The sequence below is a fragment of the Lactuca sativa genome, chromosome 2 (assembly GCF_002870075.4).
Source record: "Lactuca sativa cultivar Salinas chromosome 2, Lsat_Salinas_v11, whole genome shotgun sequence".
Classification (NCBI taxonomy): Eukaryota; Viridiplantae; Streptophyta; class Magnoliopsida; order Asterales; family Asteraceae; genus Lactuca; species Lactuca sativa.
Window position 1 is genome coordinate 140731464 of NC_056624.2, and position 72089 is coordinate 140803552.

The 72089-nt window shown below is 37.0% G+C and overlaps 5 protein-coding genes across 6 annotated transcripts; 2 read left to right on the plus strand and 3 right to left on the minus strand.

Annotated features, from left to right (window-relative positions):
* The first annotated feature begins 11981 nt into the window (after nt 1-11981).
* Nucleotides 11982-18023, plus strand: LOC111917507 (rho GTPase-activating protein 5). Its single transcript, XM_023913189.3, has 5 exons — nt 11982-12664; nt 13052-13172; nt 13940-14059; nt 14231-14461; nt 15630-18023. Exons 1-5 carry the CDS (start codon nt 12246-12248, stop codon nt 16017-16019), a joined length of 1281 nt encoding a protein of 426 aa, XP_023768957.1. The 5' UTR covers nt 11982-12245; the 3' UTR covers nt 16020-18023.
* LOC111917506 (protein FAF-like, chloroplastic) lies at nt 17142-17795 on the plus strand. Its single transcript, XM_023913188.2, has one exon. The coding sequence runs from the start codon at nt 17142-17144 to the stop codon at nt 17793-17795; it is 654 nt and encodes a 217-aa protein (XP_023768956.1).
* Nucleotides 18024-24161: 6138 nt separating the features above from the next.
* On the minus strand, nt 24162-25597 carry LOC111917505 (uncharacterized protein At2g27730, mitochondrial). 2 transcript variants are annotated; one of them, XM_023913185.3, is made up of 4 exons: nt 25441-25597; nt 24790-24930; nt 24634-24672; nt 24162-24551 (listed from the first exon to the last, which is right to left on the minus strand). In XM_023913185.3, the coding sequence occupies exons 2-4, from the start codon at nt 24889-24891 to the stop codon at nt 24342-24344; spliced, it is 351 nt and encodes a 116-aa protein (XP_023768953.1). In that variant the 5' UTR covers nt 24892-24930; nt 25441-25597; the 3' UTR covers nt 24162-24341. The 2 variants fall into 2 exon arrangements, with proteins under 2 accessions (XP_023768953.1, XP_023768954.1); XM_023913186.3 differs by having other exon boundaries at nt 24790-24919; nt 25441-25595.
* Nucleotides 25598-34235: 8638 nt separating this feature from the next.
* Nucleotides 34236-35590, minus strand: LOC111917504 (DNA polymerase II subunit B4). The gene is made up of 3 exons (XM_023913184.3): nt 35257-35590; nt 34714-34832; nt 34236-34587 (listed from the first exon to the last, which is right to left on the minus strand). The coding sequence occupies exons 1-3, from the start codon at nt 35454-35456 to the stop codon at nt 34439-34441; spliced, it is 468 nt and encodes a 155-aa protein (XP_023768952.1). The 5' UTR covers nt 35457-35590; the 3' UTR covers nt 34236-34438.
* Nucleotides 35591-54175: 18585 nt separating this feature from the next.
* On the minus strand, nt 54176-56825 carry LOC111917502 (glucan endo-1,3-beta-glucosidase 14). The gene is made up of 4 exons (XM_023913183.3): nt 56615-56825; nt 55403-56433; nt 55191-55306; nt 54176-54527 (listed from the first exon to the last, which is right to left on the minus strand). The coding sequence occupies exons 1-3, from the start codon at nt 56787-56789 to the stop codon at nt 55250-55252; spliced, it is 1263 nt and encodes a 420-aa protein (XP_023768951.1). The 5' UTR covers nt 56790-56825; the 3' UTR covers nt 54176-54527; nt 55191-55249.
* Nucleotides 56826-72089: the final 15264 nt, after the last annotated feature.

A 72089-nucleotide genomic window follows, 5' to 3' on the forward strand; every position in this document is an offset into this window, starting at 1 on the left:
TTCTCCATGTCAGCGATCCATCGCCGGCTAGCAATGGGGTCCTTAGCCCCAAAGAACTCTAGAGCTCTACAAGCCTTGAACTCCCGAAATTAGGGAGTCTACGCTCCCAACTGTCCTGCCGTGATCTCGGCCTGAAAGGCCCCGGGTCGCTCATCCAGTAACTCCATAATCCCAGAGCGGTACCCTTACCGACGCTCCTCCATAATCTACAAGATCCGCTTGTTGAACCGAAAATCACATGAGTCTGCTCCAAAATATAGCAGTTAATCTCTGACGAAATGAACTCCCGCATCCGCTCATCCATCGGCTCAGTGCCAGCACCTGAGCCTAAACTAGAACTTAAACCTCATCTACGTGTGATCATTACCATTCTGAAAAGCAACCATATAATAATCAGATAATTCCCATAGAATTCCTCAACCTACAGGCTTCCTAGATTCTTCGTGACCCTTCTTGATGTAAGTATGGATCATGTGCTTTCAGTAGTACATGCCCAATGTTAGATTAGGTGTCTAAGCCTATAACTATATTTGGTATGTACTTGACCCAGTTGTAGCATGGTCCTTTTGGGTTGCCTTCAGCAGAGCAACTTGACTGGATGATTAATGGATAAAGAGGTTATTATGGTTTGTTAATATATTATATGAATAATATATTAAAAGAGAAATCATATTGGTTAATTAATATTGGTCAAGAATTAATTAAGAAATTAATTTTGTGATCAAAAGATATTAATTGAACCTAGGGGACTGGAATTGCAATTATAAGATAATTGGATTTTGGGCTGAGGATCCCTTAGAAAGGGGTGGACGAAATCAAAGAGGGAAACCCACCTTGAATTCATCCAAGGCCTCATTCTGGAAGGTTCCTTTGGATTGCTTAAGGCCTAAGAAGTCTAATTAGGGTTTTGACTGAAACCCTAGCAGATCACCTATATAGCAGATCACCTATATAAAGTACGTTGATCAGCATAGGTGAGCTGCTAACCAACTTGGAAGACATGGAAAGCCCTTGTGCTGCCAGGAGGCAAGAAATTAAGATTGAACAAATTCAGTCCATATGAGTTTGGATTTGTCACAAACATTGTCTTATGATTATGGTTATGACAAATTCACTTGGATAGGAACACATAAACCATAAAATCTAAGTGGTAAGGTTTCTCTCTGCTTCATGAAAATGATTGTGAGGAAAGGCTTTCACTAAGAAGATTTTAAGGAGATAGCGATTGTGATATTTGCATTCTCGAATTTGATTATGACTACGACATCCCTCTCCATAGTTTGAATTGTGAGAAAATGAGAATAGTTTGAACATTTAAGACTTATTGTTGTAAGTTCTAGTTTAAACACACATATGCGTTATCTAAGGAAAGGTGTGTAAGTTTGAGAAGCTTAGATAAAGTTTTATCGAAGCATCACGTATCAGAAATATGAACTTTGGTAAGTAAGTCAATAAGTATTGATTTCTAGAAGTCCATTTGATTTCTGAATACATGTCAAAGCTAGTGGGAGTATAAGTGTTATGCTAGTAAGCATATAATTATCATGTTAGTGGGAGCATGATTATTATGTTAAGTGTTGCAAGTTAACAATATTAATTATAGAAAACAAAAGTTTTAATTTGCAAAGTTGCGGAGGTTAAAAAGTTGTTTTGCCATAATTAATGGAGAGAAATTTATACTTCATTTCAATTCTAAAAGCTTAGATCGAGAAATTTTAATTATATTTAGTCAAAGGACATATATGAATGTTATGTTGAAAAGATTCAACATAAGGAAATTCTATATATAGCAATATTATAGCAAGAGACGGGTAAAGTATCATGTCCTTATGTAAGACGTTATGAATTGTATCCCATACACTTCGGGTATAGGATCGATTACATATGTTGTAATATTCGACCATTTTGTATTTTCCAAATGCCTAGGGCATTAAGAGGGAAAAGGACAAGAACCGGATATGACTAAAGTAGTTAAACAATCGTCAAGGACAATCTAAGGTTTGCCAAGAATTGGCCACATGTGTGTAACATCCGGAATTTCAGGTATTATATTTATTCGTTGAATTTCAAGTTTTATGGAAGAACTCGGCGAGTTGATGCGTAGACTCGCCGAGTAGAGACGTGAATCATTATCCGGGTGGATAGCAGGACTCAGCAAGTCGCCCCCAAGGACTCGGCGAGTTCACACTGTTTAATGAAACCCTAATTCCTTGGGTTTGGGGCCTATTTAAGGGGCCTTATGGCCGTCATTTGCGGCTACCAGACCCCAGAGAGAAACCCTAAGTGAGCTAGAGCGTTTGTGAGAGGAAAGGAGTCATTTCTTGATCATTGTTAGTGTTTTTGCAAATAGAAGAGGACCAAGACAAGAGGAGGCTGACGAGGGTGCTAATCCAGTGATTCCAGGGCTCAGAGACTTCATTTTGAGGTATTCATTCGACCCTTCTTCAGTTTATGGTGTAATTCTTAGAGTTAGGTATTTTTATCCCCTTTAGAGGATGGTTATATGGAGTAATTGGTCCCCTCTCGTGTTGGTGCTGTAGATCTGGACCCAAAGAGGTTCAGAGACCCTTTTCCCTTGAGCTTTATGAGTGTTAATGGGGGTTATGAGCTTTGGATGTCATTTTAGAGGTCATATGTTCAAATAAGGCCTTTGAGCCTTTGCATGAGCACAAAGATGTTAGCTTTACGTGATTATAATGCTTTGGGAAGCTGGATCTACGGTTTAGAGGAGCGGATCTGACCTCAGGAGGTCAGTTCAGCTTGAGCATGGCATGAACTCGCCGAGTCCAATAGCCGACTCGGCGAGTAGGACGAGGGTTTTCCCGATAATCACACAGTTGGTGACTCACTGAGTTAGGGAAGTGACTCGGTGAGTCAGAGGGAATCTAGAGGACAGAGTGCACGATGGTACTCGTCGAGTCAGGAGCCGGACTCGGCGAGTTGGGTCGGGACATTTCACAGATTGTGATCTGTGATGATTTGTAGAGTTGAGGATTGACTCAGTAAGTCGAAGGAGGACTAGGAGAGTGAAGAAAACGTGTGGACTCGCCGAGTCACAGTTGTGCACTCGGCGAGTTTGGTCAAGGTTGACCGTTGACTTCGTTGACTTTTAGGGTTAGTCAATGTTTGGACCTTAGAGTTATCGGAAGGGTAGGATAGTCTTTTACCCTTACTAGAGGATGTATAGAGAGAGAGAGAGAGAGAGATTAGCCTAGCCTTGAGGGTTGTATTAATTAGAGTATTTATTTCATGTGATTAGGCAGGGGCTAGACCAGAGTTTACCGAGTCAGAGATTTACTGAGATATCCGAGGTGAGTCTTCTCACTATACTTTACCTTGAGTAGGTAATCAGAGTTATGTGATACATTGTTTGTATGCTATATATGTGTTATGTGTTGCACTGCATTATTCTATGTGATTTATGTTGTGCATGTGTACAAAGTTAGAACCGGAAGGTTCACAGAGATAGAACCTGAGGGTTCACAGAGTTTGGGTGCACGGACCCATAGAGTTATAGCCTCGAGTGGCTAATATGTGTTATATATGGTATTTTGGGGAACTCACTAAGCTTTGTGCTTACAGTGTTTCGTGTTATGTGTTTCAGGTACTAGTGAGGATCGCGGAAAGGCGCCGACTTGATCAGTACACACACGGGATATTTCTGTTATGAGATCTTCGGATTGATATATGTTATGAATTGAGTTTTAAACAATGATGCTTTATAAATAATGAACGAATTATGTTTTTATCAAATGCGAAAAATTGTTTTGAAATTTACGGTGTTACAAGTTGGTATCAAAGCCTTGGTTTGAGGGATTCGAGTACAACTTCGGGCGTATTTGAACTCAAACTGAGGATTTGAGAAATATTTTCAAAAGAGAACCAAGTTTTCTAAAAAGAGTAAAAGATTTTTGGAAAACGTAGAGCAGAGTCGTGTGTACGATCAGTCAGCACCCGAATGGTGATTTCCCAAAATACCCTTATGTTATATGCTTATGAGATTGATATGATGTATTCTCATGCTAGAGTGGGCTAGGTATTCCTATTAGGACTAGAGTGGCCTGATTTGTGATGCCTTAGCCTAGGGGAAGGTGAGCTGCTATGAGATGCTTGAGAGTGAGTAGGTAGTAGTGAGGAGCTTATGAAAGATCTGTTAGAGAGTGGATTATGCATAATAGAGTACTTGGGACTTGGGATCCTAGGAGGAGGACTTGGGGTGTATACTAACGCGGTGTGGACGGTAGTATTGGACCCATACTACTGAAACACCGGGGCGGTGTACAGTTCAAGTAAGAATCTTCGGGATGCCAGGGATCAAGGAGGGATGAGTTATCGAGTGCGAGTATGCTCGAGTGAGTTTCTAATATATCGTATGTTGTATTTCAGAGGTAGATCATGGTGAGGACATGTCATGCGCCAGAGAGCAGCGAGACTAGTGATGAGGAGATCCGCCGGATCATCCATGAGGAGGTGGCTGCGGCCATCAGGGCAGAGATACCAGAGATGTTCGGGTCTATTAAGACCATGCTGATTGAGACTTTTAATGAGCGTTATGCCGCTCTTTCTGAGGCTGCTGTTGCAGCGGCCACCGCAACCGTCGCTGTTGCTAGGCCGCAAGGGGGTGACTCGTTGTTGTTCAGGGAGTTCAGCAACACGAAGCCACCAGAGTTTGATGGGACGCAGGATCCGATTGCAGCGATGAGATGGGTATCTGACATTGAGGGGTGTTTCTATACATGCTCGTGACCGGAGCACTTGAGGGTTCGGTTTGCGCTGAACCAACTTCGCCTGGGGGTGAAGGACTGGTGGAAGTTCGCGACAACACACTATTCTCCAGCAGAGCTTGCTGCGGTGACCTGGGAGAAGTTCACCGCCATGTTTCGTGATGAGTACGTTCCCTCGGTGGAACGGGATCGGTTGGCACAAGAGTTTTTGACCCTTAAGCAGGGTACGGAGTCTGTTACGGTTATTACCAGGATGTTTCATGAGAGGGTGATGTTCTGCCCTGAGCACGTGTCTACTGAGCAGGCACGTATGAGCCGTTATTTGAGTATTTTGAGGAGAGATATTCGGGAGTTCGTGGCAAACTCCTCGTACCAGACAAATGCCCGGAAGAGGGAGATCGAGATAGAGACTCAGGCTAGGGAGGAGGCGGAGTCTCAGGGGAGGGATCGGCGACCGGCACAGTCCAAGCCGGCAGCCAAGCCCGCTGATTCCAGAGCAGGGAGCCAGAAGGGTCGCACTTGTAGAAAGTGCGGCAAGGGTCATAATGGAGTTTGTAGAGATGGATCTTGCTACAAGTGTGGCAAGGAGGGGCATATGGCCAAGGACTGCCCCAAGGGGTTTGCAGTGTGTTTTCACTGCAACCAGACCGGACACCGGAAGGCCGAGTGTCCGCTACTGCGAGGGTCAGAACAGGGAGCTTCTCAGGGGTCTGACCCTGCTGCTGTTAGAGCTTCTGATAGTCGGCCGGTGAAGACCAAGACGCCGAAGGCTCGGGGGAGAGCCTTCCAGTTGACTGCGGAAGAGGTCCGCGCAGCGCCCGATGTCGTGGCTGGTATGTATTCCTTCATGTATTTATTTTAATGTTTGAGATTTTTTGCTTATATTATGATATGCGTAGGTACTTTTCTTGTGAGTTCTGTACCTGCTTTGGTGTTATTTGACTCGGGTGCGAGTCGATCTTTTATATCGTTGGATTTTAGTCAGCACATCGGTATTAGTCGAGAGGCGTTGAGTCGACCTCTGAGAGTCTCCATCACCGACGAGAGAGAAGTGTATGCCACGGAGGTGATTCGAGGATGTGTACTCGAGATTTTCGGTGTAGAGTTTCCTATTGATTTGGTCCCGATTGCGATGGGGGATGTCTGTGTCATCGTAGGCATGGATTGGTTGAGCAGATTTGGAGCAGTTATCGATTGTGAGCGGCAGCTGGTGACTATACGAGACCCAAGTGGAGGAGTTCTTACGGTGTACGGTGAGGGTACCCGTCCCGTTTCAGCGTTTTGTTCGGCCGCTAGAGCGAGGCAGAGTCTACAGCAGGGCTGTAGTGGTCTTGTAGCGTATGTGATGGATACGAGAGTTGGTGCAGAGAGACCGAGTACAGCTGGGGAGGTTCCGATAGTGCGTGAATTCCCAGATGTCTTTCCCGAGGAGTTACCGGGTGTGCCTCCCGAGAGGCAGGTTGAGTTTCGCATTGATTTGATTCCAGGGGCAGCACCTATTGCCAAGGCGCCCTATTGCCTTGCACCACCAGAGATGCAGGAGTTATCCTCGCAGCTTCAGGAGTTGCTGGGGAAGGGGTTTATACGGCCGAGCAGCTCGTCGTGGGGAGCACCAATCCTTTTTGTGAAGAAAAAGGATGGTTCGCACCGAATGTGCATAAATTATTGAGAGCTGAACAAGTTAACGGTCAAGAACCGTTATCCTTTGCCGAGGATCGACGATTTATTTGATCAGCTGCAGGGAGCGTCTTGGTTTTCCAAGATTGATCTGAGATCTGGATATCATCAGATGAGGGTGCGCGAGGAGGATATCTAGAAGACCGCATTCAGGACTCGTTATGGGCATTACGAGTTCGTGGTGATGCCATTCGGGCTCACCAATGCACCTGCAGCGTTCATGGATCTCATGAATAGGGTATGCTGACCGATGCTGGATCAATCAGTGATTGTGTTCATTGACGACATTTTGGTGTATTCGAGATCCAGGGAGCAGCATGAGGAGCATTTGCGAGAAATCCTCAGTATGCTGAGATCGGAGAGGCTCTACGCCAAATTCTCCAAGTGCGATTTTTGGTTACGGGAGGTGTAGTTCCTTGGTCACCTCGTTAACCAAAAGGGGATTTTGGTCGATCCGGCCAAGATTGAGGCGGTGATGAGTTGGGAGGTGCCGAAATCTCTTTCTGAGATCAGGAGTTTTCTAGGGTTGGCCGGCTATTATCGGAGGTTCATCAGGGATTTCTCCAAGATTGTTGTTCCTCTCACCAGGTTGACTCGGAAGGGTGTGGTGTTCAGCTGGGGCCCAGAGCAGCAGGCCTCATTTGAGACTCTTCGCCAGAGATTGTGCGAAGCCCCGGTGTTGGCTCTTCCAGAGGGAATGGAGGACTTCGTGGTGTAGTGTGACACATTGATATTTGGGTTGGGCGCGGTGTTGATGCAGAGGGGGCATGTGATCGCGTACGCATCGAGGCAACTGAAGCCCCGTGAGGCAAGGTATCCCACCCATGATCTAGAGTTAGGGGTTGTGATGTTCGCCCTCAAGATTTGGCGCCATTATCTGTATGGGGTTCGGTGTACGATATACACGGACCACAAGAGTTTGAAGTATTTGATGGATCAGCCAAACCTGAACATGCGTCAGAGGAGATGGTTGGATGTAGTAAATGATTATGATTATGAGATCATGTACCACCCGGGCAAGGCTAACGTGGTAGCTGACGCCCTGAGTCGTAGGGCAGAGAGCGCCCCGATTCGGGATATTTGTATGAGATTGACGGTGATGACTCCGATGTTGGACACCATCAGAGGGGCTTAGGCTGAGGCAGTGAGACCGGAGAACCGTAAGAGAGAGCGAGTTATCGGACAGGTGTCAGAGTTCGTGACCAATAGCAGAGGGCTTATGACCTTCCAGGGTCGGATTTGGGTACCGTTTGTTGGAGGAACGCGTACCATCCTGATGGAGGAGGCGCATAGATCGAGATCCTCGATCCATCCTGGGGCCACTAAGATGTTTCTGGATCTTAAAAGGGAGTATTGGTGGCCTTGTATGAAGAGAGATGTAGCATGGTTTGTTGAGAGGTGCCTAACCTGTCGCAGGGTTAAAGCCGAACATCAGAGACCGCATGGTAAGTTGCAGCCACTGGAAGTCCCAGAGTGGAAATGGGAGCAGATATCCATAGATTTTATCACCAAATTGCCGAGAACGGCGAGGGGTGTCGATGCGATTTGGGTGATAGTAGACCGTTTGACAAAGAGCTCTCACTTTCTCGCCATTAGTGAGAGTTCTTTTGCGGAGAAGTTAGCAGAGATATATGTGAGAGAGGTGGTATCGCGGCATGGGGTGCCGATCTTGATTGTGTCAGATCGAGATGTGCGTTTCACTTCCAGATTTTGGAAGACATTCCATGAGGAGTTGAGTACGAGGCTGCATTTTAGTACCGCATACCACCCACAGACTGACGGTCAGAGCGAGCGGACGATTCAGACGCTCGAGGACATGCTCCGAGCATGTGTGTTGGATTTTGGCGGAAGTAGGGACACGTATTTGCCCTTAGCGGAGTTTTCCTACAACAACAACCATCATTCGAGCATTGGAATGCCGCCCTTTGAGCCGTTGTATGGGAGGAGGTGTCGGACTCCCATTTGTTGGGGAGAGGTGGGGCAACGAGTGATGGGTAGCACATAGATTGTGCTTCAGACGACAGAGCAGATACAACAGGTCAGGCAGAGATTGTTGACCACTAAGAGTCGCCAGAAGAGTTATGCGGATAGGCGACGATCCGAGCTTGAGTTCCAGGTCGGTGATTATGTTCTCCTGAAGGTATCTCCTTGGAAAGGAGTGATTCGATTCAGGAAGAGGGGCAAGCTAGGGCCCCGGTATATTGGGCCGTTCAGAGTAATCGCGAGGGTGGACAGGGTAGCGTATCGCTTGGAGCTACCTGCGGAGTTGGAGCGGATTCATAATACCTTCCACATGTCTCAGTTGAGGAAATGTATAGCCGACGAGTCGGTGGTAGTGTCGTTAGAGGATATTCAGGTGGATGCGAGCCTGAACTACGCGGAGAGACCAATTGCGATTGTGGATCGGAAGATCAAGGTTCTGAGGAACAAGGAGGTACCTCTGGTGTAGGTTCAGTGGCAACATCGGAGAGGATCCGAGTTGACTTAAGAGCCAGAGCGGGAGATGCGTGAGCAGCATTCAGAGCTATTTCAGGGATGAGTCTTCGAGGGCGAAGACTGTTTCAAGTGGGGGAGAATTGTAACATCCGGAATTTCAGGTATTATATTTATTCGTTGAATTTCAAGTTTTGTGGAAGAACTCGGCGAGTTGATGCGTAGACTCGCCGAGTAGAGACGCGAATCATTATCCGGGTGGATAGCTGGACTCGGCGAGTCGCCCCCAAGGACTCGGCGAGTCCATGCTGTTTAATGAAACCCTAATTCCTCGGGTTTGGGGCCTATTTAAGGGGCCTTATGGCCGTCATTTGCGGCTACCAAACCCCAGAGAGAAACCCTAAGTGAGCTAGAGCGTTTGTGAGAGGAAAGAAGTCATTTCTTGATCATTGTTAGTGTTTTTGCAAATAGAAGAGGACCAAGACAACAGGAGGCTGAAGAGGGTGCTAATCCAGTGATTCCAGGGCTCAGAGACTTCATTTTGAGGTATTCATTCGACCCTTCTTCAGTTTATGGTGTAATTCTTAGAGTTAGGTATTTTTAGCCCCTTTAGAGGATGGTTATATGGAGTAATTGGTCCCCTCTCGTGTTGGTGCTGTAGATCTGGACCCAAAGAGGTTCAGAGACCCTTTTCCCTTGAGCTTTATGAGTGTTAATGGGGGTTATGAGCTTTGGATGTCATTTTAGAGGTCATATCTTCAAATAAGGCATTTGAGCCTTTGCATGAGCACCAAGATGTTAGCTTTACGTGATTATAATGCTTTGGGAAGCTGGATCTACGGTTTAGAGGAGCGGATCTGACCTCAGGAGGTCAGTTCAGCTTGAGCATGGCATGAACTCGCCGAGTCCAATAGCCGACTCGGCGAGTAGGACGAGGGTTTTCCCGATAATCACACAGTTGGTGACTCACTGAGTTAGGGAAGTGACTCGGTGAGTCAGAGGGAATCTAGAGGACAGAGTGCACGATGGTACTTGTCGAGTCAGGAGTCGGACTCGGCGAGTTGGGTCGGGACATTTCACAGATTGTGATTTGTGATGATTTGCAGAGTTGAGGATTGACTCAGTAAGTCGAAGGAGGACTAGGAGAGTGAAGAAAACGTGTGGACTCGCCGAGTCATAGTTGTGCACTCGGCGAGTTTGGTCAAGGTTGACCGTTGACTTCGTTGACTTTTAGGGTTAGTCAATGATTGGACCTTAGAGTTATCGGAAGGGTAGGATAGTATTTTACCCTTCCTAGAGGATGTATAGAGAGAGAGAGAGAGATTAGCCTAGCCCTGAGGGTTGTATTAATTAGAGTATTTATTTCATGTGATTAGGCAGGGGCTAGACCAGAGTTTACCGAGTCAGACAATTACTAAGATATCCGAGGTGAGTCTTCTCACTATACTTTACCTTGAGTAGGTAATCAGAGTTATGTGATACAGTGTTTGTATGCTATATATGTGTTATGTGTTGCACTGCATTATTCTATGTGATTTATGTTGTGCATGTGTACAGAGTTAGAACCGAAAGGTTCACAGAGATAGAACCTGAGGGTTCACAGAGTTTGGGTGCACAGACCCACATAGTTATAGCCTCGAGTGGCTAATATGTGTTATATATGGTATTTTGGGGAACTCACTAAGCTTTGTGCTTACAGTGTTTCGTGTTATGTGTTTCAGGTACTAGTGAGGATCGCGGAAAGGCACCGACTTGATCAGTACACACACGAGATATTTATGTTATGAGATCTTCGGATTGATATATGTTATGAATTGAGTTTTAAACAACGATGCTTTATAAATAATGAATGAATTATGTTTTTATCAAATGCAAAAAATTATTTTGAAATTTACAGTGTTACATTGTGGGTAGTTGGTAGTATAGTAATGGATGGACCAAGTTGACATTATTATAAATAGATAGGATTCTATTTATATTGAGTTGTCATACGGCAAATATGGAAATGTTTCCATAATGGGAGTTGGATATTAAGAATCTATGTAGATTAGAAACTTTTATGCAAGAAGGATGTTCAAAGGAATGTACTTTGAATGTGTACTTTGTAATATCATTGGCAAAGTCTTTGTGACTTTTGTGCTGTGACATTACAAAAGGGTCATTGCATGAAATGTTAGAATCTAACATATTCTAATAGTGGCAAGAATTTGGTATTCTTACACTTGTGATAAGGATTGAGAATTGTGAAATGGACATCATTGGAAATGTGTTCAACCGATCTATTTCACAAAGTAAAGACCATAGATAAACATAGTGTGCATGCTTGGAGCATGGGATGACTATTGTTTCAATTCAAGTGTGCATCATTGGAAATGTGTTGTATCAACAACTAATAACAAAAAGTTAACAAAAAACACAATATTTGAATGTCCGATTAGAAAATGCATAAAAAGAGCAAAAAAAAGTGTCTCAAATGAAAAAAACATGCACCATAACATGTCATAACGTGCCATAGCACACCCTATCTCGCTTTTCCACGCTTCACGTCTAACAACAACATTATGAGGCTTTTCCTAACGACAAAGTTGCGTGTCACGCCATGACACACCTTTTAGAACACCGATCCCACGTAAAATATCATGATAAAAACCTAAAGAAATCATTCATAAGTACTAAATGAGTAAAAAAACAAAAATGACTTATTTTGAAACAAAAAGAATATTAAGGAGTAAATGTGTACAAAAATAATAAGGACAAAATGTGTACAAAATGAGAAATATATTATCTTATTAAGTCATTTTTCTCGGCTAACCTAGAGTAACCGGTCATAAGGACTGAAAATGTACAATTTAAGAAGTTGAAGAGGTAAATGTAAACGAAAAAAAACTCAGTGACTAAATATGTAAAAATCAAATAAATATTATACAAAGAATTTATTGAAATATGTACAAATCAAATGAATATTATGCAAAGAATTTATTGAAGCTGATCTAAAAGATGATCTAAGTTCCAATTCAACAAAATGACAATGATGCAAATAATTTATAATCAAACCAAACTTTTGAAATATCAAATAAGATTGGGATATGTAAATCAAAATATAATGGAGAATTAAAATATAATATTTTGATTAAATAAAAAAAAGGAAAAAACTTCCTCATTTCTCTTTGGAGTTTAGACTTTAGACGCTCCATCCAAAAAGCATAAAAAAATCTCCCACTTCATGATGCTCACGTTCTATTAATCAATCCACAATTCCCTCCCAATTTTCCATTTCCCCCAAATCAAAATCTGCCCTCAAATCATTTCGTTAATCCCACCACCAAAGGCCAAATCTCAACCAATATTATTTTACTCAAAAATCTCTACAAATCCAAACAGACAAAACCCACCTTCTTGTTTTCTACAGCCATGACAGAGGTCCTCCATTCTCCATCTTCATCTTCTTCTTCTATGCAAACCCACCATGACACTGCATTGTTTCAGTATGTAAATCAAGAATCGGAAGAATCAGTAGACAGGGTTTCTAGGGTTACCGATTGCCAAGAAGATGACGACGAAGACGATGAATTGAATGTTCGAAGAGAAAGGGATAATCAACAGCTGTCGTTATTGGCACTTTTGTTTACCCTATTCAGGAAATCTTTCTGGGTTGCTGCTTCTTGCAAGACCACAGCTACAGAAGAGCAGCAAGATCTTTCTGCTATGGAGATTGGATGGCCCACTAATGTGCGCCATGTAGCGCATGTTACCTTCGATCGGTTCAATGGGTTCTTGGGTCTTCCTGTTGAGTTTGAACCTGAAGTTCCCAGAAGAGCCCCTAGTGCAAGGTACATTTCAAATTTACAATCTTGAAATTCACGTCTCTTAATGTTTTTACTTGATTATTCTTGTTTGTTGAAGTCATTAGCACTTGTTAATTCTTCTCCATTCTCTTTAAAAGTGTTCTTGTTGTTGTAATTCATTTAAAACAGTCGAGTAAAAGAGAGTCTTATATCAAACCTAATAACCATTATATGCAAATTTTCATTAATTCTTGCATCTTTTTTTCCATATGTGCCTATAATCAAGAAAATAGACTTTTATCACATAACCAAATCTATATTCCAATTTCAAGGCTTTACTCTTACTCCTATGATCTATAGCCCTATCAAAAACCATTTTGAGTTCTCCAATCGCATTTTGACAACTGTTTTTTTCTTCTTCTTTATTTATAGTGCTACAGTGTTTGGTGTTTCCACTGAATCAATGCAGTTATCACACGACTTCAGAGGCAACAGTATTCCAACAATCCTCTTGCTCATGCAGCATCGCTTGTATAGTCAGGGTGGCTTACAGGTATGCCAAAATTTCATTTTTTTTTTTTTTTTTTTTTTTGTATCACAAAATAATAAACATTACCTATGAAAATCAAAGTAGCTAAGAAGCTTAGGTAGTTAGGTCTTGTTTCTTTCTTTTTCCTCTTTTTTCTTGTTTCATCATGCCAATTTTACACATTTACCCTTGTCCCTTTTTTGTCATTTGACATGATAATCAGAAGTTGTTAAACAATGAAAACAAACTATCAGCTGATTGCAATTAGGTATCATATAAACTTATTCAAACACTTTTTCTTCCTCATAAACTAATAATCACAATTATGAAAAAGCATAAGTTGTCTTAAATAAGCAAAAATAAAGAAGCAACACCATAGTCTTGTTAACATTAAATCCAAGAAATATCAATACACTTCCATTTCAGTTTCTTTCTATTACAACAATATACATTCAAATTTTTTTTATCTTATGGTATTTTCCATTGAAAAATTCACCCAATTGTAACATTGTGCTTTCATTTTTTTTTCTTATTAGGACACTATATTTTGAAATAATCCACCTAATTATAGCTTTTTATTTGTATGACATTGGGTTATGAATCTCATAAAAGACCTTATATGTTGTGTTTTTTCTGGATTAAACCTCATCGTTATCTTTTTCATGAAAAAAGATAAAAGACCTTACATTTTTTCCGAAAAAAACCTTCAACTTTGTTTTATTTCCGAAAAAAACCCCTCAACCTTTAAATGTTTCCAACTAAACCCTCAACTTTCTATGCTATATTTTCAGGCTGAAGGTGTTTTTAGAATCAATGCAGAGAATAGTCAAGAAGAACATTTGAGGAATCAGTTGAATAGTGGAGTGGTTCCAAATGGTATTGATGTACATTGTTTGGCTGGTCTTATTAAGGTATATGAGGAATTAAATATGCGATTATTTTTTTTTTTGGATTGAAGTGTGTTTTTTTGGTATGATGGAATGGAATCACATATTCCATTCCTATTCCGTAATCCTCGATTCCATTCCGTTCCCTCTTTGATTACTACATTTTTTTTTTTTTAATGTGGTTTTGATTTTCAGGCATGGTTTAGAGAGCTACCGAGGGGAGTGTTGGACCCACTTTCACCTGAGCGGGTAATGCAGTGTGAGTCGGAGGAAGATTGTGGTGCCCTGGTCAGGCTCCTACCCCTGACCGAAGCTGCCCTACTTGATTGGGCAGTTAATCTCATGGCTGATGTTGTCCAACAACAACATTTTAACAAAATGAATGCTCACAACATTGCCATGGTTTTTGCACCCAACATGACACAGGTATATATTATTATTATTATTATTATTATTATATTCCATTTGTAAATTAAAAATATTCAAAATCGTTGACTTTGACTTAATTTCATGAAAATGTTTGACTTTACATTTGTTTTCTGGGTTATTATCTTAAAAGACCTTATATAGTCTGGGTTTTTTTTTTCTTTCTGGATTACAGCTTTATTTTTATTTTTTTTTCTGAAAGTACTCTTAACATTTTATTTTTTTCCTGGAAAACCCTTGTCCTTTTATTTTTTATTTTTTCTGGAAAAACCCTAAACTTTTTTTTTTGTTCGGAAAAAACCCTTACGTTTAACAAGTTTTTGATGTGGTTAATATCGTAAAAGACCTTATATGTTGTTTTTTTTTTTCTGGATTAATCCTCAACTTTATTTTTTTTTGGAAAAAGACCTTGCATTTTCCCATTTTTTCCTATTAGACCCTTTTAGCAATTTTTTTCCAAAAAACTTGTCAAATGTGATGGTTTTTTCCGAAATAATTACAAGGTTGAGGGTTTTTTTTGGAAAAAAAATAAAAAGCTGAGGGTTTCTCCAGAAAAATGAAAAAAATACAAGGTCTTTTAAGGGGTTAATCTCATAAAATACCTTATATTTTGTGGTTTTTCCGTATTAAACCTCAACTTTATTTTTTTTCCTTGACAAAGGCCTTGTATTTTTTCATTTTTTTCGATTTGGACTTTTTAGTCATTTTTTTTCTAAAAAACTTGTACAATGTGAGGTTTTTTTTTTTTTTTTTTTTCTGAAAAAACTAAAAAAATTGAGGGTTTTTTCGGAAACAATTAAAAGGTTGAGAGTTTTTTTGGAAAAAAGTAAAAAGTTGAGGGGTTTTCAGGAAAGAAATGAAAAAAAATACATGGTCTATTACAAGAAAAAAGTAAAGTTGAGATTTATTCTGAAAAAAAAAATCCAATATATTAACTCGTTTTAACAATAAAAACTACTAAAAGGGTCAAATAAAAAAAAATGAAAAAATGCAAGGTCTTTTTCATAAAAAAAAAAGTTGAGATTTAAACAAAACAAAAGAAGACAATATATAAAGGTGTTTTACGATATTAACCCTGGTTTTCTTACAACACAGGTATTTGAATTAGATTCATACGCCATGGTTGACTTTCAAAAATAAATGTTTGACTTTATATGTTTTGTGACAGATGGCAGATCCACTGACAGCTTTGATGTATGCAGTCCAAGTAATGAAGTTTTTAAAAACCCTCGTCACAAAAACCCTCCGTCAAAGACAAGATTCACTTCTGGAACCCTCTGCAAGTCCGCCAGATGAGAACGACCACCACCACCACCACCACCACGGGCCGCCATGTCTCCGCCACAGCCACGAGGGAGAAAAGGAGGTGGATTCTAGCGGCTCTGATTCTGTTTTGTTGGATAATGTAACGGATGATGATCATCTCAGCTGCTCAACCTCCACTGAAGAATCTTATGGAACTGGGTTTTGTGAAACTCCCGTGGCGGAGAAGAGCAAAGGGATTGTGAATCTGAGCTCGATCACCGCGTTGATGGAGAGGATTGAGACGTGGCGGTGATCGGAGAGTGATGGTGGTTGGAGGAGGTGGAGGATGGTGGGTGTAAGTAGTAAGTAGTAGTGATTGTGTTTTAGGGTTTGTGAAGGGTTTGTATGAACTTGTTTGTGGAATTTCTTTTTTTATCAATTTAAATTCAATCATTTTGTTTGTTTTTTTTTTTTTTTGTAATTTGAAGTAATTCTCTTATATTCTTTGTCAATTTATACGTTGTGTTATTATATAACAAATCGTAAATTTATCGTACAATATGTTCTTAAGGTTAAATGTAAGAAACAATAATCTAATTTCATTTATTTGTATGTTATGATATCTTAGTTTTGTTTATTTCTAATACAATGGTATACTTTTGACTTTTTTTTAAGGTATTATAATTTGAAAATTTTATGTGATTATGTCGTACTTATTAACTTTTTTCTTTGTTATGATATTACAATTTTTAAAAATCTACCTAATTTATTATTGCAATTTCATTTTTTTTTCCTCATTAGAACATTAGATTAGGAAAAACATCAAAATAAATTAATACTAGTTAAAATTGCTTTGTATTTAATAACATTAGCGATTTTCGACTTCTCTTACAACTTACAACATTGTATTTTGAAAATTTTGTCTATTTCTAGCGATATCTATTTATAGAAATAAAAATAGGATGCTAAAAACAAATATAGTACATCGATATTTCTTGTATTTAAGCCTTCTTTACGCTTTTGTTACTTTTGTCGAGAGTCAAGACATTCACGTGGTGAACAATATATCGACTTTGGTAAGATTGAAATAATAAAGTATATTAAAAGGATGAATTTTAAAGAAATCTTGACCACTAATTTATATCCACATCACCATAACAATTGACCACTCATCCATTAATTGTTTCTTCAACTGTCAAACACATGATCACCTATTTGATAGCACCCCCTCCCTCCTCACCTTGTGGACCTTGACCTAATCAACTACCCCTACCCACCCTACCCACCCCACCCCACCCCACCCCACCCCTCATCATGTTAACCTTGTATCTAGGAGGCTTTATCTGTGTTCCCACTTGTTTTGTGTATTTGTGTTGTTCATCACACAATCATCATCTCTAAAAGGATAATAAAAAAAAAAACAGTACCTGAAAATATGGCTGCCTGTGGAAGCCTTCAACATATCTTTGATAAGCCATCGCCATTAGAGACCCCAAAAGCTTCCATTGATGATTCATGGAAACGCATCAATCCCAATAAAGCCATTGACGATATGTTCAGTGAGCTTCATTTCAATGAGAAAAACGATTTACGTCCATCCACCAACCATTATCAATGCACGAGTGTTGGCATGAATTCAGAAAGCTTATCCATGTGCACCGAAGGCCTTGGTTTTGAAAGCTTTGATGACGTGGTTGAAGATATGAAAGAAAAACAAGATGTTCATATTGATCATCAACGTAAACAACAACAACAGGAGGAAAGAACGACAAAGCATGCAGTATCAGAGATGTTATCAGGTGATCAGTCGAAGAGGTCGAGGATAAAAGGAATGGAATTCCCTCCACCAATTTCTTCTATTGGAATCAGTGGGAAGCCATGGGTGTATCTTGAATCTTTTCGTAGCAATGGAAGGTTTATTCTTAAGGAGGTAAAGATCCCGACTCAAGAACTCTTGCATGCATGTCGAGAAGATGGAAGATTGAAGTTGCAGTTTATTCAGTCTGATGGTGAAGCATTAAATGAAGAAGACGATGATGAAGAGAGAAAAAATGGAGGTGAAGTCCGTAACAATGGTGATGGTACATGATCAAATGAGATTAGAGGAGATCAGTCGCCATATAGATGGGAAGTGTTTAATTTCTTTGTGAATAATCATTTGTTTTTTTTGCATGAATTAAGTATAATCATCTGTTGAGTAGTGTTTATGATGTAAATTTCAAGCATTTTCATGATTCTAGAAGTAATAAAACTTTGTCGTAGGTTCGAGAAGGATGTGTGTTCGTATTTTTGGTGGAGCAAAAGTTTATGTTATAAATTTATGTGGGTAAAGGTTCCAAAAGTTCCTTCTTTGATCTAACATACGTAGAAAAGTAAACCATTGGTCGACTTCACCATCGGTCTTGGAGAACGCTTTAGGGCTTAGGCTTCTATACTTTATCCTCAATGAATATAAACAATCATCTAAAAAATAACTAATTACACCAAAAAACAGAGAATTTATATGGTTACACTAGCTATGACAGAGATATTGTATGGCTACACAAGAATAGTACCAAAATAGCTAAACCCGAACGATTATAAAATATCTAGCAAAATAGCAATGTATTGTTATGCGGTAACCCTTTAAAAAAGCTTCCACACTTGATATTTTCTGAATGACTTCCACACGTGATTATAAAGTGTTTTCACATGTGATTATAAAATAGTAAAACCCGAACGATTATAAAATATCTAACAAAATAGCAATGTATTGTTATGGGGTAACCCTTTAAAAAAGCTTCCACAAGTGATTTTTTTTAATGACTTCCACACATGATTATAAAGTGTTTTCTAAGGCTCAAAATCAAAGCAAGATGCTTTGATAAAACACTTAAGAAAAATCAATAAACTTGGAACTCTCAAATTTGATCTATCAAATTGCTCTAAACATTCTCCCTTTATCATCGTCCTAAACATTCTCTCTCTTTCACAGGGGTAGCACCCATGGTGCTACTTCTTAAATTTTTCATAAATTTTTTGGGAAATTTTCAGATGTAATATAAATTTTCTAGCGTGCTATTTCCCAAAATCACATGTGTTACACCTTGACTTTTTCCTTATTCCTCCACTATTGATAGGAAAAGAAAGCTAACCCTAAAACATTCAAAATTAGGAGAGCTGGATTTGAACCCAAACCTCGACAGTGGGGATGATAAGAGTTTTTTTTTTTGAACGGTTGGATAGTAGTTAAAAGTTAGTATCATTAAGTTAGTAAAAATCACGAACGCACCCGAGACCTCCAATCTGCGAGACATAGTCTCTACCAAGTGGACATTTAATCTCATTTGATAAGAGGTAGTGATTGGATTGGTCCACTTAAAGTGCCCTAGAAATCCAACAAAGCTTCTAAAGCAAAGTTTCTTTGACATAACGACTGGATTGGTCGAAGACTTGATAGCTGGCTGGATCGGTCATTTGTGGAAAAAACAACTATCATATTTCAACATTCCACCTCGACTGAGACTCGTCAACAAAACGAGTTCCTCTAAGTATAATATCCAACAAAACTGAGTTCAGCTTCAAACCTGGTGGGATGTCAAGCCACCAAGCAAATTACACCATTTTGCTTGCAAATAAAACGTAATATAATGGTAAAAAGGGGGATCAATCCACGGGGAAATGGAATGTAATCCAATTGAACAAGTGAAATCAAATTAAACAAGTAAAATTAAATTAAGGAGGTTGTGATTTGTTTGAAAACTAAAAGACTTGAAAAATTAAAACGCTTGCAATTAAGCAAGATGGTGAGATTCTCAAATATTAGAGAGAACTGATAAACCAAGGCAATTCAACAAAATGAATACTTGTTTGTCTATTATTAGGATTCAATATGTAAGCTTATCATTCAACCCAAATTAGTTATAACAGTTATGAAGCATGATATGCCAAAATTCATCAAAGATAGTATGGAAGTTGAGGATGCCCACAACATACCTTCATAATCAAAATCAAGGATTCAATTGAAGCAATTGAACCCAAGAAAATTGATTAGCCTTAAGAATGAAGGAATTCCCAATTCCCGGAGGATGTCAATGCTTACACATCAATAAAGGAGTCATGATCCATAAGCTAGAGATGATATAATTCTACCATCACAAGCCCTTGTTCTAAGCAAATTCAATTATTAATTGCTAAATCAAAGAAAGAGACCAACAATTGTTCATCAAGTACCAAGCTCATGATCAAAGTATTAAATAAACATAAGAATTATGAACTAAGAATCATAAACATGAGATAAATGATAACCAAACATGAATCCTTCAAAACTAACAAATATCCACAGATTTTAGCCCAAATCAACCAAAATAAAGTAACTAGCCACTCATGGCAACAAGACAATGATTAGACCTGGCAAAATCTGGCACGACACGACAACCCGACACGAACCCAACACGAAGTTAGCGGGTTAGGGTCAGAGATTTCGACCCGTTTATGTACACGGGTTGACACGACACGACACGATAATTAAACGGGTAGGGTTAGGGTTAAGACTTTCAACTCGAAGATGACTCGAAGATGACCCGTTTAATTATATATATATATATATATATATATATATATATATATATATATATATATATATATATATATATATATTTCATATTTTTATAAATATTTTCAATATATACATTTGTAGTGGCCCAAACTCAAGAACTAAAAGTAAAATTCAAAATTTCAAAGTGACTTAATTTTACTCCTTCTCACTACATATCTCATTTCCTTCCTAACTCTAACTCTTTCCATTTTGCTTTCTAAACTTACTACCACATCCGTCCTATATTTATTGTCCAATTTTGACTTTTGAAGTCTTTATTCTTCAAAGTTAACCGTAAATATTTTTGTTTTTAATATATAACACTTAGTGTAAAATATATGAATGGATTGTGTTTTAAATGTCTTTTCATTGTTATAAGTTTTATCAAGTAATTTATAACATAAATAAAAATATTTAAGGTCAAAGTAAAAAAATAAAAACTTCAAAAGTCAAAAAATGAACAATAAATATGGGACGGAGGGAGTATATTTTTTTTTCCGTTCCACCTCCCACCTCCCAACTCCAGCATTTCACTTTTTCATTTTTTTCCTCCATGACTCTTATTTTTCAACCTTTAAAATGTTTCAACCCGGCATGCCACAACATATGTATAAGATTTAAACCTTAACCCGAAACCCGACACGAAATCGACAAGAAAATAAACGGGTTGACACGACACGACACGATAATTAAACAAGTCGGGTTAGGGTCAAGCACTCTCAACCCGTTTAATGTCTTGACACGACACGAACCCGACACGACACGACACGTTTGCCAGGTCTAACAATGATCATAAAAGTGTTTTAACATCATGGACTTAGCAAATACTAGAAGTATGAGATGACGAATGCTTCTTGCTCTCCAAAATCGATCTAGGAGCTACAAGACCTAACCTCTAAGGTAAATGATGGGTCAAACGACTAAAATGCCCCCGGGAAGGCAGTTTCACAGGTGAGCGCGCAAGGTTGCGCGGGTGGAGACCTTATCTTCACAAAAGATGTTGGAATGTTATTGGCTCATTCTTCCACTACTCCACCCAACTACCTTCGATTCCATTGGTCCCCTTTATACCTCACATCATTCAAATATGGACTAATCATCTTCAATCATCAAAATGGATAGTCCAAGCTCATCTTCAAGAGTCCATGATGCATCCAAGTCTTCAACACATCAAGCCCAATTCTTCCAAAACAAATACGCAAAGCCCAACAACTCCTCAAAAGCTCACAAAGCCCAACAACTCAACAACACGATAATCCGCAACCGCAACGGGACTCCGAAAACCTGCAAAACAGCTTATGCAAAAGAGAAAGCATCTGATGCGATCCAAAATAAAGAAATGATAAAATATGCAATGCAAAAACAACAAAAAAGATTAAAAATGTTAAAATAAACTACACAAAAGAAGTAAATAAAATAAACTATCAAAATCATTAAATCTTACTTGTCCTCAAGTAAGAAAAAGAATAAAATGAGTTCGGGATGAACTAAGCTAAAAGGGAAAAAAGAAAGGTTATACTAGAACTTGGTCAAATTCAGTCAACATGCTCAGAGTCGATCTCGTATGAACCCTACACGTCTTCAAATGTTTCCCACTTTAGAGCCATAAACCACATTATCGAACAACTTAAAGGGAGAATATACCGTGTCTAAATATGGTAACCATTAGAGTGTACAAGACAAAGGAAATAGGGGATGTGCCAGTGGGGGCACTCTAAATACATCAATGCAGACCATAATGCATGAAGGAAAGATGCCACCATACACGATGATTCCTACATTGGACATGCTAAAGTGTATCATAATGAAACAGGGTTTCCAGCGCAAACCTCCAGGGCAAACATCGAGCTTCAAGGGTTTCTCCCTTCTACTATCCTTTACATTCTACCATCTCGCCGTCATAACCTTTTCTCATCAAATTTAAAAAGGAAAAATATACAACTCAATCTAAGAAATAACACAAGACATCCTAAATCTTCATCAAAATTCCATCTTATAAGAGCCTTCAAACTCTAGTTTCCTGTAAGTATCTTCAAAAATAATTTAAAGTAGGGTATTAACATAAAAGTCCCTATGTTTTTCAAATTTGTGCAGTTTTGTCCCTGTAGCGAATGTGGGTGTGGTAATGCCTAATATTAGGACTAATTGTGTCAAAATCGCCATTTACCACTTACCCCGATTACACTGCCTACCCACCGTCCCTTTCTTCCCCATACCTCCTTCTCTCCAACCTTCTTCTTATTCTCTTCTGAATCAAACCTCAATGAATGGAACACCTTTCTTCCCCATACCTCCACCCCCGTATTTACCCCAAACACCGCCCAGAAGCCCAGCTCATATTGTCGCCCCTGATTGTTCATCACCATCATCTCCTTCACCTCTCTACTCTCTAAAACGTGAATCAGAGCAAAAAAATATGCAAATTTTGGTTTAGGTTTTATTTGGGTTTAATTTTAGGTTTGTGCACTTGTGTTTCGGTTTGTGTATTTGTATTGCTAGGGCTTTGATTTCATCTATGATTTATGAGTATAATTTATGGGTATGATATTTGGGTTTGAGCACCCATTGCATCAATCTGGGCATGGAGTTTGGATAAGTTGGTGGTGGACGATGTCAATGTAGATATGGTGGCGATGGTGGATTTCAATGATTGTAGCAGTGGTGTTTGATATTTGATGGTAGCAGTGATACATATGTTAGGCATTACCACACCTAAATTCGCCATAGGGACAAAACCTCACAAATTTGAAAAACTTAAGGACTTTTATGTCAATATCCCTTTAAAATATTACAAAGGCATCAAAAAATACCTATAATGATGCCAATCGTTTGTTCCAAAAGTAGTATGTATACCTAGGGGTGACAATCGTGTCGTGTTCGGATTGGCGGGATTGGAACATCAACTCGTACACGACCTGTCATACCGTTTATTTATACGGGTTTGCGGGTCAGATTCGGATTCGTGGTTCAGACATAACAACTAATGATGTTATTGCTATCACAAGGCCATAAAGATGAATAATCTTGTTTCTCAAATATGATCATTATAAGTGGATAAAATGATGATGTAAAAATAAAAGCAAGAAGCATTTTTAATCTCAGTCATGACTACAACAGACGTGGGATCAAGTCCACGCCAAATAATAAAAATAAAAAGTTTTATTTTCTCTTTAAATTCATTTATCATGTAGTGCGAAAATGTTTGTATCCATATATAGTATCAGTGTCACCTTCAATAATGAATGAGCCACCAATCACCAAAGCTGCATACAATATATTTCCACGTGGCTGTGTAGCGTACATGTATCAACAAGCTTCCATTTTGTGTTAAATGAGAGACAAATAGAGGTTAAAGTAGCTAAATATAATTTGCACAAAGTACCTGTGAACTCCATAAATTTTCAACTCCATTTACAATTGTGGCACCATAGGGCTGTGGTAACATTTATAAATTTTTTATCTTAAAATCATAAACAGGTGACGGGTCAACCCGTGATTCTTTTACAAACCCGTATACAACCCGTTTATCAAACGGGTTGACATGTTAAAAAAACTCAACCCAAACCCATTTATCTTAATATTAAATCACGGGTCATATTGAGAATTGTCGGAACTATTTATACCATAACATATAAATCAATATTATGTTTTTGACCCACGTGATCCTTTCTTTTTTATCCTATTCAAACATAATTCATATATTTGATCCAATATATATTCTTAAATTACATCTAATATTGTACTTATTAATGAGATTAATGCAGCAAATGTCATCATAAATCTCAATATGATACTTAAATACCAAAAAAATGTTTTGAGTTATTTGTAATCTGTTTATTTAGTTATGTAACATAAACCAACACCAACTGCTCGATAAAATGCTTGAACCAAATCCAAAACCAATTTATCATCACAAATATACCTCCATACAAACAAGTAAAACTCTTATTCAGTTATTTATCATCTTAAACCATTCAGACATGAGACACAAGATCAAAGAGGAACATGAAAAAAGATACAATTTTACCTAAATCACTCCCATTTTTTGACTTAAAGTATTCAGTCATGGAGATCCTCAGATTTCTTGTTCTTTGACTTAAGGTACCATCCAAGTGCTCCAACAGCTGTCACAACACCAGCTATAACCGCATAGTTCCTGTTCTTGTCTTCTGATACTCCAATAGCGGGCCCACTTCCTTTTGCTTCACCCCCACCCCCACCACCACCACCACCACCACCGGAGGTTGCTGATGTGGCATCTGCTTGGGCCTGTAAAAAAGACCAAAATCATCATTCCTTAATGTCATGTAACAAATGGGTATATAAGTAGATGCAATGGGGGGTTGTTGACCTTGCGTGCAAGCTTTTCCAACTTCTCTTTCTCGACTTTCTACAAGATCAAGAAGGAAACAATCAGAAAGTAGAAAGAGAAATATGGAACAATTTAAACAGGGCTTTTCTTAAGTTGAATGGAATTCAACGTGTTTTGAAGTGCTTAATTCATTACCTTGATGTAGACATTCTCTGCAGCTTTTTCCTCCTCACTTAGTATTTTTCCACTGCTTGAGAGCCTTCGAGACATGTATCGAAATGCCTGCTTTGCTGCCATGGTTGCCTTCTTCTTCAACTGCTTTCACCTAAAATAGTACTACATCAGAGTTCATCAGAAGTTCAGATGATTAGGTTTATATCAAGTGGAATTAGCCTTACATTGTTGGAATAATCGGAATTGGGAAAGGTAAAATGATGAGGCTTACAAATTGTTGATTCGGTGTAGAAGACAATCAACACAAACACACAAATGCTTACAATCAAATAGATGCCGAGTTTATAATTTCAACTGGAGGTGCGAATTAAGAGTTTATTCGTGTATATCGGTATATGTAGAACAATACAAAAACATAATTATGTAAAATCCATCGTAGCTCAATAGCAAAACATAGGCGAATGATCCAAAAACTCCTAATGAACATTTCGAATCGAAATGTATACGAATCGTAAGAAAATCGAACAAAATGAAGGCCAGATAAAAATCAGTCGGTTTGACGGTGAATTATGATAAAATTTGTATCGATTATCAAAACCTAACGAAAAAGAACAGCAAACATGATAATAAACAGGATGAAATAATGAAAATTGTTGCAGAGAAGATACTTACAAAGTTACAAGTGACGTTGAGATGATCGAGAAGCAAAAGAGGTTCTGGGTTTAATCTTTCGATCAATTGGGAAATATCAAAATGGAAGAGAAAGAAAGAAGCTACCAGCACACGTGACACGCCACACGGGCACTTGTCAACAATACTTAATTTGTTGATTATAATATTTTTTGATTTATTTATCCGGTCTCTAATTTTTGTGTTTTTTTTTTTTGGATAATGTCTTGATAGGTTAAGATACTTTTTGAAATGTACATATTTAGTCCTTATTTTTTTTTTTTATAAAATAAACCCTTATATTTTATTAATATGTACACATTAGGCCATTTTCACCGGATTCTACAGGTTTTGCTGACGTGGAAGGGTTTATTTTACAAAAAAAAAGATTAAGACTAAATGTGTACATTTCAAAAAGTATCTTACCTTATCAAGTCATTTTCCCTTTCTTTTATTTTGTTGAAATGAAATACCCAGGTGGCATCCACATATCCACAACGAAAATTTTCCAACTTTTATTCATCATGAAAAAGAGGGAGAACCCCGATCTCCAACGACTCCTTTGTGTGTTCCTACACATCACTGGTAGCAAGGAGGAATGATGGCAAAAACAACATGGTCGAAGGGGGAGGCAGGAGGAAGTAGAGACGGTAGTTGGCTGCGAGGAGCTGCTTTGGTAGCCCCCTCGTCGATTCTTTCTTCTTTTTCTGGCAACATATCTCAAAGATAGATGCAAAGAAAGACAGATCGGAGAAACACAACAGGTAAAGGGTGTTTGGCTGTTGTTGTTCGACCGGAAGGAAGAGAGATGAGAAAAAGAAGGGTTGCCACCCTTTTCTTGCTGCTGGAGGATCACCCACCTCCGGTGACTAAGCTAATTAATTGCTATTTAGGGTCACTTGTGCTTCCACATCAGCAAAATCTGTAGAATTCGATGAAAATGACCTAATGTGTACATATTAATAAAGTATAAAGGTTTATTTTACAAAAAAAGAATAATGACTAAATGTGTACATTTCAAAAAATATCTTACCCTATCAAGTCATTTTCCCTAAAAGAAAATTTGTATATGACCGGTATACCGGGTATAGCCGGTCACAAGGATTGCATTGTTACAAAAAATAAAGTATAAGAGTTTATTTTACAAGAAAAAAAGAATAAGGACTAAATGTGTACATTTCAAAAAGTATCTTACCCTATCAAGTCATTATCCATTTTTTTCCGCCATGTTCTCTAATTTTTTCTAGAAAGGATATGGAGGAAAAAAAAAGAGTAATTTTTCCTTTCCTTTCCCTTCCTTACATACTCTTTCTTTTTCAACCCTATCATCTAAAAAAATGAGAGGAAAGAAATTTAAGAAAATAAGTCATTTCTTTCCATCACAAACCCTATATTTCCTTCCCTTTCTCTTGTTAAATAAAACTCAAGAACACCCCTCTTTTCCTTCTTCCATTTCTCTCCTTTAAAAAAACTCGAGAACACATATTTCCTTCCCTTTCCTTCTTTAAAAAAAATTCGAGAACAAGAAGTTTAAGAAGATACAAGCATGATGATATTGTGTTTTGTTTAAGGGAACTTGACTTATCAGACTAATTATCTTTTTGTTTTGTTCATATTTAAGTAACTTCGTTTTTTATATACATTTAGGTAACGAACTTATTGGAAGTGTTCATAAGATCATTATGACCGGTTATAGTAAGTTACAATCGGTCATAATGATCATCTGTGAACATTTCCAACAAGTTTGTTATCTAGATGTGTATAATAAAACGAGGTTACCTAGATATGAACAAAACGGAAAGTTAATTACCTTGATAATTCAATTTACCTTATTTTTTATTTTACATTCTAAATTCAACAAAAATGGTAAATACTTTTAAAACCATACAATTTTGGTAAATATCTTTTTAAAATATACTACTTTAGTATAATAAAAAATAATAAAAAAACCCTTCAAAGTTAATAGGGAAAAAACACATAGTCATTTTATAAAATTTTATTGTTTAAGATATTAAATATAAAAATTAAAATTTACTAAAAAACTAAAAGTATCAGAGATGAAGAACAATAAGATGCAATACAACATCATCTTCAATTAAGTTTGCTTATATATTACAAGAATTTAAAATACAAAAAATAGAAGTAGTTTTTATCTATATCAATAGCATTGCTATTGTATTATATATATATATATATATATATATAACTATTTGATAATTATGTTACAAAAAATGGCCCCTCATAAATATTGTTTTAAGAAAATTTAACTGAATATATTAATATTGCAAAAATTATGATTGACCGTCTTAATAAAAAGGAAAATTGACTTATCTTGGTAGTTACATTTCCGTTTTGTTCACATCTAGGTAACTTTGTTTTTTTGTATACATCTAGATAACGAACTTGTTAGAAGTGTTCATATATGATAATTATGATCGGTTGTAACTTGCTATAGACAATCATAATGGTCATATGTAAACACTTACAAAAGTTCGTTACCTAGATGTATACCTAAAAAATAAAATTATGCAAATGTGAATAAAGAGAAAAGGTAATTACACTGACAATTTTTTTTTGTTTAACAACCAAAAAACAACTCTATTAAAACGTGACAAACACGTTAAAGATAATATAAAATAATTATCAATTTATTTAATTTATATTTAATTATATAAAACATAACAAACATATATTAATTTCGTATTAATCTTGTGATGGATTTTTCGTATTAATCTTGTGATGGATTTTGAATAACGTACATAATATCTTTTACGCAATACAAATTTGAATTTGAATTTCGTTTGTATCGTTTATTTGGTGGTGGTGTGACTTCAATTGACATCCATAGTTATTCAATCACATTAATAAAAGAATAAAGGTATATTTGTTTGGAAGGGCGCTAAAGGAGGTACATATATGAATATGAATATTATTTCAAAACGCAAATTATATGAACTTTATTACATATTTTAATGAAGTATTATCTTTTTTTTTCTATAAAATCATTCAGAAAAAAAAGAAAAAGACAAAAATGCAAAAATGGTCTCTATGGTATGCATTTTTTTCTTTCGGATTTTAGTCTAAATTTCGATTTTTTTTTACTTTATGATCATTTTGGCCATGTTTCTTGTGGATTTGATCATCATTAAACTTAAAATGACTAATATGCCTTTTTAATTTATTTTTATAAATTTTTTTAAAACTTTATCTTTTATTTTAATATTAATGCAATAATAAATAAAGTGGGCCTCTCTCTCTCTCTCTCTCTCTCTCTCTCTCTCTCTCTCTCTCTCTCTCTCTCTCTCTCTCTCTCTCTCTCTCTCTCTCTCTCTCTCTCTCTCTCTCTCTCTCTCTCTCTCTCCTAATAGAAAAGTATGAACCAACTTCTATGTTTGTATGACTCTTTTTCTTCAAACACATCAACAAAAACTTCATTTATTCAATTAAAGAATTGCACCAAATCGCTTCTTTAATCTGTAGATTTTCTAATTTTTCCGGCTTCAACAAACGTAAACACTCACTACATCAAAGGTAAAACTCGTTCATCACTGCCCTCAGATTCAACAAACAACAATTTTCCTTAATTTTAACATTTTCAGATCAAACATTCTTGTTAACCCAACGACATTACAATCTTCCTATGTCGCTGTCATGTCATGTTTGTCGTTGCTCTGTCATGTTTTGAAGGTTAAAGATGGTCAAATCTGATAGAGGTTTCCATAAATTACCACCGAGCCACTGTAGTACACACAAATCCAGATACACACAAAAAGATACATTGATCGGAAAATAAATAAAGAGAGTTAGGGTTCATAAATCGAACAATGGTGTAGATTTAGGGTTCAAATAAACAAACTTTCTTTTTGATTTTCTACGTTGAAATGTACAATGAAGCTTAAATCCAAGCAAATCACTTTAGGTTCGAATTAACCAAACTCTGATTTAGAATCTACACTCCCAAACTTACAATGGAGAAGACAAATCTCTTGCAAATCCACCACTATATTCTTCCTTGTCGATTTTGATTTCATCTGCAAACCTTAAAAAACATATGGTTTGAAGTTAAACTGATATAGGTCGGTCTGAATTAGAGATTGAAGTCAAACGAGTTTCGATCTGGATTTACAATATGCATATGATTTGAATATGATATCAAAATCGACCCCTTTTCTCTTCCACCATAACCCTTACGCCCCACTCTTGAGTTCAACTTAAGGAGATAAAAGAAAGGAAATGGGCGGAAATGAGAGGAAGGTAAGAGAGATTGATGCTCCCGAGTTTCATTAAAGGAGGGAAGTGGAAGGATATGGAAGGATCACTTTCCTTCCTAGCTTTCCTTCCGATTTGGGAGGATTTGAAAAGAAAGAATAAAATGTTTAACTTTCCTTCCATTTCTCTCCAACTCGGGAGCACAAAAGACAAATTTGTTTTCCTTTCTTTTCTCTTCTTTTCTCTCCTTACTTTCTTTTCTATTCTCTTCTTTTCTTTGCTTCAACTCGGGAGCGGGGTGTTAGGGATGAGAACTTGGCTCGGAAACCCAAAGTGAAACACACCGAACCGAATTTGTAACATCCCAAAATTTAAGACTAAAAAATTTGATTTTTATATTAATAAAACCATTATCCAAAACATTATCTTAAAACCATAGTGAAATCAGAGTATATCCAAATCATCCAAGTACATCAGAGTTAAACAAAATGCGGAACAATATGGTGTGTGTCACGCAATCATCCCGAGCTCTTCCCTTTCGATCTGGGAGTACTTGAAACGTAAACTGAAAACCGTAAACACGAAGCTTAGTGAGTTCCCAAAATACTGCATACCATACATATCTGCCAGCTTCACGTTGTGTCTGGTCCATTTCACCCCCGTTTCTATTTCGCCCCCAAGTCTATTTCACCTCATTCGTCAGCCCCAAGCTATATCGGGTCTATTTCACCGCTGAGTCTATTTCAACGCATATTTCAGCACAAGGTTGTACAGGGTCTATTTCACCCCCGGTTTTATTTCACCCCACATACATATAGCAAACAGCCACACATGCATATAACATATACATCAGGAGTCACAAATACCACAAGCACATAACATATCCTAGTGTCCTACAGTATAGTGAGCAAACCCACCTCGATCCTGCTGATAACGAAATACATAGGCTGGTGCAACTAGTAATTACCTCACTAACCATGAAAACAAAACCCTAATTAATAATTAGGTCAATAACCATAACCGAGGTCCCTACTCCTCAACTTTACTCCTAGGGTAAAAGACTATTTTAACCTTCCCTTACTGGGCCTAACTAACTTGGACCAAAAATCCAATAATGGTGCAAGGTCCAAAAAATGGCCCAACTCATAAACCTAAGGCCCAACCATGGCCTAACAAACATAAGACCCAAAGCCCAAAAGAATCCTGAGTCCAAAAGGGCCCAAATCGCTAAAAGCCCACATCACCGAGTACACTCGACGTACTCCTCATACGCATGATGTACGAGTGTTGACTAAAAAACGTGCAGCTGACCCAGTATGCGCAGCGTACCAGGAATTACGCTCCACGCACCCGCCAGGGTCCCATTTGTCCAATTTTGTCTTAATCACTTAAGCTCTTAATGTTCAAACGTCAGATCTACTTCATTTCAAGGTATTAATACATAAAGTTGGCAACTTTATCACTTTGCACGACTTAATGGGACCCAAAAACTGATTTTGTCCATTAAGACCCATAATAATGACTCTAACTCATGCATGGTCCATTATGATTCATCGAGATGACATTTCTTTACACAAAGAACATCATAAGGGTTAAGATCTAGTTTTCTTAGATCCTGGAGTGGCTCAAACTCACAAGGAGACTCGTAAAACCATAATAAGCTCAAAAGAAAGCCCTAATCTCAATCTAACACAAAGAGGTATCTAGATGCGACCTTTTATGCCTTCTGAAGCTAGCAAGTTTGATGGAGATTCTGGATCTACAACCTCAAGTCCAACCAAAGGTTGATCACCAAGCACTACCTTCTTTAATGCACACAAAACAACACAAATTTACTTCCAAAGAAAATGACATGGAAAATATTTGTGTTATAACATTGTTATAACATGAAAACCATATCCTTGTTTGGTGTTATAACATCATTGCTTATCTGGCATGTGAGATGACACCAAACTGGTGTTACATCTCGTTGTCCACATCCAATGCTCTAAAGAAAGTCCTTGTGTTCTCTCTATTCTTCCTTTAAACAAGAAAGTGTGTATATCGACGTATATGTCTGTGATGGTCCAGTGTGTGCAACAATGTTTTGTGTGTGTGGCTCCATTTCTAATTAATAAAATTTTAAATTAAATTTAAAACATAATAAAAGAATGTATTAGAAAAGTATTTTAGTTTTTTTAAATTTTCAATGGACATAAAATCACAAACAAACATGACCAAAAAGATCAATGAAGCCAAAATAATAAAGGTTCGGACTAAAAAAGAAAAACCATTCTTGCAATTTTGTAAAAAAGATGCTAGTATACTTTATTTAGAGTTTCAAGAGTTATGATGGTGCACCATTAATTTACTTAAAAACCACATGGGACTTCACCAAAGGAGGATTTTCACGGACTCTTAGCGAACTATTTTTTAGTCAAGCATGATAGGAAAAAAATTGAATGGGAAATTACCGAGTTCCACTATTCACGAAACATAATTCTAAAGCTCTAGAACTGCATGAAAGTAATTCATAATTATGCATTCCGCAAACTATTCGCAAAATCACAATATGTAAGAAAACATCGTCTAGCAAATTCAAAAGTCTTTTTTCCACGAAACAAGTGATTATTTTGTGAATCAACATAAATATAGTTTAGCACCGATCATTTAGTACGAAACACTTCAAAAGTGAGTTACACCAAGTTCGAATCTAATAGATTTCAATCCTTTTCTGTGTTAAAAATGAGATTCTTTTGTCATGCAAAGTCAAATTATTAATTACTTTTGACATACCTAAAATTATTAATTTAAATTATATCTTATAAATACCTCTATTGGTTTGATATATTACTTTAATATAAAAAAGAATATTTAATTTTGGATATAAGGTTACACATAGATCATCTCCAACTCAATTCTATTTTTCCCCAAAAAATGGAATAAATAGTGTTTCATTTTCAATCCTATTTTATTTTTTACCCCATTTTTACTCCCAAAAAATATATTTGTAATATATATTATATTTTTTTCTAACTTATATAGATTGTCAACCATACCCCTTCTACTAATTTGGTTTTAACAAATATATAATCTATATTTTTTTCATTACAAAATTATTAAATAAAACAGATTATATTTATAATACTTAATTATAAGCTTTTGTAAAATACGTTATCGTGTTTTAAAATTTCTATTTTATATGAATTTGATAAACAAAAAGTAAATTTTATATTTATAATTTATTAATATAATTTAATATATAATACAATATTATAAGTATTAAATACTACAATTAAATTATAATTAGTATATAAAAATAAACTAGTAATGTATAAATATATAAAAAAAGAGACTAAACCGACAACTCAAAGTTCATCCTCATTTTGGGAGAAATGAATAGTATAACATCATATTTGGTGTTATACTATTCATTTCCCCCAAAATTGGGGAATAAATGGAATAAGGTTGGAGATGAATAAGAAAAGAAATGAGAGAAAAAAATAGGAATGGATTAGAGTTGCTCTTAAAGATGTTTGAAATATATAACTTTTGGAATTTATTCAATTATTTTACTTTATTAAAAAAAATGATTTCAAATATAAGTTCCAAGATATTTGTTTGTCTACGCACCTCATCGCAAACCACACTTTATCGCCTCAAAACACATCATACATAATGGCACCATTGAATTCAACCTTCATTTATATGCAATTGGCCCAATCTTGCATCATTTCCTACACGGATGTTGATTGGGCAGGGTGTCTCGACAACAGATAACCCACCCCACATTGTTTTAAGAGACAGTCTCGTCTCATGGTCTAAAAAACAACCTACTTTCTCCTGTTTAAGTTCCAAGTTAGGATATCAAGGTGTTGCAAAAACCTATTAGCTCCTCAACGTATTTCTTGAACTTCATTACTCCTATATATGCGGGCTACTCTACTTTATTGCAACCATATATCAGTTAGAGGTGAGCAAACTTGAACCAAAAAACCGACGAAACCGAAACCGAAGCAAAACCGATGATTTATGTTTGAATTTTTTAAAAGGTCTTTTATGAGATTAACCTAAAAAAACATAAACAATGATTATGGATGAATATTGATTCTCTCCAAAAAAAAAAAAAAAAAAATGTGAACAATACAATCTTTATTATCATTTAAATTCACATTTTTTATGCTAAGCCCACCAATATAACTCATGGATAGGAACCTAAAGTGATTTAGAACTTGTTGATTCAAAGTTAAATGAGTTTTGTTTACTTATGAATTTCAATATCCTCACATATATCTATATCCATTTGTTCCTCCTTAAACCATGTTAATCACACAACTTTTTTGGGGTTATTTTCAATTATGAGTATGAAAAGGGTATTTATGTCTTTTTCACCGACACAAGATTAAAAAAGTGTTCTTTTCCCACCTTCTTCCACTTTTTGGGTGGGACAAACAAATAACCTCTTAAATTACATTAGTAAAAACTTTGATTATCAATATAACATTTGTAATCATATCAAATATATTAAATTTTCATAAGAAGCTACAAAAAGTCTGTAAAAATCTGTCTGGGATCAATTCAAACAAACCGACCCGTTTGACCTTTACAAATAACTTTCAATTCAATACTTTCATAAATAACTTTTCTTCAAATCGAAATCTGAAATATTTTCTAGTTTCAGACCAAACTTTGATAATCCAAACATTTCATATTTGCATCAGAAAATTGCCTAGAGGAATACAAGAGAAAAGTTCCACACTAAACTTCTTCATTCAAAAGCCCATATCCAGAAGAAACCAAATGAAATAAACACTCACTCCCCATTGACAACAACATTCACATCTTCAGCTTCAGTTTCCTCTGCTTTTCCATTCTCCATTGGAGACTCTTCTGTTTTAGTCTTTTTGGCTTCCTTTGACTTTGATGTGTCTGACTTCCTTTTCGCATTCTTCTGCTTGAATTCTGCAAGTATGAACAACTTGTTAATGTAACAATCACAGAAAAATCAAGCTCAATACACATCCATGGCTTCATGTTAGTTTAGAATAAGAGCACACATATACTTTCAGGTTTAGGAATGTTTTCAACCTTCAAGGGAGGTTCTTAGAGATGCAATGAACTCTGGAAACTCTATCTCTTCAAGAGCCTTGAATACATCTTCAGCACTGATTGTTTGCCTCTTGGATTCCTTGCATATGTCATTTGCCCTGCAAAAGATTACATTGGAGCTGAATTAGGGCAACATCAACCTTCGCAAATCAACGACTTTAGCATCAACCTTCTCGAATTCCGTTCAATATAACATCCATTCTTTCTGTTATATGATACTCTGAAAAAGGGAAGTATCCTATCCCTCTCGCTATAGCTATGCTATAATTTCTATTAGCACAAATTAACCAGTGAAATGAGACTTAACTATACTTATACGTATATAGCAAAAGAAGAAAAGGCCTTCAATGCTATAACTTCAACATTAGATCTCAATCGGCTTGCATCTTAAACGCTACAAGTGGAATTTGCTATATACCTTAGATCTACATGAAATGTAGCACAATTACACCAAGGTAATGTTGGTGTTCGATTTGTCAAAAAATTATATAAATTGAGCAAGGGGAAGGAATCTGTACTGACGTAGCGGAAAGGTAATGGATGAAAATTCGAGAGCTTTCGGAGAAGGCTAAGAGAGAATCCTTTAAGACTTGAATTTCACCCCCGTCTTGAGATAATTGAGACAGTTTATCCTTTACTAGTCTCTTCACTATCGCCTTCGGCAGCTCCTCCGCATCTGCAACAACTTTCTCCACCACCGTTGCTGTCGTGGCCGTCGCCATAGTCGTGGCTATTCTTCTCAAATCTCAACCTCGATCTCAGTAATTTGCAATGTGTTTATCAATCTAGGGTTTCTTTCCCGCCATTGTCCGAGAAAGCTTTTATACGAAATTGGAACGATCTTTTCTTGAGGACCTCGTGGCTTGTAATTTCACTTATTAACATTTAAAATTATAATAGTTGGTTTATAATATTGGGAAATTGAGTGATGTAACTTTTTTTTTTTTGTTGTTTTTATAAAATATAAACATTTTTTTTAAATGACCACTTGGGAATGGGGTGTTTAGGACCTGATTTCGTACTTTGTTAAACGGATAGATAATTTTGATTCGGTAAGTTGGTTCTCCTATACATATTTTTTAACCCGTTTCAGACTAGATTTCGATATTTTCTTTTTTCGGATTACTTTACATCTCATTCCAAACACCTCTACAACCGAAAAAAAAAATTTGATAGCAGTGAAAAAATGCAATTTTTATATGTAAGTTTCACATTTATATAAGTATTTCGGGTCTGCCTTATGTGTAGATAAAACAAAGTTAGGGCTTAGGACCCCCACTTTTAAGGGGGTCCACTTAAACCCAAGTTCTTATTACCTAGTCCATATTTCATTTGGTTGTTCCCAAAAAGAATCGAATTCCCTACATGCCTTTCCCAGAATCGTTGTACTCCTAACGCCTTAAAGAAGTTCTATTCTTCTTATTGTACAAGCGACGATTACTGGTGTTCTTCCTTCGCCCTTATCAACTTGAACACTTTTAAGTATGAACCGCTGAAATACACTACATTATGTTCTTCTTCTTCCTTCTCCATTCTCGACTTCTCCATTCTCTATTGAAGGTTATCACAAACTCATAGTATCACTGAATTAGTAATACATTTGAAGTTTTTTTTTTCACTTTTTAGTTAATATATTTCCATTATCTATCATGTTGTCATTTGATTACCTAATTAGGGTTAATACTTAAAGCTGATTAGGGTTATTGGCTTTGGTTGGTGGAATTGGAATTTTTTTTCCTGATCAAAATCATGTTTGTTTTAAAAATCCCGATTGAAGGCAGATTGGTAGTGACCATGTCCAATCAAAATCGGTTATGAGTTGTATGACTATACAACATCTCTTGTTCTTTAGCAAATTCAAACGAGAATGAATCTTTCCTGATCTGATTTTTTATTCCACGGGTTAATACTTTTCAGTTTTTATTTAGTCATTTATCTGATTTTTTGTTCCATTGTTCAATGATTACAACAGATTACATATTACAGTCAGTGAATCAAGTTCGACTGTTGGAACGAATTTGAGTTTTCAGTTTTCCAGATTTGAGCTTTCCATTATCTTCGGGACGGTATAATTCTTAGCCATATCTTCTATACTTATAGTAGTTGTCTTGGTGATTGTTCATTGTTATTATTAATCAAATAATTAATAATCATGTAAAATAGGAAATACGAATTTCATTAAAGAAAGATAAAATGGTTATTTTGTCAATTGAAAAACATTTAGTAAAAGAAATTGAGTATGAAAACTTCATTAAAGAATTTGCATCTAAAAAGTCTAGAAAAATTAACTTGATGTCTTAAATATATTCACAAAAAACATATACATAATAAAAAAAAAGTTTTTAACTCCGTCATTTATAAACTTTTTAGTTTATTATTGCTGCTCCCAAGCTCGAATAAATGATGAGGGCTTATAACATTAAGTATAGCAAATGTCAAAGGCCTTTGGCAAGGGCCCCAAAAAAATTGTTTGCTTAGAGCTCCCAAACTGGTTGAGACGACCCTGTAGGTATTATAGGGTTTTCTATGAATTTTAATCGTGTTAATGCAATTATAAGATTACATGGACTTATACATTTATACTACATCATACATCATTATTAAAAACTCTAATTTTCGTTAGTCCGGAACGTGCCCGAAATTCGAAAATCATGTCCGGAATCTAAAAATCATGTCTAAAATATAATGAACCGAATTCGGAATTTTGTTTCAGACTACTGTTCCGGAATTTTTTTGTCCAGAATTCCACTCGGGAACATACATACAAAAATCTCTAATTAATAATTCTTTTGATTGTATCATGATAGAACATACGAAACAGTTGTTACTACAACCTGCAGACCTGAACTTGGGCATGAAATCATGGTGCGCTTACAAAACCGACCAATTTGTGGGTTGATGTTTAGGCAATCATGTTTTGGTGATTACGTGAACATGTTGATGGGTGTCGAATGTCACCCTTTACTATGTCACTATCTTATGTTCAAGGAAGTTACTACTTTTGATCCAATTGACCTAAAAGAGCTTCTATTTCCTGTTGGCGACTATCAGGTTTGCTTTGACAAGAAAGCATTCTGCTTTGTCACCGGCTTGCGGTTCGGGGATTATTTCCATCCCAGTTCTAGTTTTGCAGAATTCAGAGAACGTGTGTTTCCATTTGTGTCGATTTCACGTTCGGTAAGTATGGTTGACCTTATGCACGTGTTCAATAACTTACTTCATCAATTAAGCAATAAAAGATGTGGTGAGAGTCTCCCTGCTGTATATGCTAGAGCAAGGATTTTTAAGGAAATACACGCAACATCCAATTACTAATGAACGTATATATGAAACTTGTCTATAATTTACAGGAGTTTAATAGGTATACAATTTTTACCCACATTATATCAAAGTGATACCTATTAGGGAAATTGAGTAAACTAACCCTTATTAAGTGTAATTTTTTACATAGGTACCCATGGGGCAGATTGATATGGGATTTCACTTACAAACAGATGCGTATCGTGTTTGATAAGATTTAGGACCATTTGAACCCAAATGCGACAAGAGTCGGCAGTAAACACACATATACTCTACAAGAATTTGTCTACGCATTTAAGGTATGTACACTATGCTTAATAAGAGTTGTTAAACAACAAGTATTGTAACTTTATTAACTTGGTAAGTTGTTTGACATCTTAATTTTGTAGATTTGGATCTTAAAGACATTTCCCAACAATAGTATAGTTGGTTCCCCTATATCGGGTGTTATCCTTCGGGCAGTTACATACCCTAGGATGAGGTGTTTGCATGCATTTCATTGTCAACGTATTCTCGATGTTACTAATGTATGTACTTTAGTCCACCTTATAATTTATAATTTGCTATGACATAAATAACTTAAGATTAAACTTTATATATTGTTTTTATATAGCGTCCCCCCCCACCCCAACGAGTTGTTGCAGCCTACTGCATAAGAGCATGCTACTATGTGGTGGATTGAGAGTGTCCAGTGGATAGACGATGCATATTATGCTAATGTTTGAGTTATGGTTTTCTTTGTCAATGTTTTAAAACAATTTCCTTTTGAAGATGTAGCAAAAACAAGTTTATCCTTCCGAAGAATATTTTATAACATATTATGAAATCGTACAAACATCACTACAAGTTTTTTAAATCAACAATATCGTACTGTTGGCTACCTTTTTTACTAGTATGTCTACTCTTAGACTTAACGTTACTTTTTCCACTTGACTTGGTCCTACTTGAAGATTCTCTTTTTATTGACTTTGCGGGAAACGGAGCGTCACAGTTTTCTACTTGTGTGGCTGATCCTTTGGCAACAACTATAGTTTTTTTGAATTAGACCTTCACCTTGGGATGGGATACAGTTATGGTTTTTAGGTCGCCCGGCTTGTAGTTTGTCCATCAATGGTGGCAAAACAACCATGACTTCATCCTGTTCTTCATATTCAGGTGGAACTTGTCACACCCCAAAACCGATAACGGCGGAATACGTTTCGGGGTGGAGGATGTCATGTACAGTATCATCACAATTGCATAATAGTAAAAACAAGAAACATACAACCATTGCATTACATAGTGAGTTTAATTACAAGTGTGTTTTGTAATGTTTAGCAAACACCAACAATAATACAAAAATAAGAGATGGATCTAGTACGCTCCACCTTCTCCAAAATGCTGCACCTGTACCTGTCTATCTTTGACCTAAGGATACAAGTTATTTTGAAAACGAATATCAGCATAACGCTGGTGAGTTCATAAGAGTTTAGTGTGAGTTTTTGTATAAAAGCATTAGAACCGATAGTATGAAAAGCTGCAACTTTACAATCATAAGTAGTAGAAAATCCTATATTTTCCAGAAATACGTTGTAAGTGAAAACCTTTAAGAAACATGTCATTTTCATCTTTGAAAACCATTTATTGTAAAAGTATAATAGTGAATTTCCAATAAGTAATGCAATACGGTAGATTATGTCTGAAGTCAATAATAGTGGTGCAAACTTTCTTTAGTATTAAATACTTGTTTACTTCGGGATATTAACTTCGTCTTTAGTTAGTGTTTTAGTGTGGTTATAGTGTATTCCTTGTATGATACCAATAGCGTGTATATTAGCGGACCCCATGACCTTCCCGGTCGTGCACAGTGTAGTGAAGTAGCGGCATCCCTAGGCCTGCGCGGCTCGGACTGAAGTTAACAGTCGGGATGTAATAGCGTCTGCCCCGTATAGATCTATACATATAGCGTCGTCTTCCTGTCAGGAGACTCTGGGCGTAGTGCGTAGCGAATAGAGTATCTCGTAGTGGGTTAGGGTGTTATCTCTTGATTAGTGCTTTCTTTTGTATTATAGTGCAGTAGTCTTTTGTATAACTCGTAGTGCGTTCTCTTGTTAGTGCATAGTATCGTATTAGAGTGTATTACAGTGTGTAGAGTAGTAGCTATAGCGAGTAATAGTGGCCTTAACTATACCTATTATAGTTAACATAGTGTGTATGATTCTTGTCAGTTTAGTGGTTTAAACATCGAATGAAATGAAAATACTCGTATCCAACACTAATATATATGATATATAACTAAGAAATCAACGACAGTCGGACGGATAATCAACTACCCTAAGCCCACAATCAAACTAGAACAGGAAATAAGGCGAGCTATCGGTCCTAAGTCCTTCAAGTCTTACTTATATAAATATATTGGTGTGGTTACATTTTATAAGGAATTTATTTATTAAAAATCTTGTCAAAAGGGAACATTTAGAAAATTGTTTATTTATCCAAAATAGTTTTGAAAACTAAAATCCTTTTTATAAAACATAGTGGTAAATCACATGTGATTTGCACTACAGATAGTAAATCACATGTGATTAATTTCCGTAACATGAATAATTGACTTGTATAAATTTCCATAAACATGTATAATTGACTTGTATCCCCCCCCTAAAACATATAAAACATTTGAAAGGTTCATTAAAGGGGTATGAACTCACCTGAAATCGCGTAAATCGGGTGAATCGGGTAAATCGGGTGAAAGTGTCGGTTGAGCGTTTTGTACCAAATAAAGACTTGTGCACCTTTTAAGACCCTAATGTCATATGAAATATGTATTTTACAAGAAATTAATCATTTTATGCTTTTCATTAAAGTATTTAGGCATTCTAGCATTGATTCGGGGTCTTAGGGCTTAGAAGGGGTTCCCGGGAGTAGTACAAGGCCAAGAGGGGTTTACGGGGGAGTCCAAGAGTTTACTCCCTTGGATTTTACGGCCTAAAGGCCACTCCTTGGGAGTTTACGGCCGTAAGCCCCTAGGCTTGGCCGTAAACTCTTGTTTTCCTCCAAGAGTGCAAGTTAAGGCCTTATTTCAACTCCATATGTTTCTAGTAAATGCCTAGGACCAATTTGGAGGGTTAAAACCTTCATTTGGTGTCATTTGGGGGAGTTTACGGTCCAGGCTTGTGCTTGGGCCGTAAACTCCATTTTGTCCCTCAAAATGGATTGTTAAATGGTCCAAATCACTCCCTTAAATCTTAGTTAAATTCTAGAAGGACTTAGGTGAGTTTTTGGGACTTTTTACCAAGGAAATTGGGTGCTTACGGCCCAAGCATAGTCTTGGCCGTAAACTCCTCTTTTAGGGTCTAAAATGTGTTGTTTAATGGCCTAAGCATTTCCTAGGGTCATAACTTAATTCTCACATGCCTTAGATGAGTTTTTGAGGCAAACTAGCATGGAATTTTGGTGTTTACGGCCTAAGCAAAAGCTTGGGCCATAAACTCCATTTTAGGTCCTAAAAACTTGTGTTTTCATGTCCAAACTCATCTAGGTTATTTCCTTTATTAATATCCAAGCTTAAAGGAAAGGAAAATGGGACATTTGGCCAAATTTTGGGTGTTTACGGCCTAAGAGGCTTTCTAGGCCGTAAACTCCCTTTAATCCACTAAATCTTATGATTTTTGACCTTTAAATGCAATAGAATATGTTTAGAAAAAGATTGGGAAGAAACCCTTACGTTTGGAAGCCAGAATTCGCGGTTTTGGAGTCGGGTTCGGGTCTAGAGAGAGAAAGTAGTGAGAGAGATTGAATGAGTGGTAAAAGAGTGTTCAAATGGTGTTCACTCTCATTTTGTATGCCTCGGGTATTGCACCCGGTACACGGCTACCCGATGCTAAAGTTTAACGGGGTTAAAACTTTTTACCCGGGTGAAGTGGTTGAAAAGTAATATAACTCTATTTAGTTAAACTGGGTTAACACTTACAAGCTATAATTACTTATGATAATATTGAATAATGTAAATGACTAGATATTTATTTATTGACGACTCCAAACATTACGGAAAATAATATATAACGACGAATTCCGTTAGTGAAGACGGGATTTTGTAACGGCAATAAATTTGGGTTGTCACAGAACTGGCACATGAAACACAACCTCTACATATGTTGATCGATATGTTTCCATTGTGAAGTATGATGACACCCATGCATTGCAGTGTTGATATCTCTAGTCCCTTGAATACCGCCATAGCATGAGTACAAGGTATACCCGATAATTTCCATTTCCCATACGTGCAATAACAACTTTCCAAGTTTACTATACCATTTTTCATTTCATCAGTCACCTCATATCTACTTTGATCAATCCAGTATACCTGAAAAGTAGAGGATTTGTTGATCCTCCTGTCGATGACCTTCTCAGCATACTCGGCAACATCTTTTTTGCTTTTAGCTGTAACAAACATTTACATGTATGTTTTCATGCATAGTAAATTACACTAAAATTAGTATCGAAGTATTAGAATATAGGGAAACACTTACGTTCAATATTACATCGTTGGCACCATCATTGTTACATAGTTGCTTGAAAAAAATCAATCAACATTGCTATCGGTAGTTTTCGTGCGTCTCTTGATAATGCATTAAGGGACTCGACACTGTTTGATGTCATAATATTGTACCGAATCACAGGGAAACACGACCTTGCCCATGTCTCGTTATCGATTTTGTCTAGCCATGTCTGACAATCATCGTTTTGTGTACAACGTAGCCTACCCAAGATTTCTTTGAAATCAGACTCTCCGTAAGCCTTACCAGCCTCCCAAAACAAAATCTATGTTCTCTCTTGCTTTTCGATTTTTTCTCTTATCTTCATCAACAAATGGAGATAACAGAATCTGTGATATGCATTCAGGAACAAGGCTAGAATGACCATTCCTATTAATTTGGCTCTATCTGATATGATAGCCAAAGATGGCTTGTCCGCAAGACATTCTTTGAGTCTTGATAAAAACCAAATCCACGACTCTCCACTTTCATTTTTCCAACACCAAATGCAATAGGGAGGATTTGGTTATTATCATCCATGCCTACTACTAGGAACATGGTGTCCAAGTATCTCCCTTTAAGGTGTGCATCGTCAATGATAATAATAGGACACAAACATCTTTGAAACGCTTGATATAGGTTTGGTTATTACCATCCATGTTTACTATATATGTTTAGGTTCATTTAAAACCATGTTAATTTTGTGAGACCGTGAGATGCAATCTAAAAATAATTTTAAAATGCAAAATAAAAGGAAAATTCCGAAATTTCTTTTTTAATTATTATTTTCGTTATTTTATTTAACTAAAAAAACTAAAACATTAAATAAAAATTACCTTTTTAAAAAAAAAATTAAAACATTAAATATTCTAATAGAATATTATACTGTAAATATTCTAATGTGATTTTTAGAATGTTAGAATATTCTAATATTCTACTAGATTTGTCAGATATGTAAAATATTCTAATATTCTACTAGAATATTTCACAGATATTTAAAAAAATAGTAATTTTATTTATTTATTTTTTATTTTTTTGGAAAATATAAACGACGAAAAATCGAAATTTTTTAATTATTTGGTATTTTAAAAATGTTTTTTTATCTACAAAATGAGTGACTAAGATTGCGTCTCCTCGTCTCATAAAATATAGTGGTCTCACATGAACCTAACTATATATATATATATATATATATATATATATATATATATATATATATATATATATATATATATATATATATATATATATATATAGGGTTAGGTTATAATGTGGATAAACAACTATTATGCGAACATATGGATAATGTTATTCTATGAGAATTAGTAAGAGAATAAATTGTTTAGTAATGTGAAAACGTTCAACCTCACACAACTATTGTTAATTTAATGAATTCTCACAAGTTCTTATTCATTTTTGTTCTCATGCATCGTTTTTCACTTATTTTTATTTTTACAGAATACGACCCAATAAACATTATGACCGTATGAGAATCATAAAAAAAAAAATCTATAATAAGCATATAGACGATTTAATTAGTGAGAATGTGTGATAATGACAATAGTTATATAAGACTGGATGTATTCATATTATCAAACAACATATTTTCTTTGTCATTCTCATAAAATAGGATTGTCCACACGTCCGCACAATAAATGTCAATCCATATTTGAACATAGCTCTCTCTCTCTCTCTCTCTCACTCACTCACTCTCTCTCTCTCTCTCTCTCTATATATATATATATATATATATATATATATATATATATATATATATATAGTAGGTGTAAGACCCATGTAATACACGAGTTTATTAAAAAAAGTTTAATATAAAATTATAAGCATTAAGTATTTCTTAAAGTAGTATTTCTACATAAATACAAAAGATATATAATGAATACAGTAAGTAATTCAATATATACTAATAATATATATATATATATATATATATATATATATATATATATATATATATATATATAAAAATGATGTTGAAACTTAGGTGTAAACATATACATATTTTTTAAAGTAAACTTTCGAAATAAAAGCAAACAAAATGATGAAAAAGTAGGTAATTGAATCTACCCTAATATAATAAAGTAATGACATATTGTAAATAATTATTATCAATCACAAATTTCCAAAGACTTTTTTGAATACAACATTAGATGTCGTATTGCTAAGCTTACTATCTTTGTCTAAAATTAATATTTTTAATCCATATTTGCTTTGAACTTTCGACAATACAACTACCCATGAGTGAACATTGGTTGTCTAAAAAACAATCACTCCTTCGATAGCGACTGTCATTGACTCTTGTTTATTGTCATCACAAAACATAGATCAAGTGGAAATTTTCTTCTTTGAAATGAGAAAGGATTCCTTTTATCCAAAGACAACAAAGACATTCTTAGAATGCACATGTGGTTTCCTATATTACTTATGCAGATTATATCTACTTCTATAAAACGCTTACCTAGTGCTATAACCTGTAGCATCGTTCCATCACATAAACCACACTTCTAATCAATATTTCTTAGGTGTCGTTTGTTTTTTCTGCATATCTTCTTGGCATCTTTTGTGTGCGTCGTGCAAACCACGCACAGACATTAGCCTTCGGAGACTTTTTTTTTTGTTTTTTTTTTTGTAGACTGCAGACCTAAAAAGGTTTGTGTATCATCTTCTTGGCACAGCTGTGGACCATAGTCTTCTAACCTCTTCATATATTTCTTCAAGCCTAAAAAACACATATATCTTTGTTTTTTTTAACTGAGATTTATTCCAACTTTATTTATGATAAGCAACTTGAAAAATAAAAGTCACAATACTTCAAGAAAAAAGGTTCGATAGACAAACATGATCTTTGTGCCAAATTTATAAATAAATATTTAATTACAATAATTGTCATTAGAGCTGTTTATGTAGATATGAAAAGAAATCATAATGTCATATATTTTTTGTGCCAAATTTTATAAAATATTATTTAATGAATTATCATCTATTTCTTGGAAAAATATTTATGGTCAGTTTTTAATTGATTTACTTGAAAATGTAAAATGAAAGTTTTGAAAATTTTCATTTTAAAATCGAAGTTTATTTCAATCCAATTTATATGTTAAATTCATTAATTCCTAATTACAATGTTTAGGTATAACTTTATGACTAAAGCTTGTTGGTTTTTATCAAATATATAGTTCGTATCATTTTATTTTCAGTTTTAATATAATAATACCTAAACATCGAATTGTCAGTTTAGCGGTAAGACATTGGGCGGTGGTTGTGAAAAGGTGGAAGTGATGTAAGACTGCGGAGTGGCCTGTAACATTCACTAGTTAGCTGTTCGTGTGGAAGTGTTGTAAGACTGCGATGTGTCCTGTAGCATTCACTAGTTGTCAGTTAGTGTGAGAGTGTTGTAAGACTGCAGGGTGGCCCATAGCATTCACCGATCCATATGCAACGGTGACATTTTGGCAAATATGTGATTTGCTCACGGATTTCTTTATATGGTTTAGACCAAAGTGGTTATGTTCGCAAGGCTGTGGTAGGGCTACGACAGGTTTGGAATTAGGAATGGTAGGTCGTGGGAGATCAGGTATGAGATAAGACTACAGTTGATCCTGTAGCGTTCAGTTTAGCATCGGGTTTGGTGTCGAGATGGTTCAAATAATTATTGCCAGTTGAGATTTTCTTTCAGAAGTCGCATTGGGCGAATGTGTTGGTTTCTTCTAGTGCAGTAACCTGGGAGGAATCCGGTATTTCAAATAGCGGGCAGACAAGTTGGGACCAGGAAGGTTTCGGCTGCTTTTGGAAAGCAGCTAAGAGGCAGCATAATGTTTCGGGCAGTATTAGTGATTTAGGATTTGTGTGTGGGGGGTAGCTTGTTGTTCGGAGGTGCTAAGTCACTTTCAGTAAATAATCTCAGAGTAATTGTTTTGACCCTATCGCGTAACTCTCGTTTGAGCCTAACCGTTGTAGGGATGAATCATCTACTCAAAGGATTATCTGAGCCTTCTGTTAAGTATAAGTGTTCTGTAGTTGTTTATGCTCGATAATTTTGTTTCCTTTGGTCTCATCAAGATAATCAGGGTTAGAAGTGTTATGTTTGGTCTGTTATTCAATGAGGACTTGGTTTAGTGATGTTTCAGCGTGGGCGGTCTATCGGGTAATCAGACCAATGTAGATTTTAGGTTTCAGAAAGGTAGAAGTGGTTTTCTTAGGGGCTAAGAATTGTTCTTCTTTAGGTTGGAAGTTTCTATTTGGGTTCAGTTGTATTAGGAAGGTCGTTTTTATATGCAAAATTCTTGGTTGCGTTCCTTGGGTTGTTTGGTTTGATCTAAGTGTTAGTAAGGAGGGATTTCGAGGATGAAATCTAATTGAAGTGGGGGAGATTTGTAACATTATGGAATTTTTAAGTGTTTTTTATAAGATCCTTGAAGTTATAAAGTGTTGCAAATAAGTCATTGGAATGTTTGAAAATGTGGGTTGCTATTTTACGCTCAACGTAATTTGGTCATACGCCCCGCGTAAGTAGGAAAAATGGACGCGGGTGTTGAGGGCTGTGCACCCAACGTACAGAAAGAACGCCCATCGTAATGAGCTAGATCTCAAAACCCTAAAATTTAGGGTTGGATCAATATATAAACACCTTAAGTCCCAGGTGTTTGCCCCTCCACCAGCCTCCATTGTCATAAACCCTAATCTCGAACCGTAGCGTCATCCAAGAGTGTTGTGAGCTCTTTATGTGCATCTTTGGTGGGTTTTGGTGATCATTGAAAAGTGTAAACTTTGTGCAAGGTGGTGAATCAAGGGGAAGGCTTGTGCATCTTGACTAATTTTGCTCCATTTCCTGCTCATAAAAGGTAAAAAGTTCTAACCTTGCTCATTATAAGTTGAGATCTAAGATTATGTGAGTTTTGGACCTAATTTTGATCTCTTGGATGAGATCTAGTGGTTGGACACCACTCTAGGAGATTTGAGTTTCTACTCTTAGCATTTCTGAGGTTATAAATTCATAAAGTTTCCACCTTTAAGGTTAAAAATCATCCATGCATGAGTTGTTGTCCAACTAGTGAAAGTAGAGTGTTGCTTCTTGAGGTTGGGTCCTTTTGGGGCATGTAAAGTCACCAAGTCCATGACTTTATGGTTACAGATGTTGATTAGGAGTTGGATCTGAGATTTGGACTTCTGTTCATAAGTAATAATGGCTTAATGGTTTTTTAGCTAAATGGTGTCGTATGCGGGGCATACATTGTGGTACGTTGAGCGTACATGCGTGCCAACTCGTTCCCAGCCAGTTAGCCCGGTACGCGGGGCGTATCTGGGTTACGCCAAGCGTAGAGTGATCAGTACGAATTGGGCTTCTTTCCATTTTGAGCTTATCGGATTTGTTCATGGGTTAGGTTTATTTATATTTCTGGGCTCGTTTATGTCTGAGGATTTTATTAAAATTTGGTCTTGACATTGAGCTTGCCTTGTTGGACCTGTGTTTTAGTATTGGGCCTTTGAAGGCCAAATGGGCTTGAGCCTCGTGGTGTTTTTTGGGCTTTATTGCTTTGGGCCTTTTGGGCCATCTAAGGTCAACTGTTGGACTAAGAGAATTATTGGGCTTAGGATAAGGCCCATATGGGGGGTTGGGCCTAATTTTGAAATTTGGGCCATTAGTGGGCCTTTGTGGAACTTTCGGATTTGGGCCTTTTTGGTTTTGGATTTGGGCCTTAGTTTTGGTTTAATTTGGGCCAGAGGTAAAATGGTCATTTTACCCAAAGTATGGATTATGGATCATAGTTTGGGACCTAATTGCTAATTGGGTGTTATTTTGGTATTGATAGCGTGTAGGAGTCGTTAGGGCAGCAACTATGGATTTCTTTCAGTGAGCACTGCATTCGAGGTGAGTTTTCCTCACCAGGTTTAGTGGGTCTAAGGCACCAAGGCTGACCCTTGTTGATTATGTTGATATACTCGTTGTCTATCTGATACTTGTATGTGCTTGTATTTGTATGCTCATTGGACAGGGCCCGTATTGCGAGTGTGGGCGGGGCTCATATCTTATTGGGCGGGGCCCGTTATGCGAGTGTGGACGGGGCCCGTATCTTATTGGAAGGGGACCGTTATGCGAGTCTGGGTAGAGGGCGGGGCCCGTATGTGATATGTTGGTATGTGGTATCTTGGGGAACTCACTAAGCTTTGTGCTTACAATTTGTGGTTTATGGTTTCAGGTACTTCCGATTCGAAGGGGAAGGGCTCAACTTGATCGCAGCGCACACACCTATGTTTTTTCCGCAACTTATGATTTTGGGAGTTACTCTGATAATTGTTTTAATTTGGAATACCTTAATGTTTGGATAAATGTAAATGGATGTTTGAATTTATATATTAAATATGAAAAATTTACCCTTGACTTTCGGGATGTTACATAAACATAACTATAAGCACAAAGCGTAGTGAGCTTCCCCAAAATACCACATACAACATACACATAAATATAATCGCACGTGGCTATGTCGAGTCCATATCAACCCCATGTAGTAGCAAGTAGTTGTGTTGGGTCCGTATCAACCGCGAGTCCATAATGACTCTGAGTCCAGTTTGGCTCCATGTATATATCATACAATTATATCAATAATAGTCATATAACCACATACATCCTACACATACGAATCAGTGGGCCGACATTAGTGTCTTCGACCCACTAGTGTGGTGAGAAGACTCACCTCACAGAAAAATGCTCTACTATTACTGCTCTTATTGATAGAGTACCACTGCTACGCAACACCTAATCAGTCAAACCAAATAAACCTTAAGCTCTTCCTCTAAAATTGGTGATTGACCAAAATTCAACTCAAGTCAAAGGCCAATGGTCAAAGTCAACGGTTGATGTTGACTTTAGTCAACCACCACGTCGTGGCCCTCTAGTAACAGCTAGTCGTGATTTTCCCCACTGCTACGCCGAGGCGACCTGTGCCAAGCCGTGGGCACTGGGTTTTCTGCATCTTAATGGATTAAGTTGTTTTCTTTGATCCCTAAGGCTCAAAATTTTAGATCTGGTCCGAAACAAAGTCTAGAAGGATAAATTTCCAACTTTACCCGATAAGACCATCCAAAAGGTCAAAACCTCAAGCCTAGATTCAATGGGGCTAAATATGACATGACTTTCCCCATTAAGCACTTATCCCAAAAATTCCATAACTCATTTACTCCAAAACATATTCTAAATACCTAATCCAACATAAAAGTTGATGCTTTATAGACATGCACGTCCAATGCATGTCTTGAAGCCATAATGAGCCAAAAAGAAGGTTTTTCCATGGAAATCCCATGTGTGGTTCAAAACTCCACAAGAATCCATATCCATCCCAATAACTATGTCAAATGTCCTAAGACCCATAAAGTTGAAAACTTTATGAGATCTTAACACTCTAACCCACAAGAACATGAAGATTTAGGGACAAAAACACAAGATCTAGCAACCTAACATGATAAAAATCGAGTCTTGGACACTTACAAAGACCTAGAAGATTGCTAACACCAATCATGAGGACTAGATTGCCGAGTCTTAGCTCACTTCTTCTTCTTCCTTCCTTCTAAGGCTTCAAGAACACCAACAAAGGCTCAAAATGAGAGAGAGAGAGAGAGAGAGAGATAAAGAGGGATTTTGGGCTTCACAGATCTGATGGAGGCTAAGTGTGAGCAAACCCTAGCCCCCTCATTTCTTTAAATAGGGAGCAAAACCCGGAAAATAGGATTTCTCACTTGCCAACTGCCACGCCGTGACCTATAATGCCACATCGTGGCGGCTTAAATGAAACACGTGGGCAAATATTGACTTGCCACGTCATGGTGCCTCCCCGCCACGTCGTGGCAATCCTATAAAATGCTAACATTTGCAAAATGTAAAGTACCTTGGGATCTAAATGTTACACATAAACCATGATTGAGGTAATGCTGTAGAAAACTAATTATTAGAGGCTTATAGAAGGAACGATGTAACATCCCTTTAAGGCATGTACCATAATATTTTCTACTTTTAGCCACCCGACATGAAAAATTCTCAAGAGGTCCACCCATCCTAAAGATTGCTCTAAGATAATCTAACTTATATGCATAGTTATTATGAGATCTACTGTCATCATGACTTTAAAACATATTTTATATGGAATGTATCCACCTGTGACAACCCGAAAAATTTGGATCAAGCAAGGTCTAAATTGTAACCATGTGCAAGTGAATTCACAACGTAGTTTGTTGTAATAATACTTTGAAAACCAAGAGGGCTTGGTTTGGATAAGTGTATATATAGGAATATATACTTTGAAGATTATATTCATAAGAAACCTTTAAGATTCAACAAGTGATAACATGGCAAGACAAGTCAAATTGTGGGAACACAAATCATGAAATTAAAACATTATTGTATTATTTAAGCCTAGTAATGGGATTTCGGTCCACTTAAGGCTGAAATCACCCTCCCATGAAGCATCAAGACCGAAATCATCATAACTCCAAACCACTAGGACCGAAAACCCTTTAATGGGTGATACCTAGGTCGAAAACTCCAAGCATAAGCCCACTAAGGCCGAAAACAACAATTTTGGGGGAGTTTAGGACCGAAATCACATGGGGGAAACAATGTGATTTCGGTCTACGGAAGCAGATAAGAAGTGTTGACTTATTGATTAGATGCTTATCCTTTTTTCCCATGCAATTTTATACCCAACATGTATCCATGTATTACCCCATAGTTAACCAAGTATACATCACATCATTTTCCCTTCCTTATCTTTCGACGAAGTCAACCCCACCATTTCTCCATTTTCACTTCCTGTTAACTTCCTTTTCCTCTCAAGGATTAATTTTCAAGTTTCAAAGGATTTTAAGCTCCAAGTTCATCCGTACATTTTTGGTAAGTATTTTCATAATACCCTAGTGCTTATGTACAATTTTATGTTGGTTTCATCCACTTTACACACATTATTATGTGTTAAACTCTTAGGATAACATTCTTGCCAAGAAAGTTCAACCACCCCATTCAAGTGTTAGGCTTGGAAATCTTCACACCATCTTCTCAAATAACCCACAAAACCACTCACGGCGAGTTCATACCCCCACATTTTCAAGCTTTTTCATGTTTTCTTGTTTTTTTTTTGTTTTTTTTTTTGTGGGGGGGGGGGGGGGGGGGAGGGGATACAAGTAAAACTTTGTTTATCACACAAATATTTACATGTTTTTATCTTTATATTAAAGATAAGATATTATTTGCATAATATATGGTTAATACTAGTTTCGTATAATTATTTGTGATATATATATATATATATATATATATATATATATATATATATATATAGTTTCAAATGCAAGACTAACAAAACAAACATAATCTATGTTATAAAATCATAAGAAAATTTATGATTTGTAAAACTACATGGTTTTTGAAGCTTTTTACTAAAATATAACTTTTATAACCAAGGGAGTACATTCTAGTTAGTTCACTACTTTGTGGGTTACAACCCAAAATATAATGTTTTGACCTTACATTCTGAAACTAGACAAGATAACTACTACATATTTATATAAATGGTTATATAAATGTCCTTAACAAACAAACGTTATAAACTATAATTGGTATAGTTTGGGGAGTCACAAAACTACACTTTCATTTCAGAAGAAACATATAATTATTTAATAATATAATTATTTCATTTACAAGAAAACGATTTTTCAAGTGCAATAGACGTAAGCTAGTTGATAAAGACTTGTGAGATCTTTAGCTTCACCGTACCCATCAGAGTACACAACTAAGTCCTGAATTATAATCAGAGTCTCATGTAAGGAGAACGTAACACTTGTGTATAGATCTATACGGGATTGACAACCCCACACCTCAGCGGTTCGCTACAGTTAGACCGACCAGTCTAGGGTGACAAATGTCTTCTAGTTCCGGCGCCTGAAGAACATTGTAGCAGGCCTACTAGTCGTTAGCATGGTTATGATAATTCACATTACAGTATTAACAAAACATATTGGTTTATGGGCTAGAGTACACTTAAATAGTTTCACAAAAAGATAAATCTTACTAAAACTATTTTTCAGTACCGCAGCGCTTACATTTTAGCTTTGGGTTTGAGACTTACAACAAGGTTAACATACACACAAGTAGTTTTATTTACAGATAAGGATACTACTTTTCAGCACAATATTACATACATTTTAGTCTTAGGGTTTAAAACTACAGTTCATATTTAAGAAAATATTGGATTTTCTGGAAACATACATTATCTTTGTACAAGGAAATGATACAAAGGAAATACATACATCTACAATTTATATTTAAGAAAATATTGAGTTTTCTGGAAACATACATTATCGCTTTACAAGGAAAATATACAAAGGAAATACATACATTTTAGTTTTGGGTATAAGGCTTACGACTCGCTTTTAAAGAAAATATCGGATTTTCTAGAAGTATACAAAACCATTTTACACGAAACCGTTACAAATCTTTTTCATACAAAATGCTTATGAACTCACCAACTTAATTGTTGACACTTTCAAAATCACTTGTATTCTCAGGAAACCAGTAAACATGTAATCAAGCATTTTGAGGGCAGGCGGCGTTTATTTAACTTTTGAGTAAGCGAAGTTTGTAAACAATGTAAACTTGTAATCTCAATGTATGATGTTGTGTTGCTCTGAATCATTTATATTCAATTGTTACGATACTGTGAAATGACGTCATCGTTCCTAGTATCTGATACCAAGTATCATAATATTTTCTACTCTAGGCCACCTTGTAGGAAAACTTACCAGTGAGGTCACCCATCCTCCAACACGGACACACTTAACTACATAGTTTTTTGTGATTTATTGTACTTACTACTTTAATACATGTTGTGATGAAGAATGTATCTACACCCTTATAAGTAGATGTTTCGTTTTACTTCCCAATCGATGTGGGACCATAAATCTCTCCCCCGTTCTAATGAGGGAGTAACCCTACTTCCACATTGATTGGGAAGGAGAAATAATCATTTCCTTATAAAGGATATAATACATTCCATGTTACAACTCATTTTAAAGCTATGAGAACAGAATACCCTATAAGAACTCCACAGTTAAACATGCACAAGTGGAAGAATGGGAGATTGTCACGACGGCTGATTGAAGACGAGGAAGAAGTCTACACAACGGCTTCACAACGGTGCAGAGGCGGCAGGTGAAAGGCCGAGGAGGGAAGAAGGAAGGGAAAAAAATTCTAAGAGAAGATTAAGGAAAGCTCTTACGGTACCATGCTAATATATGTATATTTCTCATTAATTCAGAAGTGATTACATCGGAAATACACATACACAAATACATAGGCCTTGGGCCGACTATCACAATACAATACGTGGGCTACACTACATGTGACATGGTCTAACACATATTTGATATCAATGTAAAATATTAAACAAAACATAAATCGCTATAAGTATAAAAAATAAAAACTATAATAATTATTAATTTGTTCACAAATTTACTATAGAAAATATACAGAATACTTATATTAATTAAGTGTCAACAGTAGTTGCAAATTTTAAACTATCACAATATGATTCTTTTTAATCTTACTACTGCGATATTTATAGAGCTGTAATATAAATAAATATGGGATTTATAAAGTAAACCACTCAAGTCTTTATGTTATTTTCTTGTCTCGGAATACAAATTCTTACATACAACTACAAGAATCACATATTACTGATCTCAATTAACTTCATCAATATATACAATAAAATCTACCAAACTTATGATCAAAATCATTATAACTTTCTAAGCTAGTACTATCTTTTGAAGAATCTCCTATGTATATAAATTAACAAAGAAATGCGGCTTTAATTTCTTGATAAGTTATCACCACGGCTACAGCCTACAATGAGGGGTCAAGTAGTCTTAAAAGGCGGATGTCACTAAAGTGAAGGCTTATCCAGTTATCGACTCTATCTGCAAAATCATATGTGACGTGATCGTTAGTTTCATAGAATAACACAAGTAAAAGTGTAGATTTAACCACCATATTTGAAAAGTCTATATGTAAACAACACTAATTCATCACTCAAAAACTAACTTGTAGCAATAGACAAGATAAGTTGACCCAATATCACCATATTAAACAATAACATGGTGCAATTTGGCATTAGGCATCTAATAATAACATGACATGTGGTGATGACCAACGAAACGACTGCCGTTTTGACTTGTTCCAATTACAAACCATCCAATAAATTAAAGTTAGGTCAGGTTTTTTTTTATAAAGTTACACTTTATATTTTTAAATTAAAAGACGCCCAACTTGACCATTGAGTAGCCCACACTGTATATATATAACCCTTACAAGAAAAGGAGAAAGTGACAACTTTCATGTTTTGCACATGATATGAATCTTTCATGCAGTTTCTACTGAGGGGACATAAGATAGTGGCTATCTTTGGCACATTACAATCATAAGAAATCCTTGAAGATATGATATGACAATTATGGTGAAGGAAAAGCACTAGAATGACATGTATACCCTTGAAATAGATAGTTGAAAAGAAAAGCACTAGAATGACAGATATACCCTTGAAATAGATAGTTGAAAGGAGTAGAATTCAAGAAATGCATTACCTCTAATATCGCGCTCCCCATGCATTCTTTAAACTAAATGTTAGTCAAGTTCTCTATCTTTAGACAAAGATTAAGTATCCAATGAGCAAAAAGAGAAGGTTGAAGATAGACAATCCCTACAAAAACACAAGTTAAAAAACAATATAATCAAAACACAATAATTCATACTTAAACCACGAGAGCAACACAAGGACAAGAGCGTCTTTTCTTACATTTTTCATAGACGCCGAAAAATGCATACGAGGAAGGTAACCTTGTACACCAAGGTTATATACCGGAGTGCCATTAGGATAATACAATCCATAGTTTCTCTCTGATGTAGGGCCAGGCTTCATGTTTTCATTAAAAAGGGCAAAAACGTAAATGTCAATAGGTTGTGTAGGGTTCGCCGGTGTTCCTTGTCGTTGTTGCATTCTTTGAATCAAGTTTTTATGGTAAATCCCCGCGTTTTGAACAGTAGCTCCAAATTCGTTCTCATCTCCCTTCGAAGGCCACCCAGTTTCAGAGATTTGAACTTGTATATTGACATGATTCAATGCCTTTATAGCCGAATAAACCGCATCAATTTGAGCATACAACATATTATCATACTTCAAGTTTGTGTTTGGATCAATTGCCCCGGGATTCGGTTCAAAAAGAACGTATTCTAAAGGTACATTGTTGGGGTCATTCTTGTATGCAAAGTAAGGGTACACATTGATCAAGAAAGGAGAATTGGTTTGAGCATGGAAGGTAAGAATCGGTTGTATATATTGGATCAAATCTTCCCGAAATGCCCCTTGGGAAGGTGGGAAAGATGTTGCTAGGATTTGAAGGGAATGAGCTGTTGTCACGTAAACTTGTTGGTGTAATCCAAGATTAACCAACGCATTGTACATGCTTTGCATGGCTGGATATAGATATGGTGCTAATTGAATATCTTGTCCTCCCAAGATCTCATTACCTACGGTAATACAAGTGATCCTAGTTTGGGAAAGATAAGGTTGTACGTTTTGCTGAATCCACATTTGAGCTTCTTGAGGATCTTGCATTCTTTGAAGATACTCGTTTCCTAATCCTATGATGAATTCGACGTTGGAATTCGCGAAAGAACTTAACACTTTAGGATCGGCATCGTAGAGTTTAACTCGACTGATGTTTAATGATTTTAGGAGGACTGAGACGTGTGATGCCGGTGGGAGATTGTTCGCTATTTGTCCATAATTTATACCAACTCCAAGGGCATATGTGCCAACGAATAATCCTGTGAATGCATCAAATTCAGAACTTTTTCGAATTAATATGATATAATTACATTGCACAACTCAATGAATCCCAAAATATATCAAAAACCCAGACACGAATCAATAAATTAATCCCACGTTTTATTTAAAACCCAGAATCAAGATTTCTTGAAAACTAGTAAATGGTAGAAGATGAAGTACCTGATAAAGTTAGGAGTAAAAGAAATGTTGGAATGATATTGGCCATTAACATGTCAAATTTTGAGCTTCCACAGAGCTCAGCTGCCGGAAAGGTGTTTGTGTGATAAATCGAAGGCGGAAAGAGGCGTATGAACTTGAAAGATGTTCGGCGTTTGGTGTTTATGAAATGGATCATGAGGCGGCATTATATAACCTCGATGATCGCAATGTGGAACTTTCTAGGGGCCAACAAATGAGTGGATACCAGGTATTGCACCGTCATTCTACTTGCAGCTCTAGGTCCAAGAAACCGACTTAATATGAATTTACCAATATGCCCCTGTCAGGTTTTCGAGTTTTAACTTTCATACACGGTTTCTTGCCTTTAATTGTTACTTCCTTTCCACCAGCCCACCACCCTATCTACCAGAAACAACACCATTCAATGAATAATTTTTTATTGCTTTCGTGTTATTATTAAATTAGCACATGATTAGGACACATTTATTATTGTTTTTTCTGCGGTATGTTATGGCGTATGTGCTTGGGATAATGTTATTATTGGGTAACAAAAGTTACTTGAATTGGTTTTGAAGGTTTTTAAATTAATTTTCTGGCTTTCTAAACAAATATAAAATTTGTGGTTTTAAATGGTTCTTTTTCAAAAACTGAAAGGGTAACCCAGTTACCCTTTTGTCTCTTTATGTGTTCAGATGATCATTACTTAATGTCGATCCATTAAGTTTCAACACGGATGAACTCATGAGGGCTCCACGACATCTCAGGCAAAAAAACATTAATTAGAATTTGGGAAATGAGTTATGCTCGATTGGGTTAAGAAAATTCATCATGGACCTTTTCACTACAAGAGAAACGTGCGTTACCAGCGACATTATTAGTGGCGACTACACCATTAGCAGCGACAATTTTATTTGTCGCCGCTAATGGTGGAGTCGCCGCTAATGGTGTTGCTGGCAAAGGTGGCACATAGCGATCCGCGTCGTCCTCCAAGAAGTAATTACATTCATTGATCATATCACCCAATCGAACGACTGTTGATCCATTCCGTCTTAGATACCATTACCAGTGACACAAATAGCGGCGATTGTGTCGCCGCTAGTGCTCGAAAATATAGACTGCGAATGAATTCCCTCCGATTACCCCAAAATGTCACCGGTAAATCCTTGCGTGGCCGCTATTTCCTGTTGCCGCCACTTCTCTCCATCTACATCAGGATGCATTCCTGCTTTCATTCCAAATCACAACAAAACCTCAATTAAACTCATCCTCCAACGATTTCGACTTCCAAACCCACAATTGAAGCTCCAACCACCCATGATTGAAGCTCCGACCACACATACACCACTGTCGACCACAATTTGTCGGCGACGAAGCATATACCGACGACGCCTTTCGTTTTTCCGGCGACTGTATGTTCCCTCTTCCGTTTTTTCTCTTTCTCTTTTGACCAGAATTCCAGACCTAATTGTTTTTTTTGTTTTTGATATTTGTTGTCTTAAGTTACGTCACCACCACCACGACTGTTGCAACACTGAAGACTACCACCACCGGTTGAAAGAGGGCAAAATTTTAGGGACCAAGGTGCATTTTTTGTAATTTGTTGTATATATGTGTGTGTATTTCATATATATATATATATATATATATATATATATATATATATATATATATATATGTGTGTGTGTGTGTGTGTGTGTGTGTATGTGTGTGTGTGTGTGTCCGTGTGTATTTCTTATATGTGTGTGTATAAAAAGTATGTATATATGTGTATAATATATGTATATGTGTATTTGTATGCAATTTGGATTGTGTTGATGGTTGTTTTATGTGTATAAAAAGTATGTATATATGTGTATAATATATGTATGTGTGTATTTATATGCAATGTGTAAACTACAATGTCATAATGGAAAAAACAAACAAAAAACAGGTAGGATGCTATTATTGAAAATGTTATTTAAAATACATTACTATAATAGTTCCTATGTAATGTGTATTTGTAGATAAATTGGTAATTATTAGTTTGTTGGTTTGTTAGTTTGATTGTTGGTTTAACTTATAAGGTTAATGTTAGTTAGTTGGTTTGTTAATTTGATAGTTTGTTGATATATAGATAAATTGGTAATTGATAGTTTTCTTATCATTTGGTAATTTTTAGTTTGGTTTATGTTAATAGTTTAACTCACAAGTTTATATGTTGTTATTTACTATGTAGTTGGAGAATATTTGATCAATGTCCAACGATCCGGAGTCTACTACGGAACTTATAGGAGGAAACGAGGGTGGCGGTGATGATGACACATCATATTAGTTTTAGCTTTTTTTTAGTGATTCTAGTATGACATAAATTTATATGAATTTTGTTATTAATGTTGGTGTATGTATGGTATTATAAAACTTGGATGTTATGTAATCATTTTTCTGCATTTTACGTATCGGTTTTTCTGCATTTAACGTTATTATGTATCAGTTTTTGGACACCCGATAATGACTCATTTAAAAAAATGAAAAAAGACAATAGCGGCAACACGTAGCAATAGCGGCGACACTATTAGCGGCGACACGTAGCATTAGCGGCGACATTATCATTAGCGCTGACAGTGAGCATTAGCGATGACTTTTTGAGCAATAACGATAGGGCAGTAGTGGCGAATCTGTAACATCTAGAAAATTTCAACAAATTTTTTTACTTTTCAAAACAACCCATTCACTAAAGAGACAGTTATAAAAACCATTGTTTCTAAAACATTATTTAAGAATCAAAATCATTTACAGAATAGTTTTCAAAACATTTTAATTATCAAAGTCTCAAGAATCATAAGTCCCAAAAACACGAGAATGTGTACGGTTACGCCTTCACCTTGCCACGGTCTACCGAAGTACCTGAAACCATAAACCAAAACTGTAAGCACGAAGCTTATTGAGTTTCCCCCAAAATACAAATACATAGCATACAATACAAATATCATAACATCATGCAATGGGTCCACAGCTAACAGACTGGATTACCCTTGAGCCTACAACATAAGTCTGGCTTGCCCTTGGCCCACAACTTATGTCTGGCTTTCCCCTCGTCCTGATCAGTCCTCGGTCTGAATACCGCTAAGCCCTCAGTACGAGTCTCACATGCCCTTCCCGACCCTCATCTTGTATCTGGAATACTCATGAGCCCACAGTATGAGTCTGGCATGCCCTCCTTGACCCTCAGTTCATATCTGGTATGCTCTAGAGTTTGTTGGCTACAACAAGGAATACTACAACCTCAGCCCAACCCACACAATATGTCGACATATAATAGATAACATCATATACATATAAACAGGCAATATCACAGGTACTCCTACACATCAACCAACTAACATATCTATTCCATACTCAACATATCAACGATATCAGGTTATCTGTAACACCACGTTTATTTAATAAATAAATGATTTTATAATAGCCCTAAAATCAATAATTATAGAGCAAGGTATTGGTCTCGAGGACTTAATTGTCATAATTCTAGAAGTTCGGGGTTAAAAGTGTTAGTTCGGGATTTAATTTGAAAAGGATTTCAAAAGTTAGGGTGCGTTTGGTAACTAATGGACTTAAATTGAAAGGGTTTTTGGATGGCTGGGTTAAAAAGGAAAAATATGGTCTGAACTTTAAAGAAAAGGGAAGGAGGGACTAAAATCGCCATTATGGAAACTAGCTTAAGGTGGTCGGGTATATAAACCTGTTACCCTTTTTGGAACCCTAACCTTAATGAATGAACAGTCGCCACTCTCCCTCCTCCATGACCGGCCGCCACCCTTTTTTCTTCTCCGACCACTTAGTCGTCGTTATGTCATCTCATTGAAGGTGGAAACCTCCCTTAGACGTCGTAGCAGCGGGGGATCGGAAGGAACTCATTTGTGGTGTCGCTATTATTATTCCCGATGGAGGCCACCACCTTCTCGCATCTTCTTCTGTTGCATCACCATCCTCCTTCGCCTCCCCGCTAGCCACTGTAAGCGTCGTTGTAGCGTTGTTGTTCCGCCGCTGCTATCCTATAAGACATTGCTGCCATCGACGACCGACCACCGCTTCCACTAATTTCAATGCTGCCAGCCGCAAAGTCAGTGGCTGGGGGCTGCTGTTTTGCATCGGGTCTCACGTGGGTTGACTTATTGAGGGCAGAAGACTAAGAGAAGTCGTCGCCACCGCAATCCGTCGTTGATTGCCGCTAGTATGCTGCTGTCGTCGCCGCCCACCACAGGTGGGTGTTGGATTCGTTTTGCAAGCATAAATGTGTGTGTGTGTGTGGTGGGTGATTTCATTTGGCTTGAACACTGGGAAAAAGCCACTGCCACCACGTGCCATCGCCGGCCACCACTAGAGTGGTTGCGTGTTTGTGTTTATTTTAGTGTAGTGTGTGTGTGTTTATTTTGGGAATTCATTGTAGAAATTGTAAAAGCTAAAAGAATAATGAAAGAAACTCAAAACCACCACCGTGAGGTGGTGGTTGTCGACTCCTGCCGTCACCGGCCGCCATGTCAGGGGCGGTGTGTCTTGTTTGGATTGTGACTCGTTTGGAATGTTTGGACAAAGGGACTAAAATGTTAATGGGCCTAATGAACCCCAATTGGTCAAAGGACCTAGCTATTGGGCCTATTAGGCTAAGATGGATTGGAAACCCTAATTAGGGTTTGGAAAACCCTAATGCCATGAAACCTTAATTTGGCACTTATCGGGACCGCATCAGAATTATTTAATGAACTTAAAATATTAATTAATAATTATTTCAAATTAACCTAAGGCCATGTGGGACATAATGGATTAAGATCTTAATGGGTTAAGTAGGAAAACTTAACCCTAATCATCATTTTATGTGAAAACCCTAATTTCACTTGGGTTTATTGTTGGGTCTTTATGATTGGGTTATTAATGGGCCATCCAAGATCAAGCAAATGGACTAGAATAATTAATGGGCTTTGAGTTAAGGCCCATATGAGGAGTTGGGCCTAATTTGGAAAATTGGGCCATAGATGAGCCATAGTTTAGGCCTTTATGATTATGTGATATTGGGCCATTAGAATGTTGAATGTTGGACTGGACTAAATGGTTGGGCCTTATGGTAAGATCTTATAAAGGTTTGGGCCCAATTTGGAAAATTGGGCCATGTGTTGGGCTTTGACCCATAGTTGACTTTTGGGCCTTTGGATTGGGCCTTGGGCTTGAATAAAGCTAAGCTTGGGGTAAAGTAGTATTTACCCCAAGTATGTACATATGGTTATGTGTTGGAACCCAATTATTAATTGGGTGTCATTTTGATGTTGATAGATTCGGGAATCTGTCATCCAGCAGCCAGGGTTTTCTCAGCGGGACTTCAACAGTGTGAGGTGAGTCCTCTTCCAGTAGGAATGGGTCTAGGAAACCAAGGTCGGCCCGTATATGTGATACCTTAGTAGCTGAGTGTGGGTGGTGCCCGTATCTCATCATTATCTGAGTATAGACATCAGTCAGATTATTAGATTGCTATACTTGTTGTCTGTGTGATACTTGTATGTGTTGTTAGGAATGTGAGTGTGGGTGGGGCCCGTATCTCATACATAGATAATATGGTACATCTTTATATGTTAGTGATACTTGTGGTCTGTGTGATACTTGTATGTATGTTTAGTAGCTGCGTGTGGGAGTGGCCCATATATCATAGTAGCCGATTGTGGGCGGGGCCCGTATCTCAAAGTAGCTGAGTGTGGGTGGGGACTGTATCTCAGAGTTAGTGGGGTGTGGGCGGGGCCCGTATCTCCCAGTTAGCGGAGTATGGGTGGGGCCCATATCTCCATGATTGTCGGCGGGGCATGTATCTCTTAGTTGTATGTTATATGTTAATGGCGTGTGGTAGTTTGGGGAGACTCACTAAGCTTTGGGCTTACGGTTTATAGTTTTGGTTTCAGGTACTTCGTTTTAAAGGAAAAGAGCTGGTTTGGTTGCAGCGCATCACACTATGTTTTCCGCACATTAGATCTTTGGGAATACACTCTGATATTGTTTTATGTTAACATGTTTTGATTATTGACACTTTGGTTTTGACATAGAATGTTATTATGGAAGCTTCTATACTAATTGGTTTTACAATAACTTAATTAAAAATGAAAATTTTAGTCTTGAATTTTGGGATGTTACAAGTTGGTATCAGAGCCTTGGTTTGAGGGATTTGGGCACACTCCCGGGTGTGTCCGAACTCAAACTAAGGACTTGGTATGAAAATTTTCAAAAGTAAATGTGACATCCCCATTTTTACGACCAGAAAAGACCGATTTTGTTTATGCTTTGTAAAAATCAGAGTACTTCTTTTCATAAAAATGTTGCAGAATTTGTTCCCAGAAAAACATGTTAAATATGTTATCAAAACATTTTCGAAGAAACGTATTTTATTCATTTTAAAACGTTTGGGATGTCATCGTCAATACAAAAACATAAGCATACACAGAACTTACATTTATTTACACTAGTGATCTACATCTCTTTAATCTCTCAGTGTAATGTGACTTCTTAACAACACCTGTGATATAAATAAACTGAGTGGGTCAGGTTGGGAAACCTGGTGAGTACATAGGGTTTTCAATCCACAATCATATAATTATTATGTTCAATCATCAAACAATTAACCCAATTGCTCATCCCCATTATCTTCTTTATTCCTAAGTACCCTCCCTAAGGATTTATCCTAAGGGTCGTCTCCTACATCATATTTTACCTCTCATCTCCTTACATCGCATCTTCTTTTATGTTTGTTCCTATGGACTTTCCCTAAGGATCATCGCCTACATCGCCTAGACAGTATTGATTCAGGGATTACTCCATCAATACGTGCCCACCAAGGGTTAGGGTATCATCGCATGAATACGTAGTTACAACATTGCTTGAACTCGTAATTCATAGTAAGGGGGTTAGTGTATCATCACATGAATACAGAGTTACAACATCTCCTGAACTCGTAATTCATCACCTATAGGTTATAAGCATGCTGGTGTTTCCACGGGGTTGTCTATAATAGTCCGTGGTCGCCATCTATCCTCTGGTAGATGACTACATCTCCAAATTGTCGGACAAGGTTGTAGTATCCTACATCACCGATTCATCATCACCTATCTATCCTCACCTAATTATCATCACCTTCCTATCATCACCTATCTCTCATTATTTTATTTCATCACACACCAACTATTTCATCTACCCATGTTTTATCCCAATATATTTGTAGATATAAAATAAATATACAGTTTAAATCATTTAAAACATGTATAAAATCATTCATCCAGCATAGACAACAAGTATTCAGATAATATGCACACATAGCACGTAATTTATGTAAAATACTCCATATCTATGTGTAAGATGAAAGTAACTATGCACTCACTTGAAAGGTGGTCACTCAACACTCAGACAGCGCTTCGATACTCTCAAAACAATTTCCTTTGATAAAACCTAGTATCAATACCACTAGGGTTTAGTCTAACGATAACCGCGACAAATTAATAGTCTGACTATTATTATTATTATATAAGCGTTAAATAACATTCAATATAACTCACAATAATAGTCTAAATAATTATTTTAAGGACCTAATAACATTACTAGAATTATTTGGAAACTATATTAAAAATCGTGTAAGCGTAGCTCACTTACAGCGGATTTTAAAGAAAACTGGGCTTTGCTCGAAGCAGCGTTTCGAAACCGAAAGACCCTTTTTCTCGGGACTCCGGGAGCCTCGGGGCTTCCTTCGGGTGCTAAGGGGTTTTCCTAGGGTTTAGGGGGGGGGGGGGGGTTTGGGGTTGTAGAGAGAGAGTGAAGAAATGAGTGAGAAATCCAGAACATTTCGCATGGTATTTATAGGCTCGGCTCCTCGGAATTACGTTGGGCGTACCGAAGGCTACGTTGGGCGTACCGAAGGCTACGTTGGGCGTAGCTTCAAATAAGGTTCCAACTGTCTTCGCACGTGGCTCGCACTCGTCAGATGGATAAGAACCGGAGTACGCTGCGCGTACTTGGCCTCGGACATGGGGCGTAGCGAAGGGTGACGTGTCGCAAATCCGAAGCGAGGCGTGATCAGCAAGCGACGGTCCAGATGCTGCCACGTCATCAACTTCGCACCAGATTCGTGATTTTCTACTCCGACTTCTAAAACTCATAACTCTCGCATACGAGCTCCATTTTTGACGTTCTTTATATCCACGCGAAGGTGGGAACGTGATCTACAACTTTCGTTTAGACTCCGTCGGCTAATTTTGACTTTATTTTAAAAGTTTTATTATTAACAGGCCGATACATGATTGGTCCGTTAAAATTTCATAACTTTTTCATCCAACGTCCGTTTTCGCCCATCTTTTTCTCGTTAGGCTATTCTTAACGAGATCTTCGATTCTCGTTTAGTTCGTGTCGGCTAAAAACTGCTCGATCTAATATTCGAATTTCGGGTTATACACTGCTAATCCAAAACTTCAAAAAATCATAACTTCCTCATACGAAGTCAGATTTGGGCGTTCTTTTTATGGACGCTCTCGGTCTTATGTATTCTACGACTTTCATTTAGATCACTAAGGCTAAATCTCTCTCTATCGTAAATTCATTATTTACGCTCGGTATCGTGTCGGTTCCGTCGTGAAACTTCGACGAGTCATAACTTCTTCGTTATAACTCAGATTTTGGCGGTCTTTATATGTATGGAAACCTTGTAACATATACTACAACTTGGTTAAGATTATTTATTCTAAATAATCTTTTGTCAAAAAGTCGTTTTTGACACTTATTGCCTCTATTTTGACTAGCCCGGGTCTACGGGCGTTACAGTAAAACCAATATATAAAAAGGAGTTTGAAATGAAATTGAAAAGAGAAAAGAAAAAGGTGTGTGATGCGTGCAATTAGCCAAGCTCAAGTAAGTTTTCCCCAAGATACCCATACATGTTATGATATGATATGTTATGATATGATTCTGAGAACTGCATGCTAGATTAGGGCTAAGGATCTAAGAGGATGCCCTATATGCCTATTGTATGTGCTTGTAGACTTGCATGTTAGTACTGATCAATCAGTGATAGGATAGCCTGCTTAGGTTATGCCTGATTGTATGAGCCTTTAAAACTACATGCTAGTGTAGATTCCTGATAAGAGGATATAATGATTTGTTTGGAATATGTTGGTTAGATTTCCATTATCTGAATGTTGCTTGCTTTGTGCTTTGTAGGGCTCTTAGTAATGGGAGCTAGTTATTAAGTGAATATGCTAAGTCACATGTGGCACGGGCTGGATAATCCTAGAATGATAGATTTGAACCTATTACGCAGCTCTTGTTTGAGTCCAACCGTTCTAGGGATGGGTCTTTTACTCAAAGGATTATGTCACACCCTAAAACCAAGAACGGCGGAAACGTTCTGGGGCGGAGGACATCATGTACAGTATCACAACAATGAAAAGTAGTAAACAAGCAACAACATCATCCATTGCATTAATAATATAATTATTATACAATTGTGTTTTGTCAAATTTTGATAAACACTAAAGTATAAATCAAAATGAAAGATGCGTCTTGATCGAGCACCATCTTCCTGAACCTTGCATCGGTACCTGTCTATGATGACCTGAGGATACAAGTAATTTTGAAAGCGAGTATCAGCTTTGAAGCTGGTGAGATCATAAGTATTTTAGTGTCTTAATTTGTATGTAAATACTTGTATGTATTTGAAATGTAAGTATTTGTATGTATACGAATTGTAAGTATTGAAAATGTAAATGAACTGTAAGTATGAAAATGTATATGAATTGTAAGTATGAACATGTTTGTAAAACAACTGTAAACATTTGAAAAACCCTAGAAATCCCTATGATTCCTACTAGTAACAAAAAGGAGTCTTCTACCAAGACTTAACTGTTCTCAATGTAGCCTTCTACCAAGACCAAACTGCTCTGAATGTAGTCTTCTGTCGAGACCTAATTGTTCTGAATGTAGTCTTCTACCAAGACCTAACTGTTCTGAATGTAGTCTTCTACCAAGACCTAACTGTTCTGAATGTAGTCTTCTACCAAGACCAAGCTGTATTAGTATTACCCTTTGGAACAAGGGAAACTAACAATGTTAACTGAAGTCATCCGTAGATGTACATTTACCTCTGTTGCTAACAGCTGGGTATAAGAATAGTCAGTCCCCAAAAGTATACCTATAATGGTATCAACCGTTGACATCCGTGGATGTGCTTTTACCTCTGTAGCTAACATAGATTCTAGGAATGGTCAATCCCGCAACGTATCCTTTGGTACTAGGATATTAAATCCAATCTATCTCGTCGATTATTTGATTGAATCACAAGGTAAAGATAAGAATGAGGATTATATAACATGATCTATACATATAAAATGTACTAGTAATTCTTGTAAGTGTACTCATATAAATGTGATCGTGTGACCATATCTATGTAATAGTATGGTAATGTACTGTAATGTTCTAGCTATAGTGTACGTGCTCTCTATCTAGCAAGTATAGTAATGTACTGTAATGTTCTAGTTGTAGTATACGTGCTCTCTATCTAGAAAGTATAGTAATGTACTGTAATGTTCTAGCTGTAGTGTACGTGCTCTCTATCTAGCAAGTATAGTAATGTACTGTAATGTTCTAGCTGTAGTGTACGTGCTATCTATCTAGCAAGTATAGTAATGTACTGTAATGTTCTAGCTGTAGTGTACGTGCTCTCTACCTAGCAAGTATAGTAATGTACTGTAATGTTCTAGCAAGTATTGACTCATGAATGAACTGACTCATTGTATGGTATCGCGTTCTAGTAATAGTTCTAGTATCTTTCTAAACTACCCATATGGTAGTTTCTAGTAATCTAACTGGGACGTATGAACATGGATGTATACTCTTGCTACCCAAGGGCATTGGATGAACTAGAAGGACCTTTTATGACTATATATGTACACATGATATATAACTAATATTTAAACGACCTTCGGACGAGTACTCGATATCCTATCAGACCACATCCAAATTGAGGAAAAGGAAACAAGGTGGATAGCCTTCCTAAGTCTTTTAAACATTACTTATATAACTATACATATAGAGGCATGCAATTTATAATATAAAAGCATAAAATAAGTTTTGTAAAACCTTTGAACATAATTATTATCTAAGAAAAGATCGACTTGATGTCAATTTATAAAACGTTTTGAAGGCATGGGTTTGATAAAACAACTTTAGTATAAGGAAACATTTGTTTGAATCATAATTGTAAATAAGTTTGAAATAAAACATACGGAGTAAAATGTACAGTGTAATAAGGCGTTTTAAACACATAAAGTGTTTATGAAAAACATTTGAAGTAAACTGTTTGGTAAAACGGCTAATGAGTAGCCAACCATTTCTATGCTGCTTATTAATCACCTGTGATTAATATAATAACTAGCATTATTCTACTTGTATCCCCCCCCCCCCCCCCCCCCCCCCCGTAAAACATTTAAAAATAGTTAAAACATTGATTAAGAGGTATGATCTCACCTGTAGTAAGTGGATCGGAAGGAAGTGTTGGATAAGTGCTTGGTGTCAAGTGAAGACTTAGACACACACAAAGATCCTAATAACATATAAGGATATATGTATATACACAATTAGTCTTTAAACAACTAATAAACAAATTTAAGACACTCTAGGACATGCTAAACACTTTATACAAGTGTTATAAGTCTCAAGGGTTGCATCTAAGTGTTGTAGGGAAAGGCTAGTGTGTTTGGGGTCCAAGGGTAAACTCCCTTGGAGTTTACGGTTTTGATGGTCATGACACCAAAAGTTTACGGTCGTAAACTCTAGTCCTAATGACTAGGTGTTGTTTGGTGGTTTAACAAGCCTCTTGGAGCAATTCTACTAAGTGGTTTGGCCTTTGGAATGGACTAGGGCATCAAAACACCTCATTTGAGGAGTTTACGGCCTCATGGAGTTTTCCCTTGGGTTCATAAACCATAAACCCATATGGAAGAGTGTAAAGCCATGTTTTCAAGTCCCTAACACAATTAGGTAAGTGTATGAGCTAGTTTCTAAGCCTAAGGAATGAAAATGACCGACTTAAACTCACTTTAGGGTGTTTACGGTTTTGGGAGATCCCCAAACCATAAACCCCTATATTTGATGGTATTTGATGTTTTTCTAGGTTTAAACTCAATGAGAAAGGGTTTAAACATGTCAAGGAAGGTTTAAACATCAACTAGGGCTTAGATTTGAGGCTTAGACACACTTTGGTGTCATTTATGGTGTTTACGGCCCAAGCATCTCCTTGGACCGTGAACACCTCAAGTCTTGTGTTCTTGACATATTTTCTTGATGTTTAAATGTAATACTAGCTTAAAATCACTTAAGGATAGAAGCACTTACTATTGGAAGGCTTGATTTGTGCTAAAAGGCCAAGAACACTTAGTGTGTGTTCTTGGTGTTTTGGAAAATCTAAACAAAATACATAAATGAATGGATGAATAGATGCACAAACACTAGATTAAGTGTTTTACTAACTTGAAATGGTTAGAACACTTACAACTTTGAAGATTTGGAATTAAATCTTGGATGATACTTGAGAGGATATTTTGGAGTTTACTCTTTTGACTTTTGGGGAGTAAACACAAATGACTAACTTTTTGGGGAGTAAACTCATACATAGGCATGAGTTTACGGTTTTGGGTGATTTCTAAACCCAAAACATAAAAGTTTGGTCGGGTGTTTCTAATACGCGAAGTGTTTGCGGTTTTCAAAAATCAAAACCCGAGACGACACTTTCTTTCACCCGTTCGTTTAAAAATAAAATTAAAAAAATCAAACGAACTTTATATTCCTTAAAAATAAGAAATAATGACTTTGACTTACGATACGAAGTGGTTGACCTTTAGGGTTTGACCGAATGGAAATTTCGGGTTGTCACAGATTATCTGATCTCTGCCGCATGTGGCTATATTCATGAGGTAGCTAGTTGACATTGGTGAATTCAGCAGCTGAGGACTGGGCGGGTTCGGGAACCTAGGAAAGCTCAGGATATGTTCCAGTGAGTTAGTAGTGAGGTTCAGTGAGACTTGGGTGTACCGATTTGTGGAAGTGACTTGGAGGATTCAGGAGGATTGGTGAGGAAGGTATGGATAGGTGTGGAAGGTAGTATTGAGAACGTACTACTAAAAGTACAGGATCCATACTCGAATCGGTGAGAGTCTTAAAGAATCCGAGAAGCTTCGAGGAGGAGTTTGTGACCTGGTTTCAGGACAGAGGATGTTCCGGTTGTTGCAGCTTAGCCATTGGCAAGTCAGCTAAGTGAGCATGCCAGGGTGTCAGACCCTAAAGGATATGATTTCAGGAGGTTGCAGATGCGAGATCGATTCGGAGCCCTGGGAAGAGAGGACCGTGCCAGGTGCATATAGTAGAGGGTCCCAGGAAGAGACCCATGACTTCTGATCATCGGGTGAAAGGCCAGTAGGGCCGGAGTAAGTGCAGTGCGTATGGGAAAGTGCACAAAGGAGTTTGTCGCTCCAAGGGTTTAGGCTGCTACAGGTGTGGCAAGGTTGATCATGTCAGCTGAATATGATCAGTAATCCTCCAAATGTTGTGGGTATGTCATCTTCTATTGCTACTAGAGGGATATTGGGAATACATATCGCTTTGGAATTATGAGTGAGTTTTGATAAGTCAGATCTCGAGTCAGTTTTCTGCTAGTGTTTGGGTTATCAAGGATCATATATTCCATCCTGCATGCCGAAGAGTCCTTGATGAACCCACAGAGGGACGCATCTGGCAGAGTGGGTCCCGCGTGGACAAGTATCATTCAGGATCTTTTTCGGGATCTGTGCAAGAGTCTTATTAGAGGATACTCGGTCAGAGTTAAAGTGATAGTTCTCCAGTGAAGCCAGCAGTCAGTGGTTCTATCATGGTTCAGGTATGGTCGACAATTGTCTATGGATGAACCTTGGAGTTCAATGCACTATCGTTACTAGGACATGAGTGGTAGCACGAAGATGGTAGTGTTAGTTGCGGGTGTTAGATGTATAAGTGGTTGGTCATTGGATGTTCAAGAGAATTGTATTTTTGCATGGGCTGTGTTCGGTTAGAGTTCAGTGATGGTGCGAGATTGGAAGTGGGAACAAGGACTCACCAGCTAGAGTGAGGATTAAGGCCTTTAGTTGTTAGCATGGGAGGTGGATTGAGGTGTCATACCGGACCAGATTTTAAGAGTACTCATCAAGATTTCTGAGGATGGGCGATCTCAAGGTTTAAGCGATGATTAAACACTAGCATTGGTAGGCACAGGTTGTCATCGGTGGGATATTAGAAAGCGAGAAGGATTGGGAATCCTTCAATTCTCGTGTGCCATGAAGACTTAGCCGAATCTAAGTGGGGGAGAGACTTTTTTTCAAGTTCTCCAAATGTGGGTTATGGTTACGCGAGGTGCAATCTCTTGGGCACCTTGTCAACCAAAAGGGTATTTTGGTCGATCCGGCCAAGATAGAGGACATGATGCAGTGAGAGATTCCGAGGTCTCCAGCTGAGATTCAAAGTCTCCTGGGTCTAGCAGGTTATTACCGGAGACTTATGCGGGACTTCTCCGAGATTGCGACTCCTTTGAGCCGACTGACCAAGTAGTTGGTGGCCTTTCACTGGGAGCCTGAGCAGCAAACAACCTTCGAGACTCTCATACATCAGGTTTTGGGAACTAGGTTAGAGCTGCAGTTGGGACTCGAGTTCAGTTGTTTGTTAGGTCGAGTGCGTGTTCGACTGGAATGGAAAGTGTTGTAAGACTACAGGGGTAGTCGTAACATTCACTAGCGATCAGGTAGTACGGAAAGTGTTGTATGACTGCGGGGGTAGTTGTAGCATTCACTAGCAGCAGATAGTGTGAGAGGTGTTGCAAGTCTTTGGGTGTCGCCATAGCATTCACAAAGTTAGCAGATAGTTATAGAGTGTTGTAAGTCTGCGGGGATAGCCGTAGCATTCACTAGGTTGATAGATAGCACTAGTGTGTTGTTAGGATGCAGAAGGAACAACAGTACCCACCAGAGGACGTGGCACATCCACAGATTAGTTTACAAATTTCCCCAGAGGGATTAGATCTGGTTGAGCCAGTGATAAGACTGTAGGAACGCCACCACAATTATGAGATTAAGGAAGCAAGGGACTGATGAAGGTCATGTGTGATATAAGGCTACCATTGGTCACGTAGCAATCAATTTTAGCCTCAGATTTGGTGATGTTAGGATTTGACGCATGGACCAGATCATTTAGATCAGAAAGTTATTAGAACCTCAGTGACATGATTGTTGGATTAGTGTCTAAGCCCGTAACTATATTTGGTAAATACTTGACCCGGTTGTGCATGGTCCTTTTGGGTTGCCTTCACTGAAGCAACATGATAGGATGATTTATTAAGAAAGTGGTTATTATGATTTATTAATATGTTATATGAATAATATATTAATGGATAAATCATATGATT

Coding starts and splice junctions, on each gene's coding strand:
- LOC111917506 (XM_023913188.2), top strand. CDS start 17,142: ATGGCTGCCTGTGGAAGCCTTCAACATATCTTTGATAAGCCATCGCCA.
- LOC111917505 (XM_023913185.3), bottom strand. CDS start 24,891: ATGGCAGCAAAGCAGGCATTTCGATACATGTCTCGAAGGCTCTCAAGC. Junction 24,673..24,789: donor CAGAGAATGTCTACATCAAG/GTAATGAATTAA, acceptor TTGATCTTGTAG/AAAGTCGAGAAAGAGAAGTT. Junction 24,552..24,633: donor TGGAAAAGCTTGCACGCAAG/GTCAACAACCCC, acceptor TCTTTTTTACAG/GCCCAAGCAGATGCCACATC.
- LOC111917504 (XM_023913184.3), bottom strand. CDS start 35,456: ATGGCGACGGCCACGACAGCAACGGTGGTGGAGAAAGTTGTTGCAGAT. Junction 34,833..35,256: donor ATCCATTACCTTTCCGCTAC/GTCAGTACAGAT, acceptor AATCTTTTGCAG/GGCAAATGACATATGCAAGG. Junction 34,588..34,713: donor TCTAAGAACCTCCCTTGAAG/GTTGAAAACATT, acceptor TCATACTTGCAG/AATTCAAGCAGAAGAATGCG.
- LOC111917502 (XM_023913183.3), bottom strand. CDS start 56,789: ATGATCCATTTCATAAACACCAAACGCCGAACATCTTTCAAGTTCATA. Junction 56,434..56,614: donor TTTACTCCTAACTTTATCAG/GTACTTCATCTT, acceptor ATGCATTCACAG/GATTATTCGTTGGCACATAT. Junction 55,307..55,402: donor TTTCGGCGTCTATGAAAAAT/GTAAGAAAAGAC, acceptor GTGTTTTTGTAG/GGATTGTCTATCTTCAACCT.
- LOC111917507 (XM_023913189.3), top strand. CDS start 12,246: ATGACAGAGGTCCTCCATTCTCCATCTTCATCTTCTTCTTCTATGCAA. Junction 14,060..14,230: donor GTTTGGCTGGTCTTATTAAG/GTATATGAGGAA, acceptor TTTGATTTTCAG/GCATGGTTTAGAGAGCTACC. Junction 14,462..15,629: donor TTGCACCCAACATGACACAG/GTATATATTATT, acceptor GTTTTGTGACAG/ATGGCAGATCCACTGACAGC.